Consider the following 72,089-nt stretch of genomic DNA (forward strand, 5'->3'; position numbering starts at 1 on the left):
CTTTTTTTTTTATTCCAAACTTTAATCCTGGATATGGTGAATGATTGAAATATTTTTTGTAGACCTTGTAATAATCTAGCATGCTATGTATTAAGTTCATTATGTCTAACTGTTTAACTTAAACACTTAACACTAGAACTACCACGGAGGGGTCAATTGACCTTTTTACCTAAAAGCCCCACAAGAGGGTCATTTGACCCTTTGGACCCCCTGCGGACACTCCTTTTGTTGTGGAAATGTGGCTGTTAGCAGCTCACAGCTGTCACTTGAGACACAGAGTGTGTGTGTGTGTGTGTATGTGAGTGTGTGGATCATTTCCAATGCTTGTTGAGTGCTGTATCTCTGCATCTCTGTTCCATGGAGAGGAGCTTCTTTCACCACAACATTCTTGAGGGAAGTGAAGCAGTAGTCCACATGCACTGGTATTTATCCATCTAACAATTGCCAGGTTACATTCACATGAGTCGTTATGGTCACATGGCATGGGAGATTCACACGTTACAGTTTTTCTCGATTGGTTTGGCTAATTTCTCGAAACTGAGATGACATTCTGAACACACGGACAAATCCCCAAACCAACTTGCAATTTCCCAAAACAGAATGGCATTTTTCATTGCTTTCATCAGATATCAAATGCTTTGTACATGTCTCAAATATTTAGTACATCTCTGCAGATGGATATGTACAAATACCCTTCAGTTGACACATTCAGCATACATTTAGCACATTTTCCAAATAAATTGACCTTGCTTATCTAAACGAATTAGACAATTCTCAGTCTAATGGTTGCCCTCTCCAAAATACGTCAGCATTATTTCATTGTGTAAGTCATCATATGCAAAGTGGTCTACACAATTCCCAAAACAGTCAAGGACATCATATTTTAAGAATTTCATTACATAGTAAATTCATGACAGTGTTCAACAGGTCAGATGGTATTGTAACTTTACTAGTTAGTAGAAAATAATTTTACAACCGTGTATACTACAGTTTCCTCTGTTATTTGGCTAATTTCATGACACTTTTTCAAACGACATTCTGTTTTGAACAATTGCTAGTTGCTTTTGTCCATGTTATTTTGAGAATGTTATCTCTGTTTTGAGAAATGAGCCAAACCCATGAGAAACCTGTGATATATGGGCATTACTTTCTGTATATGAATTTACAGTAAAGAAAGTTACTGATAAATGCCCTTGGTAAATTATCTGTGTTGTCAAACTTCAATGGTTTCACTCACTTTTTCATTTTTATACATTGTCGAAATCTGTTAGCTGAACGTAGATAAAACACCTAACCATTTTGACTGGCAGTGCTTACACAATGGCAAAGGGACAATGTATTTTGGGAGTACTGATGATATATGTGGGGGAAAATTTAGTTTTGACACACGGGTAAACTGTTTTTGGGGTGATATGAGCGAGTGATGAGGATCCATGTAGTTATGCTGAACCATCCAGTTTATTTTGACAGAAGGACTAAATGAATGCAAATGAGCCAAAGCAATTGAGAAGGATCTATGCCATTTTGATGGTACTGACTATTTACTGTATATGTCAGACGGTTTAGTGCTGATGCAAGAATGAGGTGTTTTGGGAGGTATATGACATTTTGCTAGTTATCTGAACTGTTGTGCAGAAGTGTAAGAATGTTTGGCTAAATGGCCCAATAGTTATAGGAATGTCATCTCAGTTTCAAGAAACTTGTCAAACCAATGGAGAAAAACTGTAATTCAACCATTATCTGGTTGCACTCTTATGATTCGTCATGATCACATGGGACATTCACACGTTCATTGATGACTTGTATGAAGAAAATGTGCTGACATGTTTTCAGGACAACCATTACACTGAGAATCAACCAATTGGGATAGATCAGCAAGGTACATTCATTTGAAAATTCTACTAAATGTAAGCTGATTGTGTTAACTGTAGGATACTTGTACATAGCCATTTGCAAGGATGTACTAAATGATTGAGACATGTACAAAAGCATTTGAAATTTGATGAAAGCAATGATAAATGCCATTCTGTTGTGAGGAACTGCAAATTAGTTTTGGGATTTGTCCATGTTTTGAGAATGACATCTCAGTTTCTAGAAATGAGCCAAACCAGTGGAGAAAAACTGTAACACACTCTCCGCCAAACTGTGCTATCTGTCTTTGCTGCTGATATCTTCATGCAAGTTGCTATTTACCTGTGGTGATTTTGGAGGCTGACAGCCCTTGGGAAGAAGCTGTCTGTCCCTGTTTGTCTTGGCTGTTAGCACTGTAAGGTGTGACCCCCTCACCCCTCACCCCACACACGGCCCCTAACAGCCTCATTACCATAACAAAATGAGTGATTAGTGTATTAGGTAAAAGCCACCGGGTCAAATGACCCCTCTCTGGTACTTCTAGGTAGGCAGAAAAATCCTGGTAGTTCTAGTGTTAAGGGTTTCTTTTGCCTTAAGACATGCAAATCTAGCATGCTGGTAAATCTCATGTCTACCAACAGATTTTCACAGATTTCTTTTACTTTCTAGCACTTTCAGTCATATTAGCTTTCAATGAAACATTATTTGCATTCTCATCCAAAGTATAACTCTTTTTGTCATTGTGCCAGAGCAATTGCCACAATGGTAATGCATACATTGCTCATATCAGGGCAGATTCTAACTGCAGTGCCACACAGAGTAAGCCATGCAGTGACTCCCAATCTCCATGTTGAGGTCCCATCAGTCATGGAGGAGGATGAAGGGGTGGGGCACTTCTTTGGTCCTTGTACCTCCTCACAAACTGTCTCCTCCTTGTTTATCATCTTTGCTTAACTTCTGCTCTTCTCCATGCTCATAGAACTGCCCCACCCTCCCAACCTTGCCCATGACCGAGGTAACCTGGTCATAGAACTGTGCCCCGCCCACTTCAACACCATGACCGTGGCATTCAGAATATGATATAGAACCACTACTGGATACTTTACATAAGGGAGTTGGTCATTCTACTGTGCATGCATGAATGCATTGCACTAGTGACAACAATCCAATGCTGTTCAAAATCTACATTATGAAAAATTACATAATAATAAGTTATAACAGAATGTCATAAGATGATGCGATCTATGGCAGTCTTCTATAAATCTGTGATAACATCAAATATAGTACATGAACCCCTTAACCTTAGGGGGTATTTTTGAGATTTTGCACAACGTTTACTTAAAGAGGATAGAGAATGACCCACCATTTGACATGCCTGACAGCAAATTGGCCAATGTACTTTTGACACCAAAGTGATGTCACAAGTTTTCAATCACACACCCCCTTTCAAAATGTTCACACCCTGTCCCACCCTCTGATTTTTTTTTCTTTTTAATTGTTCTGGTTGTCACATGACGTGGCATCATGACACATCCTCAATCTGAACAATGAATAAAAGATAGATGTTTCAAGCATGAAACAATCAAACACAGCTAAAACCACAGGAATAGCACATTGTAGAGTAGAGTAGAGTAGAGTAGAGTACTTTTATTGATCCCGAAGGAAATTAAGGTGTCTGTCAGCTTACATAAATACACAAATCCAAACGTACACAAAGAACTTATACACATAAATGCACATTACAGTAAAAGTATATCGCCTCACACACTCTCTCTCCCTCCCTCCCTCCTTCCCTCTCCCCCTCTCTCACACACACACACATATCCTCTCTCTCTCTCTATCTAACCCCCCCCCCCCCTCACACACACACACACATTGTCACACATTGTCACACACACACACACACACACACACACACACACACACACACACACACACACACACACACACACACACACACACACACACACACACACACACACACACACACACACACACACACACACACACAAGGTTCTTGTAGGGCATCATGTTGCATACATATACACAAAAAGTCAAGATAAAAGTGTTCAGTACACATAAAAGAGCCAAAAAAGTTCTAATGATTGTGCATTGTAGAAGTCCCTCAGTTAAAAAATAAAAGTAATAAAAAATAAAAATACGGCAGTTCACAGTAGCTTTTTCAGTGGTTGAGATAGTCCAGTAAGAATAAATTGCAGAATTAAATAGTTCACAGATGCTATCCCAGGGGATAGGTGAGGTAGCTGAGGTGGGGTGTAGTGAGTTTATTGTCCTGTGTTGAGCAGTCCCTTAAAGTGTCCAAGGTAGTGCAGGCGCTTGCTCCATGGGGGTGGGGGGGGTGGGGGGGGGTTGTTGGGTGAAGTGTAGCTGTTCAGTAGAGATTAAAAAATCGGGAGGGGGTGGGGGTGGTTTAGGCTGTCCAGTCACCAATGACAATCTCTTTCATTGTGTCTTTCTGTGTGGTGTTGAAGAGCTGGATGGCCCTAGGAACAAATGACTTCCGTAGTCTGTCTGTACGGCAGGATAAGGCCCGGAGTCTGTAGCTGAACACGCTCCTCTGGTTGGCCAGAAGCGGGTGCAGGGGGTGTCTGTCATTTTCCAGTATGGAGTCCAGTCTGCTCAGTGTCCTGTTTTCGGCTGTTGTAGTGAGGTCCTCCAATTCCATGCCCACCACAGACCTAGCTTTCCTCACCAGCCTGACAAGGCGCCCAGCATCCCTCTTCCTAATACTACCTCCCCAACAGGCGATAGCATAGGTAAGGACACTTGCCATGACAGACTGGTAAAACATCAGCAGGAGCCTGTTGCAGACGTTGAAGGATCTGAGCTTCCTTAGGAAGTAAAGCCTGCTCTGTCCTTTCTTGTACAGAGCATCTGAATTAGCAGCCCAGTCCAGTTTGTTGTCCAGGTGTACACCTAGGTACTTGTAGGTGTCAACTGTCTCCACTGTCTCTCCCTCAATAGAGACAGGCACCAGTGGTGGGGAGGTCCTTCTGAAGTCGACCACCATCTCCTTTGTTTTGGTGGCATTCAGCTGTAGCTGATTATCCTGGCACCATCTGACGAAGTTCTCCACCAGTTCCCTGTACTCTCCTTCCTGTCCATCCTTGATGCACGCCACAATAGCAGTGTCATCAGAGAACTTCTGCATGTGACAGGTCTCTGTGTTGTAGCTGAAGTCGGAGGTGTACAGGGTGAACAAAACAGGGGAGAGCACCGTCCCTTGTGGCGCGCCCGTGTTACTGACTACAGTCTGGGATGTATGGTCGCCGAGCCTGACGAACTGGGGCCTCCCAGTGAGGTAGTCAGTTATCCATGTCACCAGTCCTGTTTCCACTCCCATTCGCAGCAGTTTGTCCTTCAGCATGAGTGGCTGGATGGTGTTAAAGGCACTTGAGAAATCAAAGAACATGATTCTCACAGCCATGTCTCTCTTGTCCAGGTGAGAATGCACCCTGTGTAGCAGATACAGGATAGCATCCTCAACTCCCACACTCTCCTGATAGGCAAACTGCAGGGGATCAAGAGCATGTTGGACCTGGGGCTTCAGTAAGTTGGTCAGCAGCACACGTTCGAAAGTCTTCATTATGTGTGAGGTGAGGGCAACTGGTCTGAAATCGTTCAGCTCTTTGGGATGTGGCTTTTTGGGAACTGGGATGAGACAGGATGTCTTCCACTGTGTAGGGACTTTTCCCTCCTCTCTGTCATACAATGTTGTTTGTTGTTGTTAATGACATTATTCATAACAATAATTAAAAAAAAAAAATGTATTCTGTGCAAGTCTGTGTATGACGTGATAAAATCGAGCAATCATCAGCTGTTCCTCTTGCATCACATTATAAGTAAGCTTGTAAGCCTATTTGCTGCAGTACTGAGTAACTTTCTTGTCTAAGAATTGCTTTAGTCTGCAATTTGTATTTGAACAAGTCATACAATTATGTGTTTCTGGCAAAAATGATATTATCCTTTTGCCACTTGTATTATTGTCATTTGGCTTTGAACTCATTCCAGTGCAGACAGTGCAGTAGAATGGTACCATGATCTGGCTAGCTAAGTCATGGTGGGTGATGGGGTGGGGACAGTTCTATGATCAAAGTACCACTAGTCTCCACCTTTTGTATCATCTCTGGCTAACTTTTGCTCTCCTCCATGGCCATTGAACTGTCCCGCCCCATCATCCACCATGACAGAGATCCCCAGAGCATGGAAAGGTACTGCCTCTATGCTATCAACAACTGTGTTGTACACAGTCCTCTATCAGAGACATGTCATACAAATTGCCCTTGTGTGAGTTTGATTACAAAAAGTGCAATGGATGACTCCAACTTCTTTCAGATTGCATTGAAAGGAACTGAGAGTATCTATGGGTTTACCACTGTGGAGAAGTCTTGAAAAAATTGATCAAAATATAAAAGGCAATCAAACAAGTATCACACTAATTTGAGAAACATAATATGCAGTTATTGAATGAAGGAATGATAAAGATTAGGCTTCTCGCTGCAAACAAAAATGTTACAAGGTTTTAGACTCATGCACAATTTCATCTTTGCTTAAATAGCCTACTAATAAAAACAACAACATGGTAAAACTGTCACAGTCGTATGCAATGTATTATTGCTGTGCTGCATCAAGCAATTCATTTCCAAGTGCTTTGGTTTCCCTTGGAAGCTAATCTATGCTTGAAACAGTCATCTTCAATTCATTGTTCAGGTTGAGGACGTGTCACATCATGTGACCGACAATACAATTAAATACATGTGGGTGGGTGTGGACGTTTTTTGAAGAGGCGTGTGTAAAAAGTGTTGGGTGGAGTATACGTGTAGGGGGTGTTGCATCGTTACAAACTGACCGATTTGCCGTCAGACATGTGAAATGGAGGCCCATTCTTCCTCACCTTTAAATGGTTCCTGTGCCTGCATACTTTGTCCAAATTTGAAGTGGCTGGTGTCATTTGAAAGCAGAGACTCCACTGAATCCACAGAAAGTGACAGAAATATTTTGTGATGTACTGCCAAGGACTTACAGGGGTTGGAACAACTTTTTTCTGAAAAGCGGTTATGAAAATCCCAGGAAATTACCACATTTCAGCAAGCTAGCTGATACATTTGGCCCTAGAAACACATTTGGGACTTACTCCCAGGTCCACTGAAGCTCAATGTCACAGGAGAACTTCATACAGCTATGTATGACCTTTCCTAAGTCAAAGATGTGTGGATATGCACATGCGTTTTTTCCAAGTGTCCAAAGAGTACCATTTGGAGACTCCAAAGGTGCCTTTTGGATAGCCAAAACGCACCCTCCAAATAAAGTCTTACTGAACAAGAACCCTTTGTGCTAGAAGCATGATCTTGATCACAAATGAAAGCTTACCCTTTGAGGTGTATTATAGTGCCCTTGCTTGGTTGGAAATGGCTTTAGGATGGCATCACAGAGGCATCACTGTACAGAAATTGCATTTTTTTTACACTTCGTCCAGGAAAAAAAGGCAACCAAAGTATTATAGAGCATATTTGAAGTTTTATTGTGATATGTGCAAACAATTTTACTTGTGCAAACTGTGTATGGCTGTGCCTATTAGTTGAAATTTCTTTCCAGATATCACTGATTTTTGGAAAGGGTATGTTGTACAGTTCGTCACGTCTCCAGTAGTCCGTAATTGCAGGCAATGGTATCATTCCCATATAAACGGCCAGGTAGGAAAAAATGTCCGGAATGCTAATGTCACTCCATTTGTTACCGTGATGTTGGGACCCAAACTTATTTGTGTTTTGTAACAAGGTGCGCAGTAGAGTGTCTGTGAAAAACAGTCTGAAGAGCTGTAGTGTGGTATATACTGCTCCTTGGATGAGCAGTGGGCCAGGTGTCCGTGCTGGACGAAAGGTGGGCTGAGTTGGCAAGTGGTCCTCTGTATTCTCATCCAGCCAAGGCCTGGCATCCTCCTCAGCATCTGCTGACGCTTGGCCTTGGCCTTGGCCTCTCCCTCGGCCTCGGCCTCTGGCGCTGCCTCTCCCTCGGGCTCTGGCTGCTACCCTCTTTTGTGAAGGTCCAGCATTTTCCTCTTCCTCTTCGTCACCATCTCCTCCCTCCCGGCTTCTTTTTCTCCCCCTGGAGACCTTGGGCTGCCATTCCTCATCACTGTCACTAAAACAACACAGAGAAAAAATAAACAATGAAAAACATGTAATACACAGTGTCAATAATATGCATTCACTCTTGACTGTATTTACATCTAAATTCTCTCATGTCATTGCAACAGGCTCATTTCCCCTGGCTTGTCTTTCTCACAGACCCCACTGTTCTCACTTGTTGCTTTGTGAGACCTCTCCCAGTATCACACATTCAAGGTGTTTTACCCCAACCCCCAACACTACTTCAGTGCATGTCAGTCCCACCAGAAAGTTGCAGGCATTTTCTCCAAAAATCGCGGTCGGAATTGCCAGATGGTGCACGAGGATTTCCAGAAAATCTGCTGCTTCTTACTGTGTTGTTGCGATTTTGTTGCGGCATGAAGTGAAAGGAGCGATTTTTAATGTGTTTCCCCACGCTTGAAAGTAAAGGACACTGCCACATTCCAGTCCTCTGGTGTTTTTATATTATTTCCATTTTTATATTATAATTTTGGTCCTTAAGCAAAGCAGGGAAGCGGCCAGGGCGAGTTTTTAGCCAGAATGTCGTCGTGAAAAGTTCCATCTCTTTCATGCTGCCATTACGACACCCTTCATTACATTGCTGTTTATGGCTGTTCGACTCTGTTTTAAATGTCATTACCGTTTCAAATTGTAAGCATACAAACTTCGTATCATGTCGATATCCATTCCTGACTTAAACAGTGGATACATAATTAACTATTATCACTTAGGCCTATTAGGCGGGTGGAATTAGGCATGTCCATCCGCGTACCCCCCCCCTCCCCTGTGGAGCTCTGCATCCAGTTGAAGCGTGACAGGAACTCTTGTGACTGAAATCCTGGTTAATGTGAGTCGTCTGCTACACATAGCCTGCCTGTGTCGGCGTTTAATTTTCAAGCTTGTCAAAAGCAACACAAATAAAAGCAGAGGGAGGGGTCGCTTTCGAAAGAAGGCATAGGGCTAGTTTTTTACTTTGTTCTCCCGCTCCGTCAGCCGGCTTTAAATTAACGGCTGATGGTCATCATTCAATGTAACGAGGATGGAGTTCACAGATTTCCTGTTGTGAAGGGTGCTTGCTGAATAATGCTCAGAAATTATATTCATTTTGGTGCTCTTGTGAATATAACAGACGACGAGATTGTTATCTATAAAACACCACGTCGCCTGCAGAACGGGGGTCTCAGCTGTCAATCAATACCGTCAAGAGAAGAGAGAAGGAGAGGGAGAGACAGAAAGTAGTTTTCCAACTTACTCCCACAGCTTTCCAACGTGTCTGCTCTGGTTTTATTCATGTTCAGTGTTCCTTGTCCGTTTAACCGCGCCAGGTTAAACGAAAGTGATTTGACGACACGGTCACCATGGTCACCAAGTGCTCCTATCCAGCCATATCCCAATTTACGCGAAAGAGATTACTATATCGGCCAGGCACGCACGCAGCATTCACAATGAAGGATGGAAATTACTCCTTTGTTGTGGACAAGGCATTTGCGCATCTCAATTCGGAGGGAAAATGTTGCCTTCTGTATGCGCACACCGCACAAGTCAAACACCAAAGTGGTCCAGCAGGTGGACCGCTTTACAAAAAAGAAAACACATCTTGTTGTAGGAGCCCTATACTTGGCGTAATGTAGATGACTGTCATGAAGTGTTAATTATATATTTATTGGTTATGCCAGACTAGTCATACATTTTCCCTCCTGTGACCATGCGAGCAGACGCGCAATGAGAACATGGCGTTTCCTACATTCGTATTTATTAGTTTTTCCCCCTCACCGACAACTTTGTAGGCTACATGCATAGTAAAGTGCTGGGACTGATTGCTAGGTTACTTTTTTATTGTATTTTTTATTGTATTATCCTTTTTGAAAGGAAGTTTGTCGACGTCAGTGAAGTCAGCGCAACATGGTTTGGTTCAAAGTGTTCAAAGTTGCGGGAAATCGCGGTGATTGGTTAAAGCTGCGCTCTCGCGCAGAATTCGCTGGAATTCATTGAAGTTGCGAAAAACGACGCGATCGCAACATCGCGATTTCCTGGAGGGACTGGCATGTACTCCCAGTTGTTGTCCATTCCCCACCCCCCACCCCCACCACACACACACCCACACCCCACACACAAACACACACCAGAGAAATAGTCTGGAGTAGTGCCTGTACCCAATACAATCCCCCCCACACACACTCCAGATACATAATGTAGTAGTGCCTACCCAATACAACTTTCCCCATTAGGACAGCAATACACACAGGCACCAGATAAATAATCTGGAGTAGTGCCTGTAACCAATACAATCCCCCCAACACACACTAGATACATAATATAACGTAGTCCCTACCCAATACAGCTTTCCCCATTCTTCTTCCAAACTATCTAACTTTAGGGCACCAACATTATGCATTTTTACATCAGGAAGAGCACAACATAAAGACTACCTTTCAAATGGGCTTGGTAATGTTCAGATTGTAACATGCAAACGATATTTTATGATAAAAAAAACAATGCCATGAAATAAAGAACATTACTGGACTCCTGGTATAAATATACAATGCTTACCTTTCGAAATTGCGATCCCTGCCTTCCAGAAAGTCCTGGAATGCTTCGGAATTTTCGCTGTCCTCACTTTCAATGATATCCGGGTTTGTTTCCCCCTCCTCTTGAAGCGATACAGACATTGCTGACGGCCCAGCTGCTTCTTCAGGTTCTGTTTCCATGTGTTTGGACTTCTTTTGTCGTTTTGGCATTTTGAAATAAATCAAAATAAACAAAAAACTAACTGGGAAGCGTCTGGAAGTGAGTTTGTACTGCTCGCGCCGGCTTCTCTAAAGTAATCTCTTTACGCACGCTGAGCGAATGACAGGGCACTCACGGTACGCAGCCGCTTGTCTCCGCCTCTGTGGGGGATGGGCTGGCTTGCCATAGTGCGTTGGAAAGCTGTTGCTGTGTTCCAATCCTCATACTTACCGCCCTTTCCGCACTGTATTTGTGTACGCAGGGTGTTCCATTTCTAATCACGGTTGTGGAGTGTACTGTAAACTACCCGGATAACACCCCCAAAACTGCCATTTGTTGAAATGGGGAGTTATTATACACTTTTCGCACTCAACGTCCACCATGTTTGTGACGTAGTTGAGTGCCAGATCTGTCAAACGGTTGAATCTCCGTGATAACAGCATAGTTTTGATTCCAAAGACAATCGCCATGTGTATTAGAGGCAGAGGTAACTTTAAAAAGTGTTAGCATAAGGAACAGTGCCTTCCGTGTTGAATTGCATATTGGCGGTTGGTAAACTAGGATGTCACGCGACCAACCGTCATTTCCGTTAAGTGTATCAGACAGAACGGGAATCGGAATGTACTCGCCTCGTGAATTGCGGAGGGTGGAAAGGGTACTTCACTGCACTCAAACAAGGTACACAGTACAGAGGGTGAATAATGGAACACAGCATGTGTTTCCCAGTTACAAGCACGTGCTGTCGTCTTCTTTCTAGCTTCTGATTCGGCGAAGCTACAGTCAATCAAAGCAAGGGTGTCACAAAAAAAACAGAAGCACCTAGTTTGTTTCTCAGCGGTGTAGCTCTGGGTAGGAACCTCCCCCCGACTCGTGGATTGGCTTGTTTTAACCTACACAGTCTAGGGACTACTTGGGATACCGCCAATGCCAGCTCCACCGCGGAAGGGAGTTATTACAGCCCGTTGTTGATGAAAAAAAAGTTTGTAGTCCGATTATTTCAAAAAGATAATGTTTTGTTTGAGTGGAATTACGCCGAGTGTGGTTGAAATATCACCACAATGCGACCTATATTCGGATTCTTTGGAATCTCACGGACATTTTGGCACCAGCCATGAAAGGATTCATCCATGTTTTTGATGTTTACTGCCGACAGGAAGGTAGGGAGGCACTGAAAACGGGGGTGTTAAAGTGAATTTTGAAACATGACATTATGACATAAATTGATGATTTAGCACATATACTGTGCTTGAATCTGTCTAATATGTTGTTAAAAAAAACATCCTCTTTCGGAAACACCAAACAGAAAGTTCCTAACTAGTGTCATAGATTGGAAATATTGCTCCAAACATTGGTGCAAATTAATTTTTTCCCATCTTTGGACCTCTGTATCTCAACAACCATTGGAGCCTTTTGTTAGATATACTATGATGTGAAAGTCATGGTACATATCAGACCATTTACCAAGGATGAACCTTACATGTAGAACTTTGAGGTTTTTACAGACATTTGGAAACCCTAGAACATATGATATCTACAAAAAGTAGAGGCACATTATTACGGTGTGATTTGACTTACAGTGCTGCAAATTGTAATATATGATATTCATGTGTGGGACTCTTAGCCCTGAAAATATAATGAATCTGACACAAATAGTTCTGGAGATAATTGAGTCTGAACATGGTCACTCATGCAATGTCGCTAAAACAAGCGTAGGGGGTGTACTTATTTACAGATTTTTTGTGCCAAAAGTATCCAGAGCTGAGTTCTGATATTGTGGATATGATTTATTGGATGTTTAAGCCATCACATACATTTTTTTCAGGCAAATCCGAGGGGGTCGAGTGGGAGATTTTTCAGAAATTTGCTGATTCCAGCTGGAATGACCCTATTGTTACACACTTGAAGTGGGCGAAAGTTCAATGGGAAGGCATGTCAGTTGGGTTGAAGGCTGACGCCTTTACAGTAGTTAACTGTGATACGACGAATTCACAGTATGTTACTGTGAAATGAATGCAATTAGTAGCCAGTAACTCCCTGTGAGTTCACAGTAAGATATTGTTACACACTTAAAGTGGGCGAAAGTTCAATGGGAAGGCATGTCAGTTGGGTTGAGGGCTGACGCCTTTACTCAAAGTGATACACAAATATACAATAATGGTTGCTGTCCCTAGGGCAATGTAGGGTATGGAGGGATTTGAACCTGAAACCCCCTGAACTTAAGTCCACCTCCCTAACCATTAGGCCAAGGCTGCCATGTAGCACAATTTGGGCCTTCAGACAGTTGATGCACATTTACAGCAAACTATTTAGTCATCAACTTCTTGTTTGCTACATGTCTTCCCATGCTTGGTCATCTCCTTTTTTCTCACTTCCTCATGTCAATATGTACAACCTGAGGGGGAAGGGCTTAGGACATACTGGCTGTCTTCAGATCGTGTCCCATCATGCAATGCACTTATGGATAGCCATTTATCTAGAAGGAATATCTTAAGTGTGCTTCAAAATATTACTCCTTGTTATATTCTGTGTTTATTGTAGGGGTTGTACTATTTAAAGACCATATGACACTTGGGAAATATTGTAATATACACAAACACATTGAAAGTAAGCATAAAATATAGTCACTTGAAGTTGGTTTTGATCATTATAATGGAAAACATGATGTTTTATGGCCTTTGAACAGCGATATTTTTGACATCCTACAAGTCCGTCACGTCACCGATGACGCACGCTCAGGAATCTATAGGCCTATCAGGACTGTCTTGACGCCTGTCAGGATTACCTGTCACAACTAACATGGATCCGTAGTGGGTCTAGACAACTCATCTGACGCATACTCGGAGCCTGAAACATTTTTGAAAGTAGAAGAGTCCAACCCGATGGACGATAGTGGTGGAGGCATTATGCCCTACAGATAGGCTACGAGCCGTATCTGGATGAGATGAAGCGATGAGGCTCCGAAAGTTCGGATGGCGAAGCAGAAGGCGCTGTCGGTGGTGCTGCTGTGACAGACCGCGGGATGCCAAGAGACGTTGGCAGGCTACAGCGCGTGGAATGGTAACTACCTTCTTATTCATTTTCCTGACAATGAACGGAGAGTAGACTCCGTAAGATAGTGTAGGCCTACTTTGTTGTATCGTTTGTTTGTACCACCGAGCATTTGTGTGCAGTCTACTTATCACATCCCAAAAGTAGCCTAATAGCCATAGGTAGGGGACTGTACCGATCGCAAAATGATTTTACGTCTCAGTGCCTCATTGTCTTCATCTTTATGTAGTTAGGCCTATATTATTATTTGTTTTTATAAAGGAACACCAAGGCCTTCAGACCAATTACGCAGTTTGCCCTGCGCCATGGCTTGGCTCCAGTGCCTTTCCTTCCGCGAATAGGCTACTCCGGACTTTTACGCGAATCAACACTCGACATTGAAACTTTGTGAAGTTCTGTGATTATTTCCAACATTCGTGCCTTTATCTGTCGCATTTTAGGTGTTTTTGTGGGAGGTGTGCGCCGATGCAAACAGTAAAGGACTCTGTGTGCTGCCGTGAGCAGCCCAAAGTTTGCGCCAGGAGAGAAGAGGAGCGGGACACATTCGCTGCGTACCAGAACATTCTGGCTTTCAGCCCGTTTGCACGTTCTCCGCACCGCATATTTCCACTACCGGCAAGACTACGGGGACGTAGAGGGAACGAGTGAGTAGCCTAGTCATATTGTAAAACCATTTGTATGGAATAGTAGGAACCGTATGATTTCATATCAATGATGTAAACTTGTCATGCAGGCCTACATCTAAAACTCATCTGTTTTTTCTCTCTTCTGATCATCTTTCAACTTTTAGGTGGAAGAGATACACTGCATATAGACAATTTCTTAGATCTAGCTATGACTACCTGGGAATACACGCCAAGGTCCCCTTACCTTCCTTTGTGGTGTGGTCCATCCGGATAACTTTTCCCTCTACAGATTACAGGGGGTTCCAGGACAACAGCCTGTGATGTTGCTCATGCACAAGTGTTGATAAATAAATGACAATGAATGTCAATACATGTTACCTGTAGCTTCACATGAATTTGTCTTCATTTTGCAACTCACAACAGCGTACAACAAATAGCCCTAGGGGGCGCCAAATACAACCTCACCAGTGGCGGTTTTAGAAAGTCTGAGGTCCTAGGCAAAGAACAGTTTCGAGACCCCACGCCCCTTGGCCTAGGTGACACCAAACATACAACTTCAGCAGTGGCGGTTTTAGGAAGTCTGAGGTCCTGGGCAAAGACCACATTTGAGGACCCCCCCCACCCCGACACACACACACACACATACACAAACACACACACCACCACCACCACCACCAGCATCACCTAAGATGTAAATGTATTGGATTTATTTTATCTATTACTTTTTGAGAAGAGACAAGTCAACTTCTTAGGAAACAAACAGTTGAACATTTTTCTTTTAGTGTTATTCCAGAGACGAAATCCTGAAATAAAGTGATGAACCATTGGAACAATCTTGTACAAATTGTAATAGTCTTGACTGCATCAACCATTCCCATCCTGCTTAGACTTATAATCCCTACCTGCTCCTACAAGCTTACTTTTACAACTCAGTTCTTTGCTTATCAGTTCACTTGATGTCATAATAAATATAATGACAGCTACTGTTCAGACAATTTTACAATGTTATGATTTGACATATTTCCTATTGCCATATTCTTCCATACTAAATGCATTCACTGAAAATGTCTCAAGCAATGCACATCTAAGTCAAAATGCACATTGTATGTTTCAGCATCAGTGGCCTCATGCCATGCTCAGGCCATCACAGTCATGGTAGGTAGAGGGGTGGAACAGTTAATTGGTCAGGGTACCTCCCTTACAAATTGTCTCCTCCCTCTGTACACCATCTCTGGTGAACCTTTGCTCTTCAACATGAGCATAAGGCAGTCCCACCCCCCAAACACCGAGATGATCTGATCATAGAACGGTGGCCCGCCCTAATCCACAACCATAACTGTGGTGCCCAGGGCATGGAATTGCTACACTGCACAGGTTTTATACCCATCATGTGCTTATCACTCTGATATGGATATTGAGTAAACAATTTCTTTGAAGAATGCCACCCTGACTGCAATAGGGGTGAGATCTTCTCAATTGAATATATTGTGCTTATCCACAAAAAATATATCAAACCTTCATTGAAAAGCAATCCATCACCAATTTCAGCTTTTAACACAAAAGTAACATAAGAAAAATGCAATATAATATAGAAATGTTTCAAAGTTTCATCATATTACCATTTTATTTTAAGACTCAAACTTTGTATTAAAACATCAAAAATATGATCACTCAGACAGTGAAGCCTGGAGATTAAATTAAAACACATGGCCATCACTTTTGATTTACTGAAATGTATTAATAAAAACCCTAAACAGATGTAAACGAACGGCCTCTGCGATATTGTGTGTGTCAATTACCTAAAGAAGGGTCCTTGGACTAGTTGCAAATGCCCTAATTGTCCTCCTTATAGCTCTGTCCCTAATCATTCATTTGAGCTTTTTCACCATATAACTTGGCAGTTTTGATAGGTACTGTTTTTTTAACTTCTGAGAGTTGTGATTGACCAATGACTGAGGCAGGAAGACAGAAATGACGGGGATAGGGTATGGAAAAATCTAATTTTGCCCCATAAAATTACTTGGGCATTTTTGCTAGCAAACTGACAACTTACACCTTCACCATGGAAGCTTATCTAGTATTCTTTATCATGTGGTGTCCCAGATGTTGTGCAGTACTTCTGGGACAATACAATGAAAGCCCACATGGGTATTGGGGGGCACTGTAGCAACACAGACATGAAATGAGTGGGTAGGATATTCAAAATATCACCTCAAGGTCTCTCCATCTCAAATGACTAAAGCTAATATTACACACCCTGTAATAACCTTTTTCAGAACCCCAAGGAGAGGATGGAGCAGGTGGTTCCCAACACAGTAGATCAATGCACTCACAGAAAATATTAAAATAAATGTGTTTATTACATGCAGTTCAGCTCTGTCCAATTTTAAACAAAAGTATGAGTACATTTGTGGTGTAATTACAACAGTAGCACATAATACAAAACTGTAACACCATGTATGCCATTGTACCTTATGTACAGTGAGACTGTCATTACTAAAAAAAACCCACTAAAAACCTAACGAGGACCTGGCCTGGTTCACAACAGATGGTGAGTGTGTAGCTTTGGTGCCCCCTGCTGGAGCAGAGCTACACATACTATCACCGCAAACTCAATCCAACCAGTGGAGAATCAGCTGAACATACGACAAGTACATTGGTCTACTTTTTACTCAGATAAGTCACCTGAGTTGGAACCATTTGTATGCATAAGTGTGAAAAAAGAGAGAAAAAAGTGTCCTTCCAACACACCCTGTACTGTGGTTTTGGAATTGCCGGCATCAAACTTTTGGTAATGTCTATATTGAAGGGTTGTTTGTGGCGCTAAAGCGTGTTGTGTGTGTGTGTACTGACTGCTGCCCTCTTATCCGGCTTTTCACATGATGCACTCAGTGGCTCTGGAACAGGGGATAGGTCTGGAATGTCAAAGTCATCACAGCTGTAGTCCTCAACTCGACACATGGCCTCCACCATCCGCATCAGCTCTTCAGCATAGCCTGTTGCAGAGGAATATGGGGACAAGGTTCAAATTAATCCTACAATAGATATAGCACACTAGTACATCTCAAAAACCTAATCTTATCTGCTATGAACTTTCTATAGTCACTTCAGAAATGGCCCCAGTCTATCTGAGACATACTACTACTCTTCCTTACCCTGTGCTAATGTATTTTGAAACAAACAAATGTGCAAGTCCTGAGACATTTACAATCATTGCTCTGTACATTTTTTTGTGCACTGGGAATGTTGCAAGCTGTAGCTAAGTCATTGATTGAAAGCAGCTTTGGATAAAAGAGTCTACCAAGTATAATGTAATGTCCTAAAAGTATGTTTCACTGAATATTTCTGTATGATTACCTGCTCTCCATCCCTTTGTATGAAAAGTGACACAGGCTGTTCCCTGCCTTCCAAGACTCCGTGTGCACAAGAAGAGAACAGTCCCTCGAACCCGGTATGCCTGTTGTGGATGTGATCCATAACTGATGTCCATTTGTCCACCACAAGTTGAACATTGTCAGGAGGCGTCGAGACCACAGCCCAGTACAGATGGTTTATTATACTTCCCACCCAGGGTTTGACATCCTGGCAACCTCTGGTTTGACCAAGGCTCTGCAACTTCTTCTTGACACCTGAGTAAACATGTGTAGATGAATCAATAAATAGTGAATGTAATGTACATCTGGCGCACACACACACACACCTGGGGCAATGCAGTGGATGAAATAATGTGGGGTGTGTATGTACCAATATATGTGTAGAGACATAGCTGGGAAATGTACACTTCCTTTGCACTGCATAGACACAGTCCTTGTTGGTGGCCTCAGACATGCTTGTATGCAAAAGTCACAGTGCTGATCTTTTGTTGAGTTCACATGAATAAATAAGAACATGAATATGTGCACATATAAAATGTGTGTGTGTATGTGTAAAAGGAAAAATAAAATAATACTTAAAAAAAGGTTTCTTTCCCAACACAAAGAACCTATCTGAGCAAAAAGTAGACCCATGTACAGTGTACTAAACCCAACCAGTGTAAGGTCTGAGAGAAGGGGTTTACCTACTGGCCAGTGTGGTGTGTAGTCAAATGTGATCTGTATTAGTAGCCTAACTTAGTTGACCTACACAGTTTACCAAAACTTACATCAATTGATGGGACCCCGTCAGCAGTGAAGCCATCTCTTTCCTCTGCAGCAACATGGCATACTCAGACTGGCATTCCTGGAGTATCTGAAACATGATATAAATATGATGCCGCGTGAGTAGGAGAGAAAAAAGCGCTACTGCAAACCCAAAACACACATGACAGCAGATTGTTCTTGAGCACACAAAGAAGTTGCAAATTTACATGACATTACATAACATCGGTTACTGCACGTTCGTTTGGGTTTCTGACAAGAGTAGGCTATTTGTCAACACGTAGGTACAGTAGGTGCATGCTCCATTAGTCACGGACACAACGCTGATGGGGGGACAGTCGCATAGAGTTGCATTGGTTGTCTTTTCAGCCGGTAGGCCTACAGTAGACTATTTACCAGTAGACAAATATAATTTTACTGTAACTGTAGGCCTAGGCTACGGCGGCGAACTGAAATGTAGGAAGGCGACTTGACTTTTTGCAAACACTCTCTGAGATTAATTTAGCTGCACGGCTGAAGCACTTTAGTAGCAAGCTTTGTTCAGAACTGGCACCAACTTCAACTACCGTTCACCAAGCAAGTGGTTTACGCGGCGATAAAACACAAAACTCTTTGCACTTCCTTTCCCTCGACTTCATGATTAGAATGCAGTCCAAAATAAGATGGTACAGCCTACCTCCAGCCGCTGCCTTTTCTCCAGACCACGATACCCCCTGCAGCTGACGTAGGTGCCGCTCTCCCCCCTCCAGTTTGTCCCCCGAGGGAATATGCTCGGGACTGATTTGGGCCGCAAAACCCTCTTCAGACGAACATCATTTCCTAGTTGCTCCTTCAGAGCCGGGGTCGAGTCGTAACATTTATCCAGAAAATGTGCAGAACACAGTAGGCTACAGAGGTTGAGCTTGGCTTCCACGGTGCTCCTTTGGGACCAGTTCTCGTCCTGCGAACTTGATGTGTCCACAGCAAGTTCAATTCAGGGTCTTTTGGAAAGCGATGCAGTGTGAAACCGCTCTCCCTGGTGTTTGTGCAGTATCCTGCAACGCACCGCTCGGGTATGTTGTTAAAAAAATATTCGCGAAAGAACTTACACTCTATCGATTCCTGTCAGGATGGCTGACAGCACGTGCAGTCAGGTGTAAACAGAGAGGTGTGGCGTGGCGGAGTTCCTGAGCACGCGTCATTTTATGGAAGGGCCACTGGCATGTGGAATTTAGTGGCGCGTGTTCAAATTTTGGAAATAACAGGAGAACCAGTGATATTTGTCATATGGATGCATCTCCACTAGAATATAATAGTTATTTCAGACTGAACTAAAAAGGGTCGTCTTTACGTGTCATGAGGTCTTTAAAGTGGTACACAAGAAAAATGACCGTATTCCCACCGTCATGAAGATGGTCATGTATATCTCCCAATATATATAAGCTCATTCTTCTGTAATTTTACAGAGAGTGGGGATAAAGTAGAAAACTGATGATGGGTGTATACATGTATACCACAAGACATTAAGAATGAAATAATTTGCTGAAAATGTCAATGAAAGGTGTGATGGTGTAATGAAGAGCCCAACCTGTCTATGACTGAAGTTGTGCCCCAATGCACTAATAATTCAATAGATACTCCGCCCACACACTAGTTTACTCTGATGTTTTCTAGTTTATCACTTTGGCATACTGCACAGTAAAAATTTACAAGGATTTCAGAGTAATTTACTGTGAAATCTCACAGTTAATTACTCTGATGTTCTGGTACACTATGCTACTGTGATGGTCACACGGCACACAGCAAATTAGTCTGAAATCATTGTATCACTTGCCATTTCTCACCTAACTTGCACATCACAGTATTTTACTGTGCTCTTCAAGGATAACCAGCATGACAAAGTGATAAACTAGGAAACATCACAGTAAACTACTGTGTGGGCGGAGCATCTATTAAATTATTAGTGCATTGGGGCACAACTTCAGTCAAAGTCAGGTTGGGCTCTTCATTACAATCACACCTTTCATTGACATTTTCAGCAAATTATTTCATTCTTAATGTCTTGTGGTATACATGTATACACCCATCATCAGTTGACTACTTTATCCCCACTCTCTGTCAAGTAACAGAAGAATGAGCTTATATATATATTGGGAGATATACATGACCATCTTCATGATGGTGGGAATATGGTCATTTTTCTTGTGTACCACTTTAAATAGTACAACCCCTACAATAAACACAGAATATAACAAGGAGTCATATTTTGAAGCACACTTAATATATTCCTTCTAGATAAATGGCTCTCCATAAGTGCATTGCATGATGGGACACGATCTGAAGCACGTATGTCCTAAGCCCCTCCCCCTCAGGTTGCACATATTGACATGAGGAAGTGAGAAAAAAGATGACCAAGCATGGGAAGACATGTAGCAAACAAGAAGTTGATGACTAAATGTCGATGAACTGTCTGAAGGCCCGGATGTCGCTATATGGCAGTCTTGGCCTAATGGTTAGGGAGGTGGACTTAAGTTCAGAGGGTTGCAGGTTCAATTCCCTCCAAACCCTACATTGCCCTAGGGACAGCATCCATTGTTGTATATCACTTTGAGTAAAGGCGTCAGCCCTCAACCCAACTGACATGCCTTCCCATTGAACTTTCGCCCACTTCAAGTGTGTAACAATATCTTACTGTGAACTCACAGGGAGTTACTGGCTACTAATTGCATTCATTTCACAGTAACATACTGTGAATTCGTCATATCACAGTTAACTACTGTAAAGGCGTCAGCCTTCAACCCAACTGACATGCCTTCCCATTGAACTTTCGCCCACTTCAAGTGTGTAACAATATCTTACTGTGAACTCACAGGGAGTTACTGGCTACTAATTGCATTCATTTCACAGTAGCATACTGTGACATTCTGCCATAATTTGTTACTGTGAAATCCAGAGAGACTTTTCGTCATATCACAGTTAACTACTGTGCGGTTATAACAGGTGTTTTCTTCATCTAGGCCATGATTGGGTGCATTATGTGGCTGCCTTGGCCTAATGGTTAGGGAGGTGGACTTAAGATCAGAGAGTTGCAGGTTCTAATCCCTCCTAACCCATCATTACCCTAGGGACAGTAACCAATGTTGCATATCTGTATGTCACTTTAGGTTGCTCCTGGCCATGATGGAGTGTAATTACTTATTGTCAGGCCTAATTAGAAGAAGGTCTATGATTGGAAATGTTGCTGGTTCTGCTTCCAATAAATGAAGTTGCAACCAATGTGCTACACAAACACTTTTTTAAGTTGGCACCTGCTAATGCCTTTGTCTTGGATGTGCAGGCCAAAACTCCAGCATCCAATTTTAAATCAGAATATTGCCACCTAGTAAAAAAAAATAGGCTATCTTGTGAAGTGCCATTGCACAATTGGAAGTCAAATGCTTGACATGATTGACATTGCTTATCATCAACCAGGAACAATGGTAGTGCCCAATCAATCTGTCAATTAGTACCTGCCCTCACTTGAGTATATATGACTGTTACAAGTTCATTGAATTACTTCCTGCAGCTGCCACATGCCTGATTACTCTGGTCACATGGTTAACTTTCACCTCTATATAAACTCAGACTGTCACAATGCTTGAGTTGCTTGCCTAAATGACTGGTTCGCTGGCTCTCTGTCTGGCTTGTTGGTTAGTGAGCTAACTGACCGACCAACTGACTGTTTGTTGGCCAGCTGGTTGGCTGGCTAACTGACTCTTTTGGTTGACTGTATGGCTGGTTTGTTAGCTGGCTAGCCATACAACTGACTTGTTTGTTAGTTAGTTGGCTGACTAACTGAGTGTTAGTTGGTTAGCCGGCTCTTTGGCTGGCTAGCTGACAACTGACTCTTTTGGTTGGCTGGTGGACTGGTTTGTTGGCTGGCTTGCTATTTAGTTGGTAGTGAGTATTGTGGTAGCAGGTACCCTTTTTGGTGTGTTGCTTACTTGATTAAGAAATTTCAGGATTGTCTAATTATGCTCAACTAGAGTATTCTATGCACACTGGTTAATGTACTCTAATCCAGGAGATAGCAATTATTAAGTGGTAATAATATTGCACATACTGCAGAAACTTGAATTTCTCTGTGGTTATGGATAGTTTGGATGTTGGATAGTATGGATAGTATGGATAGTTTTTGTCTATCAATACAAGAGAACAGTGTGATGGACTGGTTCCCTGCCACAGTTGTCTCAGTCATGGTGGGGAATGGGAGGTGCCACAATAACATGGTAGCTACCTCTTTTGTGGTGATGAATGGAGGGGCGGGATCATGGTAGTGTGGGTAGGGTGACAGTAACTTACTGTGGTGTGGCCACAGTAAACTACTGTGAGAAGATCACAGTAAACTGTGAGGATGGCCACAGGGAATTACTGGCTACTAATTGCATTCATTTCACAGTAGTTTACTGTGACATCACGGGAATATTTTTTACTGTGTGGTTATCCTTGAAGAGCACAGTAAAATACTGTGATGTGCAAGTTAGGTGAGAAATGGCAAGTGATACAATGATTTCAAACTAATTTGCTGTGTGCCGTGTGACCATCACAGTAGCATAGTGTACCAGAACATCAGAGTAATTAACTGTGAGATTTCACAGTAAATTACTCTGAAATCCTTGTAAGTTTTTACTGTGTGTCTTTGTGATGTATCAAGAGCCACAGTATCCAAAGTAATGTCTGCATACCACCAATAAGGATGAACCACATCCAACAGGATAAACTGTGGATGCAAAAGGAACTAAATGACACTGAAATGACAGGTGTCTCAGTTATTTTGTCCACCCCCTGTATATATATTTATGCCTTTTTCTAGACAACCTTTATACTCACGTCTGTAAGGAGATAGGACAATTTAACTGAAAAATAGGTCATCTTTATTGGTAATTATGGCCTTACAGTATTGAGAAAATGTGTGAACGTCTGCCATTCTGAAAAACAGAGAACATTTTGAATTTTGGAGCACCCCAAGTTTTCATCTTTTTCAATAGGCCAATCTGGTCTGTAATCCACTGTGAAAACCCTGACAGGACAATAGGCCTAATTTTAGCAGCCAAAGACACTTTCCTTTGGATATTGCAAGGTGGCCAACTTTATTTTCATTTCGTTTAGTTTAGTCAACCTTTGTAAACATGTATGTAAGGAAATAGGACAGAATAGTGCTGAAAGTAGTTCATCGTTCATGAATATCACCTTATAGTACAATGTAATAATGCATGAAAACAAGTCATTTTGGAAAATGGCGGCCGTATTGAATTCTGAGCAAAAATTGACGTGGCCTCATGTTTTAATTTCTTCCAATAGGCCTTCTGGTCAGTAATCCACAGAGAAAAGTGCGGTAGGACGAAAGGCCTAATTTTCCCAGCTGATGACCTGTCTATATGTCATTCATAACTTTAATAAGAGCTGTCTCAGTGCTGTGTTAGGCACGGAAATCTGATTGAAACTTATCAAGGTAGCTATTAGACATTAGAAAGGTAGTTAATTGGTTAAAAACAATTTTCTCTATTATTTTACCCATGAATGGTAGATTGGATATGGGCGTATAGTTACAGTGTATCACGAAAGTGAATACACCCCTCACAGTTTTGCAGATTTTTGAGTATATCTTTTCATAGGAAAGCATTACAGAAATTTCACTTTGACACAATGATTAGTGATCTTTTAACAACATATTTAACCGCTTAAATTTCTTGTTCACTCAGAAAAAAACAAAATACAGCCATTAATGTTTGAACATGTACTCACAAAAGTGAGTACACCCCAGATTAAAATCCGGTAGAGAAGGGGCTATGTTGGCTCGAATCGTCTCGAAATGAAACGAAATGAAAAGGGATGACAAGGGAGGTCATCAGTGTGCGTTTCAACCTTTCTTTGCATTGAAGTTTTAAATTTTGAGTCTGCATCTGGCTTAAATAGATTGGTGTGAGATTTGAATGCAATTTTATGGAGAATATCATGATCTGCTTCAGTAGTCACAGTGCATGTTGACATGCATGTTTCTTTTAGGTGTATTTCAGATTGCCAATGTTGACAGCATTCATGCATCCCCAAACCATGTCAGTCCCACTACCATGCTTGGCTATTGAGAGGATACACCTTTTTTTGTAAAACTCACTTGTTTACCACCACACATGCTTGATACCATCGAAAGCTAATTTGTTTATCTTGGTCTCTTCAGATCACACGACATGGTTCCAGTGATCCATATCCTTGGTTTGTTCATCTCTCTTGAGACCAAGATAAACAAATTTGCTTTAGATGGTGTCAAGCATGTGTGGTGGTAAACAGGTGAGTTTTACAAAAAAGGTGTATCCTCTCAATAGCCAAGCATGGTAGTGGGACTGACATGGTTTGGGGATGCATGAATGCTGTCAACATTGGCAATCTAAAATACACCTAAAAGAAACATGCATGTCAACATGCACTGTGACTACTGAAGCAGATCATGATATTCTCCATAGGATTGCATTCAAATCTCACACCATTCTATTTAAGCCAGATGCAGACCCAAAATTTAAAAGTTCAATGCAAAAAAAGGTTGAAACGCACACTGATGACCTCCCTTGTCATCCCTTTTCATTTCGTTTCATTTCGAGACGATTCGAGCCAACATAGCCCCTTCTCTACCGGATTTTAATCTGGGGTGTACTCACTTTTGTGAGTACATGTTCAAACATGAATTGCTGTATTTTGTTTTTTTTCTGAGTGAATAAGAAATTTAAGCGGTTAGATATGTTGTTAAAAGGTCACTAATCATGGTGTCAAAGTGAAATTTCTGTAATGCTTTCCTATGAAAAGATATACTCAAAAATCTGCAAAACTGTGAGGGGTGTATTCACTTTCGTGATATACTGTAAAAGGTGAGAAATAAGTTAAAGAAAAAACAAAGAAAATTAGTATGTAAAAAAGTCTCTGTTCAGCAGTCGCACTGCCTGGGGGTAAAAACTTTTCCTCATTCTGTCTGTTCTGGCCTGAATGGTTCTGAGACGTCTGCAGGACTTAAGTAGGGTGAACATGTAAGAGTTGGGATGTGAGACATCCTGCATAATCTTCCTAGCCCTGGCTCCCACTCTCTTTGGGTAAAGACCCAAGAGTCCTGGGGCCTCATTCATACCTGCCAACCTTGAATTTTTTTTTGAGTAGCAATTTATCGCGGTGCGGCAATTCACGGCGCAACAAATACCTACAAGTGAGAAAATGTGGTCAATGCAGCGCGATACCATGGGCCGCCGGCGGGTCCATCTCTGAGAGGCTACTTTGTTTTGCACACCTTGGGTTGCCAAATGTCAAGGGGGAAAATATGGGACACTTCATTCAGGCAGGGGGAGTAGGGGTCCTCTCCCAGGAAAAAAATGCTTTTCTTAGATGCAATTTCCTGCATTTTAATGCATTTTAGCCTAACATCCCGTGTATCTGGCAATTTCACCAGATTATCTTGCTCTTCACAGTACTTTGAACTACCATACATTATTAAACTTTCATGGAAGATGTTTTTTTTGTTTCACACCATGACACCAATAAAATGCTATGGTATAGTGTGCTGGAATTCAGGCCTCTAAATTAACTTTATTAATCACCAGCCAATATGGCTGTTAATCTTACAAGTCAAACATACCACCAGTCTGGCTAGTAAGTTATCCTATGTACCAGCCAAACAGAGCATTTGGTCACTTGGGGGGTGTTAAGGAGCTGGAATCGAGTATGAAATTGAAGTATTTGCTTATTATTTTTTGGCTGTAGAAGGTATATGTAGGGAAATTTATAATTTGATTATATAATACAGATGCATTTCAGTGATTTTTATGAACAAAAAGTTGAATTGCAATGATTCTTACATCATTTCCCCCAATATTAATAAATGGTGATGTTGTCACCTACTGTGAAGAAGTATCAGCAGATTGTAGAGAAAAAGATAAAGACAGGTGTTATCTAGGCTAGGATAATATCAGGTTAATATTATTACCTTGGGGGCTTAGCCTAGAAATCTAGACGCCCCTAGCGACCGCAAATTGAATTTGCTCCCGGGGGCAGTCTAGCGGACCCCGGTCGTTTTGCGAGGCTGAAAGTTATCCGATGACAGGGCCAATCAAATCGCGAGGGGGGCCGGGCTACTTAGTAAACAGGAAACTTTCTAAGAAGAAGCATGGTGTCCGTCCGTGCTACGTACAGCACGAAAGTGCACTTAATTTAAAAAGCCTGGATGATAATACATTTCGTGTCTGACATGGACTGATGTAATAATACACCATGAACTTATCGGACACAAATAGATCACAACACAATACCATTTGATCATTCGATGTTTTAAACTAGCTCGGTAAGCTAAGTTGAGCATTTTACAGGACCAGATAGTCACACGCTATTATCAGACCACTACTGTAGGTGTAGAATGAAATTGCTGCCCCAATTTCTAATAAGACACATGCCATTAAAAACGAGACATTTGGGAGCTTTGAAAGTCTTTGAGTAGCTTACTAAATAGATGGGAATGGCATAGTCTATCAAGCTAGTGGCTAGCTAACCTGTCGTCAATAACACAGAGCAAGGTCTTAATATAACCATTTAACAAGCCCCAAATGGCTCAACATTTCGCTGGTTGATCAAGGAGGGCCATGTGGTTGAAAACGAGGCATTTTTGAACTGTATAAGTGAAAACACGATTTATTAGGACACTTGTTTGTGGCTGTGGTCATCACATGCATTCACTGCTACGACGGCTCGAATTTGCCGCTCCACCTACAAAGGGGCCCTCGCTGGCTAGCTAACCTGTCGCCAATAACACAGAGCTAGGTATCCAGCCTTGTATTATATGCCTGCCCCAAATTCTAATAAGATCCATGTCATTAAAAACGAGACATTTGGGAGCTTTGAAAGTCTGTAAGTCGCTTACTAAATAGATGGGAATGACACCTAGAGTCTACCGAGCTAGCGGCTAGCCAATCTGTCGTCAATTACACAGAGCTAATATCCAGCCGTGTAGTTATGGGTATACAGCTAGCTAGCTAACACCGAACATGCCATGTTGACAACAATCATAAATATAACCATTTAACAAGCCCCAAATTGCTCAATATTTCGCTGGATGATCAAGAAGGGCCGTGTGGTTGAAAACGAGGCATTTTTGAACTATGTAAGTGAAAACACGATTTATTAGGAAACTTGTTTGTGGCTGTGGTGATCACACGCATTCACTGCTACGACGGCTCGGAATAGAGCTCTTCAGCGTTGACGTCAACTTGTATGCGGCGTTTGGACTACCGGTTCCCTGGCGATTTTTTACATTGCAAAACGCCATAGAGATTCAGGTTTGGCAAAAATATAAGTTGCACGGCAACAACGAACATTAGCGTGTCCCCGCATCCCTTTCTCATTAGTGGAACGGATCGTATCATCATGTTGGTGTATTCACATGTTAAATCATGACGATTATAATTCAATATTGCTAACCCCTTTCTGATCATTAAAACTTCCGAACTACATACTTTCCTTTGGTTGCCATGGGTACAACCTTCCGCACGTACATGCCGTTAGATACTGGCGCCGTTTCTGTAGTCGCCAAAAGCTTCCGGGTTTAGCATATGGACGCAACATCGTATTTATGTCGAAGTTTGACACAAAATGATCAACCATGTCATACCTACAGCCTATTTTTAACACCCTCGACAGTTTGCGGGGGTTCGCTAAGCGCGTGCTTGCACTCGGAGCTTATTTGAAATTTACCCCTATTCATTCCCAATGGAGGCCGGAAGCCGATAGGAACCAGGACGTCCTTAAATGCTAACATGAAAGACTAAAATCTACTACATGCTTCCGCTTCCGCTGAAGAACTCTATTGCCGCTTCACAAGACAGCTGTGACGTTACACAGAAGTGTGTGGGGATTGGTTGTTTGCCATCCAATTGCGTGGCGTTGAGTGCTGAAGCAACCGTTTATCCCGCCCACACTGCTGCCCAGCCCTCCTAGACCCTGGTACAGCTTTTTGCTGTACGGGTCTGGCTCGCTAGGCTATTGGGGGCTAACATCAAAATCACACTTGCATCCATTCAGTAGCCTACACGTCATGTGGCTTTACCATTTACTGTCAATGGGCTCTTCTGATGGACGAGGGCTAATGGCCACTTGGAACTTCCACAGTAACTTTTGAGGTGCATGCACGCTTCTTTTTTCCACTTCTCTACATATTGGCCTATCTACCCTCATTTGCCGTCATGAGTTGGCTATTGTTCAGTGTTCTGCACATACATGATGACAGGATAATATATTTTATTAATAGATTGCCATACGTGATTACGGATAGTTCTAGTCGACTCCAGTATTCCTTGTATTCCATGTCATGGTAGATTAGATGTACTCCGAGCACAACCGTTAGAACTATCGCTTTATTTCCCCCAGTTAAAATGATCCGACGCAAAGGGAAACCGAATTTAGTTCGCTGCTAATCTGCTAATTTATAGCGCAGTAATAGTCAGCAGTCGACCACATTTTCTCATTCGGAAGTAATCTCGTTTCGGTCCAATATCAAAAAAAAGTACCAACATATTGCCGTCAAATACGGCGAAACATTGGGTGAACCATTATGTTCAGGACGACAGACCTCGAGCTTTATTTATTTTCATAAGTTTACGGATTTAGCAACTGGACGCACTATTCCTATATAGAGGCTACCTTTCTCAAAGCCCATTTACCTTTGAAACGGTGAATTTTACGGTGCTCACTTGTACAACTACAGCGACAGCACCAAGATGGATAATATATGATGACAGGAGGAGGACACCTGTGTCAGAGATTATAGGAGTAGTCTCTCTGCCTGTGTGTCTTCGAAGCAAACTTTCTATCTGCGGCTGATACCTCGACTCGAGCGGAGCGACAACAAATGAAGACCCCTAAACCAGCGCTCTGATTGGTCAATATTTCCCCCCCACACGTTGCTGGCCAATGGAAAGGCCAGCGCGAGAGTTGCAAGCAGAGCCATATCTACGGCTCTGGCTGGTTGCAAGTCTACAGAGAAATATAAGGGCCCGTGAAAACACTTTGCTATTGGTTTTTCCCGTATTTTGAAGTGACAGCGCCGTAGTTTGATGTCAAAATCCGTATCTGCTACACAAAATGCGTAATGGTCGGCAGGTATGCTCATTTATCATCGGTTCGTAGAATGTCTTCTAAATTGTGTCTTACGAGTGAAATTTAGAATGTACGCAAGTACAGAAAAATCGGGATTTATCAAACGTGCGTTGGCTGCTCCTACGCACACCTCTCCATGATAAATCCCACACCTTCCAAATCACTGTGCACGCGCGCATTTGGGGTAATTTGCATCCCGAAACGCCTCCAAGTAGCCATATATGGCATTAAAATATATTCAAATGGCAAGTTAATTCGAAGGCGCCACCCTGTTTGGACACACATGAACACACGCGGACACACGCGCCAGTCGAAGCACTGGCGGGAAGTGCGGAGATAGAAACATTTCCGCGGAAGAAGTGGAGGTGCTTTCGACAGGAGGAGGTCAGCGTTTCAAAATAATTAAAAGAAGGAGACACACATGGACGAAAACACTGTAAAATAGCACACTGTCATATTCCATCGTTATTCAAAGCAAATTGTACCTTGCACGGTCAGTATTATTTGCAATTTCATGTTTCTTCCACTCGCACGCATGGTCTGAGGTGTGCGTAGATTTAGGCACAATTCTACGTTCAAGTACATGTTCATAATTCCCACTCTTTGCTCAGGAATGATCGCACACATGCTTTACGCACAGATTTGTGCCTAAGAACGCTTGATAAATGAGGCCCCTGGAAGGTTGGCTTTGATAGAGCGCACTACTCTCTGTAGGTCCTTCTGTTGTTGTAGTGTGCAGCTTCCAAACCAGGCTGTAAAACAGCCTGTTAGCACACTTTCCACCGCTGATGAGTAGAAGGTGGTCAGGATGGGAGTGGAGACCTTAAACTTCCTCAGTAGGCGGAGAAAGTACAGCCACTGCCTGGATTTTGCTGTCAAGTGTTCAGTGTGTAGTGACCAGGAGAGGTCCTCAGTCAGGTGTACTCCCAGGTACTTGTAATTTGAGACCCTCTCCACAGGCTCCCCGCTGATGGTAAGTGGCGTGTATGCCCTGCTCTGCACCTTCCTGAAGTCCACTACCATTTCTTTTGTCTTGCTGATGTTCAGGGCCAGGTTGTTGGACTGACACCACAGTGCTAGGTCATCCACCTCATTCAGGTAGGCTGTCTCGTTGTTGTTTGAGATGAGACCCAGCACCACGGTGTCATTATTAATATTTCTGTTAATTATGTCAGAGAAAAAAGATTGTCTAGCTTTAGAAATTTCTTGGTTGTATTTCGAGAGTGTGTGTTTATAGATTTGGCAGTGGACTTCAAGTTTGGATTTACGCCACTGTCTTTCAGCCCTCCTGCATTCTTGCTTTAGCAATATAACTGTGGGATTCATTCTCCAAGGTGCTTTTTCATGTTACACTGTTTTGATTTCTTCGGGGGCAATAACATCCATAATATGGGTCATCCTTGAATTAAAATTAACGATGAGATCGTCTGCACAAGTTTGACTTTGGGTCTCTGAAAGTGCTTGCTGAAAGAGTGAGGCTGTCTCACAGTTGATTATACGTGTTTTGACTAACAGATTCCCTTTGAACATGAGGGTACATAGAAACATTAGAAAAAATGCCGTAATGGTCAAAAAAGCCATAGTCTTTGACACTAGCACAAGCATTAAGGCCTTTTGTTATTATTAGGTCTAAAGTGTGACCTTGGTTGTGTGTTGGTCCTGTTACATGCTGTGTAAGGCTAAAAATGTCAATAAGACTTAAAAATTCCTTAGCATAGACATTCTCTAAGTCGTCCAAGTGGAAATTGAAATCGCCTGATATAAACAAGCTTTCATAGTCCACACAAACATTCGACAACAGCTCACCAAATTCCTCTAAGAAGAGTGGTGCAGAAAGTCTTGGAGGTCTGTAAATAGTCAATAACAGTATGTCAGAAGAACATTTTAGAACTGCAGCTAAGTATTCAAAAAATGAAAATTCACCTAGTGCTGTCTTTTGACATTGAAACAGTGCCTTGCAAATAATTGCTATCCCCCCTCCCTGTTTATTCTGCCTTTCTGTACTAATGCAATTAAAGTGTGGCGGAGCTAGTGGATTTTTTCAGCCCTGTTTCAGTTAAAAATTCAAAATCAAGGTTGTGGGTACAGATAAACTCATTAATAACAAAAGGCTTGTTCCTGAGAGATCTAGCATTCTGCAAAGCTAATTTAACATTGAGCATTGGAGGCATTTCCACTGTGGTGTTCTGAGTGAGTTGTTTTGGAACAAATCTGAGATATTCCATGTTTGCCCTCTTGGGGGAATGTATACGTGTCCTCAAGAGACCTCGCTTAGTTGTTAGAACTGGAATAGAGAGATTGTCCACGGGTCCCTTTATCTGCTTATTTTCAAAACTACTGTTACTATTAGTGGTGTGGATCGTCAATGATCTCACGATTCAATCCAATTACGATCCGGAGGGTAACGATTCGATCCGATCCGATCCGATCCGATTCAACGATGCATTGCGATGCGCAGGGACGGAGCACAAGTTTGTGACGGGGTTATGTCGAGGTCCTCTACCCATACGCTATGCTTGATGTTACAAACGTCTAGCCTAATTGTCTGTTATTGTTCACAACATTCGCACCCCACCAGGGATGAGCTCAAACATTAATATTATTGTAATGTGCAATTATAGAAAAAGAAAGAGGCGACTGTGTGGGCGCAACCGCAGCCAACAGTAATTCGTTTGTCAACCACCTTATCCAAATCGACCTCAATGCCCTACTCCCATAGATTACTAACATATTCTATACCTCCTCCACATCCAAGATAACTGTCACAACCAAGACGCGCAGCCCCATCCTTGTCCGAAACGGATTCATTTTTAAACTGCCAGCCTTCTCGTCGATAGGCTATATGGTTCCGCTTTGCCAGGGGTGAAATTTGGGGAGACATGTGGAAACGGCTGGGGAGCACTGCGTGCATATTGGCGATTCAATTAATGTGATGACCGATGGTCAAACTTTAGATGCTGCATGCCACGAAAGGGGCAATTTTTCGGGAGCAGCTAAGTAAAATGTTTAGGGGTCGGGAGGGAGGAACTGAACAGTGGTCAAATAACTTGGGCCCTACTTGACTATACTGAAATCGGCAACCTACTGTAGGCGATATAGCCTACACACTGGCCCAGAATATGTTGCCTAGCCTATCAATAGCCACTGCGCAGGGCTAACCACCACATAAGTGCATTTCACGAGCTTGTTTCAATGCGATTTGCCAAAGTTGGTTGCTGCACCAATGCGTTAAAAAGGATTCATGGGGGAACAACGCATAATACAAAAAAAACCACAAAGCCTTCCTTGGCGCTTAACCCATTATTGTCTTACCTTAAGTTGTCTTATTTCAACGAAGCTTGTTTGATATAATCAGTTGATCCATGCAAACAAATATTTGACTGCCGCATGCCTTCACGTCGCGACCATTATAGACACCTGACCTAACTTCAGCCATTCGTTAGTCTCGCCCCCCTCCTACCGGCAAAGCTGCGCTATAGGTTACATTTCGAGGGCTTAGAGCCAGAGGGGGACGTAGGTCCAAAGTGGCATTTTAGCTCTAGTTCTAATGCAAACACGAGCGCGCGGAGCTTTAACTGAACCATGTGATGAACAGCATCACCTGTTTTAGGCTATCATTTATTAATCCAGAGGGAAATCAAGGACAATAAAAGCCTATAGATATTTTATAAAGCATGGGTCTACTTTGTGTTATTATTCAGTGTCTCTTCTGGAGGTCGGTATCTTAATTTGCAAATATTTGGTGCCAGTTTCTCGACCTAAGATGGATGCTATAAGAAAAGTAACCAGATGGCAGTAAAACGCCTGCGAATTATTCCATGTGTGATCGACTCGAAAAATGAAACCAAGCCGTGTTATCCCATTCGTCCACAACAGGGAAAATTAAACCTGTCACCATGGTCATGGGCACCAAGGGCGAAACTTAGATTTTGACATTGGTGGGAACACAAAAGTGCTCCAAGACAAAGATTCCAGAAGCTTTTTGCATTATCAATCATAGGTTCATGTCATGCATAGGGCACAGTCTATGAATATGGTCATTGATCCACGTCGATTTATAAGCACGAGCGGTGCTGTCCCCATAACATATTTGTTTCAAACGTGTATGACGCGCAATGCCGATTTAATGTCACGCTTTCAAAGACGATGATTATTGAGAACGGAGAACGAGACACGGAATAGGTTAGATAGGCCTAGGTGAAATTAATGTGGAGAGCACGGTCTATGAATATGGTCATTGATCCACGTTGATTTATAAGCACGAGCGGTGCTGTCCCCATAGCCTATTTGTTTCAAAAATGTATGATGCGCAATGCCGATTTAATGTCAGGCTTTCAAAGACGTTGATTATTGGGAGAACGGAGAACGAGACACGGAATAGGTTAGAGGTTGATGAAATTCATGTGGAGAGAGAGAGAAAGAGAGAGAGAGAGTGGGCAGCACCAACCCTTTGGATGTAGTGATGCACGCGCAACCGAAATTGAAAGAAAAGACAGGGAGGGAGGAGAGGCAAAATGGGAGGCACGGGTATGATTATTTTAAATAATTGTGGCCGAATCGATGCTGGATCGTCAATGCCCTGGATCGCGATCCTTTGCCGCATCGATTACTTTTGACGGCCCTAGTTACTATGTGGGTAGGGACCCAATTGATATCAGACTGTGCTTTCAACAAGGTCATAATCACTGATACTATTGTACTTCAGAGCACAGACAGGTGGTGGTGGGGCCCTGCCTTTTTTTGGGTGCAGTCATGGATGGAAGTATCCTTTCAGATTTTGGGGTAGAATGAGGTTGACCTTGAGAAATATCCACATAGGAAGCTTGGTAGGAATGTCTGGGGGAATGAGCCAACACAAAGCTGCGTAAAGCAGGACCTGCCTACTTCTCTTCTAAGGCTTGTCTTTCAGGGTAGGAATGTCACAGAGCCACTCCAGTGGTGCCCATGTAATCAGCAGGGTCTGGGGATCATGTGGAATACCATTGATCATATGAAATATATGGAAGTGTAGGCAAAAACAGCACAATTCTTGAGGGAAAAAATAAATGATCGTTTTTTTTCACAATAAAGTGGTTTAGTTTGAGTGGAGTTGTACAACTTGTGGTTGAAATAAAGTTTTTTAAAAAAAACTACACTGTCATAAACCTTGGATTGCAACAGACATTTTGAGACAATGCTGATAAGGATATGTGCATGTTTGGATGTACACTCATCCTAGGAAGGTAGGGAGACATCAGGCAGGGGGTCCTAGAGGGGGTCAAATTTGAAAGGTGACATGGTGTAATAAATTGATAATAATGCACATACAATATGTGTGTTCCTGAGAGTCTGAGCTTTCCAATGATATGTATTGTTCCTGGGTTTATTACACTACCAGCATTACAAACAATTGTGGAATGAAGATCAAGTTGTAGTTCAAAGTCATTTGGGTCGCCACCGACCTCGCCTTACAGTCAAGGGGATAAGCTAGATTCATGGTTATTCATAACTGTTAATATAAATCATCCTGAAACATTATGAGTGTAGTCAGGGTGCGATTTGCCGGGGGGTGGGAGGGATTATCCCTCTGGTTTTTATCTCTGTTGGACAAATATCATCGATAGGCCTATCAAAATAAACTAACAAAAATGTTGACATGACAGGCAAGTTGTGACCGTTTTCTGCAGTCTACATTGCACTCACTTTCAAAATTGCCCGACGTGGTGGAAGCTTTGATGTTCACGAAGGTCCCCGACTCCCCTGCAAATATGCAACAAAGTTGCGTTCTGTACGGGAATTAGTAACATCGCTAATGCAAATGGCCTGCGAAAATGAAATGCCAAAGCAGCATTTCGTCCTTTTTTGGTGGACCATCAAATAAAAAACTACCAACCCCCCAACTAGTAGGCTAGTGCCTAGAAACAGGCGTGCAAAAAGGGTAGTCTATGCATTGCATTGCATAAGCATAGTCAGTGGGGGAGCAAACGAAGGAAACGTTAAAAAAGACATTCGGTTTGAAATACTTTTGCTTCCAACTCCTGACTGTTCTTTGAGTGGCTATGCAAAAAGACGCACCAACAGTAGGCAGATGTTGCGAGAGGCGCCTTGTCCTGATCACTTTCCTCGGGGTTTGTTAGACTGAAGAGGAGGTGCGCTGCGCCCTCTCGCTAATTGATGAGGTGCCGTATTGGATGCAGAAAAGTTTAATTAATGCACCACAATCAAATAAAAGCCCGCAAAAAGTAGGAAGTAACTAAGCCACTGGAACTAAACCAAAGGTCATCTGTGTGCAAAAGTACGTCCTGGCAATTGTGATCCGAACCGAATATAGGCTACGCTGCTTTAGGAAGGGAGGTGCTTGAAAACGGAGCATAAAAGGATTGTAAGTGCACCACAAGCAAATGAAAGACCCCAACAGGTAGGCATGAACTAAGCTACTTGATTAAAGACTAGCCTACGGTAGGAAACCGTCACCTGTGTGCAAACGTGCGTCGTTGCCATCAGGAAAACTGCACATTAGGCTATGAAACCGTTGGGCCTTGATCGTAAATCTGGCTAGTGTCAAGGCAGACGGAATGGGTGGTGTAGGCCCTGAACATGCAATGAATTTGTATGACCCGAATAAAAGTTTGTAGAAAGTTGCAACGCATGAGGACGACACGTTGAAGTAGCCCCCTCTGTCTGCACTCGGTCTGTATTGGTTAGTGCACTTGGGATTGTAAGTGACTGAAGTGTCTTTGGCACATGAAATGAAGCCTACAAATATTCCCCCTTGGCGATTTCAGTGTAACATTTTTGCGCAAGAGATGTCCAACTGCATTACAAAAAAACCTCAATGTAGGCCATCATTGTCCTAGTGTCGGTTTTGAAAAAAAAAACACCCGCCCCCTTGTTTTTGACTGCATTAAGCGCTATTTGTTTGATATCATCCAATATTGAGCTGTTAGTCGTGTTAACTTCATTTTGTGACGTCACGTTCCATGGAAAAAAAAACATCCCCCCCTCAGATTTTTTGACAAATCGCACCCTGTGTGTAGGCATAATATGTTGTAAGTAATTATAATATATAATTTGTTCTACATGCGCTTATAATGCACTATAGATATGGCCTTCATAGAAAGTGTTACAAATAATTATAGAATAAACTGAACAGTGAATTATGTTGAGTATAATATGTAGGCCTATGTGATGTATCTGTGCTGAGGAAATAGTTTCACAAATAATTAAAAGCAACATAATTAATTAACGTGTGGTTTATTTTGGTGAGATAAAAAAAAATGGCTAGTTGAACTTCCATTTGGCTGGTAAGAAGAAAAATATCTTCTAGCCAAATTGGCTGGTGGAGGAAAAAGTTAATTTAGAGCCCTGGCTGCACCTATGACTGAGCAGCCCTTTTTAGGATCCTAATTAGTTGAGTTTGAGGCCCTGGGACAACTCCCACAACTTCCCATCATTGGGAGTATGGGAGAGACACCCAGTTTGAAAGGAGTACAAGACGCCATCAGTGAAATTAAAAACAACAATGCTCCTGGCCCTGATGGTATTCCAGCTGAAGTCTTGAAAGAAGGTTACTCTGTCCCCCTTGAACACATCCATACTCTGCCTCTCAAAATATGGGAAAAGGAGGAAATACATGCACAGCTGAGGTTTGCCTTAGGGTGACAGGGCAGACTGTGGGAACTACAGAGGCATCTCCCTCCTTTCCACTATAGGAAAGGTACTAGCTAGCGTGTTGGCCAACAGACTTAGCCCCCTGTCGGCACTCTTCCTGAGTCACAGTGGATTCCGTCCAAGTCGAGGCACCACGGATATGATGTTTGTTGCTAGTCAGCTGCAGGAAAAGCGCGGGAACATTATCAGCCTCTATACATAGACCTCACCGAAGCCTTTGACTCTGTCAACCGCTAGGCTCTGTGGCTGGTCCTGTCAAAAATTGGCTGCCCTGATAAATACATCCGAGTCTTGCGGCTGCTCCATGACAACATGTCTGCCACTGTACTGACCGGCTTTGGAGATGACACAGATCCCTTCCATGTTGACACAGGAGTCAAACAGGGATGTGTTATTGCACCATCACTGTTCTCCATCTTTATCGCCGGCAACCTCTTTCTTACAGGAAATCAGCTGCCACAGGGAGTCAAAATCATGTATAGGACTAATGCACTTCTCAACATCAACAGATTTAGAGCCAAAGGACAAACCACCATTGCATGCATCACAGAGATGCAGTATGCAGATGACAATGCTATTGTAGTCCTCTCAGAAGAGGACCTGCAGTATGCATTGAACGGCTTTGCCAAAGCATACAAACAGCTTGGTCTTGCCATCAACATTCCAACTTGACCAATACTGCTGCTCTGGATACAGTCCTTAACGACTACCCTAACACCCCGGACATTGTTGTTGTTGATGACACTGCAAGGACCACCACTGTACTGGAAATAGGATGCTGCTTTGACGTATGGACTTGTGCTTTGCTGAAAAATGTGTCAATATCAACCAATAGTTCATGCATTGACAGACAGTGGCTACAAAACATCCATGGTGTCACTTATCTATGGTAGCCTAGGCCATGTTCATAGGCTGTGTGTGAGAGGACTGCAAATAGCCGGCCTAAATAAGAAAAAAGCAAAGCAGCTAGCTAAGTATTGCTCACTTTCTGCAGTTATAGGCAGTTTGCATATATGGAGAAGGAGATGCCACTTGTATCCTTGAAGAGGCTGTAGACCACTATCATTTTGGTATTTATGTAAAAGACACATTATTGCTTCTTTAACATTGTTTGGGGCGCTGTATTGTTTTCTCAATAATTATTGGTCCTCCCAAATAAACAAATCAAACTGTGTGTGTGTGTGTGTGTGTGTGTGTGTGTGTGTGTGTGTGTGTGTGTGTGTGTGTGTGTGTGTGTGTGTGTGTGTGTGTGTGTGTGTGTGTGTGTGTGTGTGTGTGTGTGTGCCCAGATTTGAAATTGTTGTATAGCGGAGCAACCCTCAGGTCTCAGATTGACATGATGGTGTTTTACAGGGTGGATTTCAGCTGTGACCCTGATAATGACGATGAAGATGATGACTCATCTAAGTGGCGGCTGAATCTGAGCTGCAGAGTTCTGGAGGAGTCAGAAGTGGCGACACCATCTGCTGACCACCAACAGCAGAGTCAAGAGTGAGTAGCTATCCCAGCATCCTTTTGCTCCTCCCCACTCCACACCACACCACATACAGGTGGGTCAAAGATGTCCAAAAAGGAATTGTCATTCAGTGTAACCGATACCTTCTGCTGACTGTAACTGTAAAAAACCAAGATTTTTAAATTGTTTCAAGTGAATGGATGACAGCCGAGGCTTTCATGAATTCACTGGAAAATAAATATAAAAACAGTCATGTTTTTACAGTTACAGTCAGCAGAAAGTATCCGTTATACTGAATGACAATTCCTTTTTGGATGTCTTTGACCCACGTCTATCTTTCACTCCTCCTGGAGGTCTGTTCATCCCTCCATCCTCATGCAGGTCTGTCTTTCACTCCTCCTGGGGTCTGTTCATCCCTCCATCCTCTCTCTCTCATCTTTTTGTGCTGCTAGTACTTTTCAGTTGTTCAGACTGTAAGTATTATCCAGTGAGGATCAAATCCTTGCACGAGTTGCACCCAAATATGTTGGATAATCGTGTTTTGGGGGATTTATTAATCATGACTTAACCATATTCAGACTGGGCTTTTTTGGCATTCCTGGGCCTGGGGGGGGGCTCTGAAACCGCCCCCCCATAACTCATGAACGGAATACAGTATGACTACGAAATTTGGGGAAGATGATGTACCATTGTGCAATTATCTGGTATTATGACGTTGCCGTCTACGACACCATTACGAGTTGTTAAAAGTCAGGAAGTGTTGTTTCAGCGTGCTCGTGTAAACACTGCATGTCCAACGTGGCGATGGCTAACTTACAGTGCGCTCCGAGCAGAGTTGGATATTCAGAGAATGTTTGACTACAGATTATGCACTAAAAGTGTATAAATGAGTACTGACATGTTCAGATTGCTCTGTAAGTCTAATGTTCCGAAAAGATGGGAGTGAAAGAACGAGAGAGAGAGAGAGGGAGAGAGATGGAACTTTTGGTGGCTATGTGTGTCTATGTAAACAAATAGTTAGCGTTGTGTTGAGCTAACCTGGGGCCTGTTACTAACAAATAGATCATCGCGTGTATTTCTGGCCTGATAAGCAAAGCGATCACGTTCTGGCGGTCCCGGAGAGTTCGGAACATTGATGGTTGATACAATGTTTATTAGTAGAGAGGGTAACCTAAGCTAAGCAGAAGGATAGACAGAGAAGCAGGAGAATGCAAATAAAACATTTGCACATGAAATATAACAGTATCTCAGTAGATAAACTATGCCCAGTATGCCTACTGTGAGATGAAAAGAAAGCTGTCCAGTTTTCAAAGGGGAGCTCTGTTCTTGTCTGTGTGTGATGCATTGAGACGTGATTGGGGTTTGGGTAATTGGGAAGTCTAATTAAGGAACACCTTACACCTGTATGTTGCTTCCTGTTTAACCTGAAGTAAAGACACAACTCACAGCAAAAGGGCTGACTGTCTCCGTGTGCGTTATTCTCTGTGAAAATACACCACAGAAAACTGGCGACGAGGATAAAAACCGTAATTCGGAAGGATGGCTTTAATTGGGACAATAGGAGAATTCGTCCCGAAGTCGGAGTCCTGGACGGCGTATGTTGAAAGAGTGGAGCAGTTCTTCCTAGCGAATGAAATTGCAGAGGAGAAAAAGGTGCCCACATTGTTGAGCGTAATGGGACCGACCACTTATGGACTTTTAAGAAATTTAGTGCAGCCAGCTAAACCGAAGGACAAAACATATGACGAAATAGTAACAACATTGACCACTCATTTTGAGCCTGACCCCCTGTTGACAGAAGAGAGATTCTGTTTCAATCGCCGTAATCAGAAGCCAGATGAGAGTGTCACTAATTACGCAGCTGAGCTGAAGCAGTGCGCAATGCATTGGCAGTTTGGTGCGATGCTGGATGACGCGCTATGGGATCGCTTTGTGATTGGCATAAGAAAACTAGACCGGCTGGAGAAGGCAGGCAGTTAAGCATAGCGAGTGGGCTGCACCAGTAGTGCCTGTAATCAAGAAAGACAATACAATTCGCCTGTGTGGAGATTACAAATTAACAGTTAATCAAGCTGCCAATACTGAAACTTACCCCCTGCCTCGCATTGAGGAGCTGATGGCGACCTTAAGTGGAGGAAAAATATTCTCAAAGATTGACCTGGCTTCAGCATACCAGCAAGTGCTACTGGAGGAGGAGTCAAAAAAGCTGCTGACCATCAACACACATCGAGGTCTCTTTGTGTACAATAGGTTAGCTTTCGGAGTTAGCTCTGCCCCCTCCATTTTTCAACGCATTATGGAGAACCTCCTAAAAGATCTTGATGTAGTTACCTATTTAGATGATTTACTTGTAACAGGAAAAAATGAACATGACCATGTGCAGAAGTTACAAAAAGTGCTTCAGAGACTCCAGGAGTGCGGCCTAAGAGTGAAGAAATCCAAATGTGAGTTCGGAAAAAAGGAGATTGAATACCTGGGCCATGTACTGGATAGCCAAGGCCTTCATCCATCCCGAGAAAAGCTAAAGGCCATCAAGGAGGCCCCAGCACCCTCCTCAGTGAAATAATTGAGAGCATTTCTAGGCCTAGTCAATTACTATGGCCGGTTCATGCCCAACCAAAGCACCCTATTGGCCCCACTCTACAAACTGTTAAAAGACCACACTGAGTGGGAGTGGACGAAACCACAGCAAAAAGACTTTGAGACATGCAAAGAATTGTTAGCCAGTGACCAGGTGCTAATGCACTACAATCCAGACTTGCCTCTTGTACTGGTCTGTGATTCATCAGCCTATGGCATAGGGGCTGTCATTCAACATGAACTACCATCTGGAGAGAAGAGGCCCATTGCATATGCCTCTCGTACGCTAAACCCTGCTGAAACAAATTATTCACAAGTGGGAAAAGATGGTTGTCAGTGATATTTGGAGTTAAAAAGTTCCACCAGTACTTGTGGGGGTGGAAATTTAACCCTTGTGTTGTGTTCGGGTCATTTTTGACCCGTTTTCAAGTTTTAGTGTGAAAAAAACACACTTTCCTTTATTCTCTTGGAATGAGAGTTCATCTAATGCTCAGTCACAATCATTTCAACACAAAAAATATGTTTTATAAGTTAAGTATATTTTAAAGGTCCAAAAAAAAAAAGGTTACATCTGTGGTGTTCGGGTCAAAATTGACCCGGGCATAGATTTTTGGTTGTTGTATGCATTTCTGAAAAGCTGTTGGTTGCCCTTTTTCTTCAGTTTGGTGATTCATGGTGAGTAAAATATATTTCTTGCCTAAAAAAATGTTTTGCCAGCTTTTTCATATTTCAAATCCCATATGGCCGCCGGACAGTCCCATACAATACAATATGTCATATCTCCTGTTGTGAAAGGAGTACAGATGTATTTTTGGTGTCTTCTCATATGTTTTCATGGTCAGGGAATCCATTTCTGCATTATATAATGAACATTTTTGCACATTTGTTTGCAAAATAAATTTTTGCACATTATTTTGTCAAAAAAAAAAAACGTATCAAAAATGCATAATGGCACCCAGACATGCAGAACTGGTCTTATACTTCCCATAAAGTTGATGTGGCAATGAGATAAGGGTCCATGTTCATAGCATAGTGGATACAGATGAATAGTGTGGCTTTTTTCATGTTCATTGAGGTGTTCATTTCCTATATCTTTGCATTAGATTGGCGAAATAGCTGTGGCTCTGACAGAATTGTTATTTTGTATATTTATCACACTAAAATCATATATAAACATTGAAAAACACCAACTCAACATATTTAAGCATTGATTTTATGCACTGAAAAACTACGTTTGGGGGTCATTCCAGCTGGAATCAGCAAATTTCTGAAAAATCTCCCACTCGACCCCCTCGGATTTGCCTGAAAAAAATGTATGTGATGGCTTAAACATCCAATAGATTATATCCACAATATCAGAACTCAGCTGTGGATACTTTTGGCACAAACAAACTGTAAATAAGGACACCCCCTACGCTTGTTTTAGCGACATTGCATGAGTGACCATGTTCAGACTCAATTATCTCCAGAACTATTTGTGTCAGATTCATTATATTTTCAGGGTTAAGAGTCCCAGACCTGAATATCATATATTACAATTTGCAGCACTGTAAGTCAAATCACACTGTAATAATGAGCCTCTACTTTTTGTAGATATCATATGTTCTAGGGTTTCCAAATGTCTGTAAAAACCTCAAAGTTCTACATGTAAGGTTCATCCTTGGTAAATGGTCTGATATGTACCATGACTTTCACATCATAGTATATCTAACAAAAGGCTCCAATGGTTGTTGAGATACAGAAGTCCAAAGATGGGAAAAAATTAATTCGCACCAATGTTTGGAGCAATATTTCCAATGTATGACACTAGTTAGGAACTTTCTGTTTGGTGTTTCTGAAAGAGGATGTTTTTTTTAACAACATATAAAAAAATTGGGATGGTGTTTTGCCTCATTCTTTTTATAACGGACTTCAAAATCTCAATTGGCTACAATTACTTGAAGCTATGAGGACCATGTCACCAACCGACTTGTCGCAACTCTCAAATCCATGGCTCTGATGTCACCTTAACAGTGAAAACAAGATGGCTACCCTGTGAATGACAAAGCAAATTCTAGGGAAACCATAACACTTGAAAATGAATTGATTGATGCCACACAGCAAGAATAGCACATTGCACATGGCTTTGATAGACATTAATTATTTTAATTGTAAAATCATAATAATCATCATCATAATTTTAGTAGTAGTAGTAGTAGTGGTAGTAGAAGTAGTGGTAGCAGTAGTAGTAGTCTTGGAATAAAGTGATGAAATAGGAGAGGATTAAAGAATTGTAGCACTCTTGTTTGCAACAAGGACTCCCATCCTAACTTGTCTTTCAATCAGCACCTGTAACTTTATATTTGCTATGATGCTTGTGTCTTACTCGTTAAGTTACCAGCTGTATTGCAAAATAAATTAATTCATACTGGCTAGAGATTCCCTCAGACTATTTTGACAGCATGGTCCTAGAGTTTTTGTTAGAAGAGTTTGCTTGCATGCAGTATTCAATATCAGGTGAATATTGAAGGCACAGAATTTCGTATTGGCACCAGACAACCATGTGGTTCTTGTCACATTGTTGCGATCTAATTCAGCTGCTTGCATCATTGTAATAATATCCCACTGCAATGCTGACAAGTGGATTGCAGGTTAGCAGCATTGATTACAACAATCATGGTTTGGATACTTGTACTCAATGTTCATTACTTCTAATGTCCATCATCACATTGATCCAGGTGAGATGATGAAAGCCGAAAGGAAGCTTTGCAGCATGCAAAAGCGTTCAGATATGGTGGTGGATTGGGGGCAGGGGTCAGTTCTACAGTCAGGGTACCTCTGTCGTGGTGACTGTTGGCGGGGGTGGGACTTTTTTATGGCCGCATAGGAAAGTAAAAGTTGATTAGAGATGACACATAGGAGGAGACAGTTTGTAAAGAGGTATCCTGATTGTAGAACTTCCCGCCCCCCATCATCCTCCCCTGACCGAAGTGCCCTGAGCATGGTGGTGGTATGCTTACTGAAATCAATACCTCTGTTGTCCTTCAAGGTGTTCCTCATTGAATTGCCAATGAAGGAAGATTGCACACAACAATATGAGTGCAGATACCTAATGCATCATCAATGACAATGGCAAGCTACCTTGTAAAGTCAACTCATAAGATGCAACTGGTGATTGAAATTAAGTGTGTAGAAAATGTTTTGTCACAGGCCAGATCATTAAAAGTTCCTGATTTGTTTAATACATTTCATTTTTTTTTTTCAAATATTAAATCACCATCAAGGAAATCACATCAACGCCTTGTTTTATTTCCAGAGGTGTTTTTTTTAATGACTTCTCTCAAAATAGTACTTCTCTCAACCATCTTGAATTTATTGCTAACGTAGCGCCAGTGAGAACATGTTGCGTAGTCACTTGATCATCTGGCCGATAGTACACTTAAAAAGATGAGGCCAGAATCCCAGAAAAAAAATCAGAAATACTGAGCTGAACAAGCAGGGGTGTTAACAGCTTTGGCTGGGCCCGGGATAAAGTCGTCTGAAGAGACCCCTTCCCAATACATGCAATGTAATGAGTACCCAATCTTGATTCCCCCATGTCCTTGGCCCAGAACAATTCACCACTTCCGCTTCCCTCTGCACTATTTCATCACAGGCTTATGTCACACCGCAATGCGCTTTACGATCATTAAAAGAAATGAGGCAAAACACCATTCTATTTTTTTGCTATGTTGTTAATAAAAATATCCTCTTCCAGACACAACAAAAAACAAGTTCACAGCTGGTGTCATACTTTGGAGGTATTGCTCTAAAAAATTGTGAGTTTTTTTTTCATGATGCCACTTTGGATGGATTTGAGGGATGCATGCCACACTGCATTGAGATTTGAAAAGGCATTATACAAATAAAGGGGCAAAACACCATCCCAATTTTTAGATATGTTGTTAATAAGAATATCCTCTTCCAGAAACAACAAACAGCAAGTTTACAACCGCTGTCATATATTGGAAATATTGCTCCAAACAATGGTGTATTGTTTCCTTCCCATGATGCTGACTTCCTGGAACTATTTTGGAACTATGCCATTGGCTCCATGAGCCGCCATCTTTGTGTGAAAATGGAACACAAAAATCAAGGGGATTGGCCACCTTCTTAGGATGGAATTGAGGGTTAAGTCAGAAATACTGAAATACTGAGCTGAACAAGACAAAATCACCTATTTGGTATCAGAGATGTTAGGTTTTAGTGTACACTGACTTGGCTATTCGTTTTAGGTGTAGTAAACCCAATTTTTCTAAGGTAACAGGGCTTCTAAGGTACACCTGCGCGTCACACAGGAATGAGTTTTTAAAATTCATTATAAAAATAATGGGGCAAAACACCATCCCAATTTTTAGATATGTTATGAATAATAATATTATCTTTCAGAGACACCAAACAGCAAGTTCACAACTGGTGTCATACATTGGGAATATTGCTCCAAATAATGGTATAAATTAGTTTTTGCCCATCTTTGGACCTCGGCATCTCAACAACCATTGGACCCTTATATTAAATATGATGCGATGTGAAAGTCATGGAACATATCTGACCATGTACCAAGGATGAACCTTGAATGTTGAAATTTGAGGTTTTTATGGACATCTGAAAACAATTGCAATTTTAATTTCAAAGAAAAGTAGAGGGCCAGCATTAAGGTGTAATTTGACATACAGTGCTGCAAATTGTAATGTATGCTCATCAGGTCTATGACTCTTAGCCCTGAAAAAATAATTGACCTACCACAAATAGTTTTGGAGATAATTAAGTCTGAATATGGTCACTCAGACAGTGACACCAAATCAGGGGGAGGGGGTGTCCTTATTTACAGATTTTTTGTTGAAATTATGCACAGCTGAAATCTGTAATGGTGGATATGTTCTATTGGATGTTTAAGCCATCACATACATTTTTTTCAAGCAAATCCGAGGGGGTCGAGTGGGGACCATTTGCTGATTCCAGCTGGAATGACCCCTAGCTGACATTTGGTCTTTATCCTGCTATACATCTCTTTGGGTTGGTTTGGACCCAAACACCACAAATGTCGCTATTGATGATATTTTTCAATATTAGAGAAAAACTAATAAAAGAAATTTGGGGGTTGTTGTACTCTCATATCAGCTGTAATACATGGACAACATAATCACTAATTGTATCACTTTAGGACGTATTAATAGTGAATTTATGCTGGTTTTGAAAGTTTTGGTCATCAAAAACGATTTGCATAATGTAAGATAAAAGACCTGTGAAGTCAAAAAGATGAATAAATAAAGTAGTATTTCCATGGATATGAATACATACCTAGTTAGCTATGAGAGGAAAAACAATATTTGATGAGAACTAGTGTTTTTGGGTATTTTATGGCTGAGTTTTGTTATCAAGGGTCAAAACTGACCCGAACACCACAGGTGTATGCAACTTATGAACACAACACAAGGGTTAAAATAGTCACTGACCACAAGCCCTTGCTGACTCTTTTTTGGAGAGCACAAATGTCTGCCCACTATGGCTGAAGCACGAATTCAAAGATGGGCAATTATACTGTCTGCTTATGACTATACCATTGTGTACTGTGCATCTGAGAAACACAGCAATGCAGATGGACTGTCAAGAGTCCCTTTACTAGAGACAAGTGATGCCGGCACAGCAGCTATCTTGGAGAGCATTCATGCACTGTTAGCTGAGCACCTTGAACAAGCACCCGTGGACGCTGACCAGGTGGCACGCGCCACATGGACAGACTGTGTGCTGTCCATGGTCCTGAAATTCATCATGAATGGCTGGTCGGCGATCGTGGATTCTACTCTGAAAGCCTTCCACTCACGCCTATATGAACTGTCCACTGAACGGGGATGTTTCCTATGGGGCACCGGGGTCGTGCTACCTGAGAAAGCTCGTCAAAAAGGATCTTCACTCTGGACACCCGGGTATAGTGAAGATAAAAGCTCTTGCACGCAAGTATGTGTGGTGGCCCAAGATTGATGAAGATCTAGAACAGGTATGCAAAGCCTGCGAGCCTTGCGACTTGGAACAACGGAAGCCGCCTGGACCTAATTCATCCTGACACAGCGCTCACAGTTCGAAAGAAGCAGTACATGCAGAAGTTCTACCATGATCGGCGAGCAGTGAGTAGATCTTTTTCTCAGGATGACCCTGTGCATCTTCAAAATACAGCAGGGGGAAGAGAGAAATAGATTCCAGGAGTGATAATGGAGCAAACAGGACCAGCGTCTTACAGAGTTCAGGGGACAGACAGAGACATTACTGTACAGGAGACATGGGGATCAGTTGCGGTCTCGTGTCGCAGCCGAGGAGCTGGATCTGAATACGGACTGTACACCTGCTGACCTTGCCGACCAGCCCACATCCGACCATCCCAGTGAGAAGCTGGACATGCCAGCAGATGATGGTCCCCTGCACATGGACAGCGAGGTGCCCGCTGCCTCTCCAGACCTGCGTCGCTCGGGCAGAGAACGGAAGCCGCCTGAGCGTTATGTTCCTTAACCAGCAGTTACTTTGGCAAGAATGGATTCCACATTGGACTGCTTTTGTATAGAGTGCTATTAGTTCTGCCATTAAGACTCAGAGAGATAAATTCGTATTTAACAATTTAATGTTGTTAACATAGTTGACAATAGAATTGGCATAAGTAGACAGTATTTGGCGTAGGTCCAATCATCAGCCCGGGTCTTGCGCTGGCGGATCCAGTAGAGCCTGCCGTAGCCGTGCAGCAGGAACTGGACTTTTAACCCCCCGGACAGGAAGACTGGACCCAACTGGTGGCGGTGGGGATGGAGGAGGAGATTTCGGACCGGCCATGCCTAAAGCCAGCAAGAAAGGAGAGTTTAGACACGTCGCTATAAAGGCGATGGCAGCCGCTGATTGGCTCTGCGAAATGCACAGGTGCTCTGAGTCTCCCTGGCAGAACTAACGCAGGCTACATTTCTGCCATTAAGACTCAGAGAGATAAATTCGTATTTAACAATTTAATGTTGTTAACATAGTTGACAATAGAATTGGCATAAGTAGACAGTATTTGGCGTAGGTCCAATCATCAGCCCGGGTCTTGCGCTGGCGGATCCAGTAGAGCCTGCCGTAGCCGTGCAGCAGGAACTGGACTTTTAACCCCCAAAACTAAGGAGGGCATGCCGGATTGTAATACTGCCGATGACGATTGAATCATGAGAAAATAACGCAACTTACCCCCAAAGAGAGAACAAGGACAAGAGGAGACGCGTGACCCACCGTAGGCGACGACTGGAACCCAGCTAGAGCATTTGAGGAGGACAAATAAAGGAGACAAACATGAAACACTGCAAAAACCATGGGCAGGAACAGACAGGCCCCTGCGGCCACATGAAGAAGTGGACATGGAAATCCCCTACACCACCACCAGTGGTTGCAGCTTGGGCACTTATGCACTTATACAGGGCGCCCTCACGGAGGGCAGTACATGTAAACACGAAGCAAGGGCCCTCACGGAGAGTGGCACACTTGTAATAACCTATAGCAGGGCTATTCGATAAGAATGTGCATGGCCACATTTCGAAAACGTGAAATAGAGTACTTTCGGCCATAACTAGTAGGTACCGCTTTGAGTGCTTGTGAATCGTAAAGCAGCACCCGATTGTGATAATGCTACAGCTGGGGCCGCATTGAGCTAGTAACGCGCCAGCAAGGCGCAGGCTCCGTTATAAGGAGCATTTACACGAATGCGCCACACGGGGGCAGGGAGAGACTCTAATCGGCGCAGCGTGCGCATGTCTACTAAGAAGCAGTGATTGAGTCCCTCAGGGGCAGAGAAATAGATAGACAGACATGTAGAGCAGAGAGAAAATAACGAACAAGGCAGACAGGCGGACAGCAGCAGACAGACAGAGTTTAGCGGAGTGCAGGCAATACGTGGCACTCTCGTAGAGTGCTGAAACAGAGTGCAGAGTCTCGGGCTCCGTTATGAGGAGCGATTACTCGAATGCACCGCACGGGGGCGGGAAAAGACAGGACACAGGTTTACAGAACAGGAAATAGTGGGGTCGTAATAGGCTCAGTCATTTCAAATTGGTGTTAAAGTTTGGTTTTCACTTCCAAGTTGAAGTTTAGGGTCTATAAAACAATTTGAGTTCGAGTGTCAAACACACAGATAACAAAATGGCCTGCGGGGGGCGCTCTAAAATATATAAACTGCTATAACTTTTTATTAGTTAAACCAAATTTAACATATGAGGTATGTATGGATTCAGCATGAAGAGGAGAACCTGGTGGGCTAAATAGTTGGTTACCAGATTAAAGACACACTATGTAAAAAACACACTTTTAGCCAATGGACAGCTAAATCCGGGCTTTTTTAAGATAAAGGGTGGATATGCCCTCCAAGTTGCAATGAAACATAATTTATTGTTACAAGTTATTGTAAATAAAGCCTGGGTTATCACTTAACTTGATTTGTTCAGAATATCCCTGAAGCACACATATACTTAGGATACATATACACAAATATAGCTGCATAAAGCCTATGTGATATTTAGCACCCAACTTGCAACTTTGAGTTTATGAATTTAGGAGTACCAGCTTTTTTTCAATCCAGCCATCATTTCATTGACAACTTAAACACTTTATATCTGGGAGAAAGTTATTAATAGAATTAAAGTTAATAATAATAATAATAATAATAATAATAATAATAATAATAATGATGATGATGATAAATACTATAGGGAACATCATTTTTTTCCTTCATTCAAAAAGCAAACAGAAGACCATAGGGCTAACATTTATTCCAATACTCCACTCTACAATAACTATGACAGAGAACAGATGCAAAAACAGTCAGTGGTGAGTCTTAGAAATTGCATGTGCACTTGCACAGACGTGTGCACTTTAACTCTTCCTTCATGCACTTGCACCGAGATCTGGCAGGTCTATTTGTACAAGTACTAGTACAGCTGCACTTCACCTCTAGTTGGAATACACCTTCGGCAACTGCATCTTTGGTAGTGTAGTCCAAATCTGGGAACTGTTCATTTGTTACCAGATTGGCAGGCATTTCTGGCAAATGCAGATAATAAGAACGGTTTTCATTCCTGTCAACTACGCTGGTAACAAATGGACAGTTCCGAGAGCAGATGATTGTGTCTTCCATGTATGAAATAGTGCTATAGTATTATTTAGTATACTTGCCAAAGGCCTCTGCTTGCCCCCAGCAAGCATACTAATTGTTCTCCAATAGTTTATTTAGTATGCTTGCGGGAAAGCATATTAATTGTTCATCAACAGTTTATTATTATTCTACATTTTTCCATTCACCTCGGCATATGGGAATCGCCATTCATTAGTACGGCGGCTTTGAATCGTTGCAGCGTTCAAGATAGAGACACGGTTCGAGTGCCAAAACGAACGGCTCAAAAAGGGCTCAGGGTGGAGTATTTTTTGCTGGCCTACCCCCTTTCATTCGTTCACCAGACTTGTTTTTCCTCAGTTTTCTCTCTGTTTTCCCCCTCATTGAAATGAATGGTACAATGGTCAAGATGATGATGATGTCACAAACTGTGTCAGTTAGAGTGAGAGGTGACCTGTCCTGGGGTTTTTAACTAGGTATCAACTGGTAAAGGCATTGTCAGAGAGGTATTGGCTCTGAATACAAACTGTGTGAATAAGCCAATTCTTAAAAATGTTTCAAAAAGAGCAGTTTTAAAATCCCTATGATGTGATCCCATTCACTTAAAAAAATGTGTGAACAGCTCAGTGCATAGGCCTGAATATGTCCATTTTTTGACTGAACCATTTGGCCAAGAAAAGTGGTCTTAGCTTTGACATGAAGAGCAGGGTTGTGCCATTTGTGTGTCAATATCATCTGACAACTTGCAAAACTTTTTGAGCTAAGACAGCGTAAAAATAAGGCTGCACATATTAGCCTACTCAGCTATTGACTGCCAAACTGTCACCTTTAGATTCTTCAGTCATACACACACACACACACACACACACACGCAGCCTTGTAGAACTTTAGACCTCTGCTGTCACCTGGGCAACCGTGGCCTAATATGCGGCAGTGGCCTACTGGGTAGGGTGTTGGTCTGTCAGAGGGTTGCAGGTTCGAATCCCACCCTTACCTCTCCCTACCCACCCATTGCTGAAAGGCACCTGAAGCATCTCCATACATGCACGCACACGCACACGCACACGCACACACACACACACACACACACACACACACACACACACACACACTCGCACAGAGAGACACAGACACACAGACACACAGACACACACACACACACACACACACACACACACACACACACACACACCTCTATCTCTTTCCCTCATGTTTCTGTGTGTGTGTGTGTGTGTGTGCATAAGCCGCAAGCATACTAATAGCATTGTCTCTCCGGAAATGCAGTCTTATTATTATTATATTTATTATTATTACATTATTATTATTATTATTATTGATGTATTTTCTTCCAGATATAACGTTTTTTTTTAATTGTATGTGTGAATAGAATATGGCCTCATCGAAAAAAGTTGATACTCGTGATCCTAAATTACTAAAGTTGCAAGTTAGGTCATATCATAGGCTTTATGCAGCCATATTTGCGTATAGGTATCCTAGGTATGTTTGTGCTTCAGGGATATTCTGAACAAATCAAGTTGAATGATATACCAGGCTTTATTTACAATAACATGTAACAATAAATGATGTTTCATTGCAACTTGGAGGGCATTTCCACCCTTTATCTTTAAAAAAAAACCTTGAATTTTGCTGTCCATGGGCTAAAAGTGTGTTTATGACATAGTGTGTTTTTAATCCTGTAACCAAATACTTAGCTCACCAGCTCCTCCTCTTAATGCTGAATCCATGCATACCTCATATGTTAAATTTGGTTAAACTAATAAAAAGTTATAGCAGTTTATATATTTTAGAGCGCCCCCCGCAGGCCATTTTGTTATCTGTGTGTTTGACACTCGAACCCAAATTGACCCTAAACTATAGACTAAACTAAACAATAGACCCTAAACTTCAACTTGGGAGTGAAAACCAAACTTTAACACAAATTTGAAATGACTGAGAAAAAGTGCACATGCCTACGACCCCACTAAAACGGCTGACAGAGCAGAGGGGCGCTCTTACGAGAGCAGTGCAGATAAATTCTAGTCGGCGCAGCGTGCGCGTGGCTACGAAGGGAGCAGTGATTGAGCCTCACGGGGGCAGTGAAATACAGATAGGCAGACATACGAGACAGAAAGAAAATAACGTACGAGACAGACAGGCGCTCTCTCGGAGAGCATCGGCGCTGCGTTTTTTTTTTTTTTTTTAAATTAAAACTATTTATTTAACTCTAATCGGCGCTGCGTGCGCGTGCACTAAGAAAACAGTGGCTTGCCTCACGTGGGCAGTAAAACATGGCGCTCTCTCGGAGAGCATCGGCGCTGCGTGTGCGTGCACTAAGAAAACAGTGACTTGCCTCACGTGGGCAGTAAAACATGTAGGGACATTGACGTACGACACAGGAGGAAAGTAACGAACAAGGCAGACAGGCGCTCTCATGGGGAGCATTGACAGACTAACTCTAATCGGCGCTGCGTGCGCGTGCACTAAGGTAGCAGTGACTTGCCTCACGTGGGCATAAACATGTAGGGACATTGACATACAACACAGGAGGAAAATAACGAACAAGGCAGACAGGCGCTCTCACGGAGAGCATTGAGAGATTAACTCTAATCGGCGCTGCGTGCGCGTGCACTAAGGTAGCAGTGACTTGCCTCACGTGGGCAGTAAAACATGTAGGGACATTGACGTACGACACAGGAGGAAAGTAACGAACAAGGCAGACAGGCGCTCTCATGGGGAGCATTGACAGACTAACTCTAATCGGCGCTGCGTGCGCGTGCACTAAGGTAGCAGTGACTTGCCTCACGTGGGCATAAACATGTAGGGACATTGACATACGACACAGGAGGAAAGTAACGAACAAGGCAGACAGGCGCTCTCATGGGGAGCATTGACAGACTAACTCTAATCGGCGCTGCGTGCGCGTGCACTAAGGTAGCAGTGACTTGCCTCACGTGGGCATAAACATGTAGGGACATTGACATACGACACAGGAGGAAAGTAACGAACAAGGCAGACAGGCGCTCTCATGGGGAGCATTGACAGACTAACTCTAATCGGCGCTGCGTGCGCGTGCACTAAGGTAGCTGTGACTTGCCTCACGTGGGCAGTAAACATGTAGGGACATTGACATACAACACAGGAGGAAAATGACGAACAAGGCAGACAGGCGCTCTCACGGGGAGCATGACAGATCAACTCTAATCGGCGCTGCGTGCGCGTGCCTACTAAGGTAGCAGTGACTTGCCTCGCGTGGGCAGTAAAACATGTAGGGACATTGACATACGACACAGGAGGAAAATAACGAACAAGGCAGACAGGCGCTCTCATGGTGAGCATTGACAGATTAACTCTAATCGGCGCTGCGTGCGCGTGCACTAAGGTAGCAGTGACTTGCCTCACGTGGGCATAAACATGTAGGGACATTGACATACAACACAGGAGGAAAATGACGAACAAGGCAGACAGGCGCTCTCACGGGGAGCATGACAGATCAACTCTAATCGGCGCAGAGTGCGCGGGGGCAGTGAAATAGAAGGTAAACATACGTATGGAACAGATAGAAAATAACGGACAAAGGCAGACAGACGTTCTCACGGAGAGCAGTGCGTAATGAGGGCTAAATGGCGCAACGTGCGCGCGTGAATGGTTACCGGGACGAGAGCCAACACCAACACCTGTGAGGGAGGATACCTTATAGGCCGTTACGGAGTGAGCTTGAGCTTTAGGACATCGGCAGGGAGAAAACGGGCCACCGCAGTGATATGATGAGCGTGTGCAAGATACCGAGGGTGATGGGTAGCGTGAGTCAGTCGCGTTGGGCATGGATTAGGCTATGACTTTTAAGAGGTAAATAGAGGTGCAGAGATTACCATGGGTGACCTGGATCCCTGCTGCGCGCACAAAATTGAATGCCTAACATCATACGAATTGAAGGCGTATTGGAATTTCAGGTCTTGGAGTTAAAGACCAGAAACATGCACCTGCCGGTGGGTGGTGAGGACTGAGAAGTGTTGAATCAAGGGGAAAAGTAGTGCAGTATAGAGCATGAGGACCGAAAGAGGCACAGTGATGTGCAACAGTAACCATGACGCCAGTCCCGAGAGTATCGGACTTAGATGTTCTACCTTATGGGAGGAGAATAGAGATGAGTGAAAATTAATTAGGGTAACCAGGGTCACTGGCATAAAACCGGATCCCAAATGACGTCCTGTAGGCCTTCTGATGACGTATTGAGAGTGCACCAGGCCTTTGACCTGTGATAAATAAGGAAATACATGTCGGAAGGAAACGCACATGGGTAGCGATGGGCCCCAACGTGTGGACGAGCATGACCATCTGAGCACCTGGAACGGAAAGATAGAGTTTACAGTCAGCGACAATGACAGTTTGCCATAGCTAGGCGAGCGTTCCCTTCCTTGCCACGACTAGGCAGACGTTGTGGTTTGCTAACTGTACTGGAATGCAGCATGTACACAGAGAGGAGAATGAGACAGCAACGAGATAACAGAGAACGGGTGAAATTAGCAGCGAGAACAAATTGCAACGGTTGACTCATTGGTGCGGTAGAGGGCCTGGGCATGCCTACGAGAGCAGAGAGGTTAACTGGAACTTGTGCATGGTTAAAGGGTTGGATACTCATATCAAAGATGGTCAATTCATCAATTTCGTCCTACTACTTCAGATGGATGACTCACTGTACGAGGAGTAGTAGAGTCATGCTTGGCACGTGAAAGAAAAAGCGATCATATGTTAAGCAATTGCAATAATTTGAAATAAAATGCACTTAGATAGGTGCGCCCTTAAATTGTAGACGAGGGTGTAGCTAGTTAATGCTTTGTACGGCCTGTTGATACCCCCAAAAGAATCCCGGGCCCATTTGCATGGCAACTACTAAGCGAGCCACGGGAAGCCATGCACCACCAAGCAGTTAAAAGCGGAGTCGCGCGGGTCTCCATGCAGCGGCGCCGTGCTGATTGAATTAACCTATGAGACGGAGGAAAGAGAGGTACAGATACGATACTATGCATCGAAAGGGCTGCAAACGTGGATGCGATAAGTCTGACAGCTGAGTACTCGGAACATGCAGCGTGCAATCGCCAGTAGTGAACCTAGAACGAAAGGCCATGGCCATTATCAACACATCTTTTAATGTGTGGTTAATCCCACAGATTAGGCTACTGCGCGGAAGCATACTGAGTCCCGGCAATGGGCAGAGCTAATTAGCATGCCACACGGAGAGAGAGAAACGTGGGAGCTGGCATGCGAAACCACGGCACAATATCTCTAAATCGTGAGCGAAAAGCAGAGTGTGCTATAGCCACGGCTATGAACATTTAAAGTAATTTACCTAGGAGCCAGAATACCCACATCTGAAAATGATAGATATAAACCTCTAGTTATGCAAAAAGTATTTTCAAGAATAAACAAAGAAGGCAGTTGACCAAAGAGCCAGCAGCCAGGTCTAAATAGAAGGACCGAGGGCCATGAAGGCCTAACACCGCGATATGATGTGACGGCAACAGAAAAACGCGAAAGCACAAGAATTAACATGAAATACAGTATCGCCAAACTAAAATAGGCAATAAATCAAAATCAAGACAATAAATAGCTGAAAATAAAAACTAGGAGGAAAATCCGACCATACACTAAGATCATGTCTGCAATAAATAAAATCATTCTGTAGATATAGCCAGTTGGTTCACATCATTAATCAGGTAGGTCTAATGCCACTGCGCCAGCGAATAACTCCACCAGCACTACTCCAAAGACCCCGCGTGGGCAACCTCACCGGAAACAGATAAGTAGGCCTACACGGATTACACAAAATGTAGCAGGTCAACAATGAGCCGCTCCCATAGAGATGACGAGCCGATTCTTAGGAACGAGAACCCCGTGAGTGAATTGCATGACTAAAATAGAGGGTGAACGTCGGCTCTAGTAGCTACACATAACGCACCGTGACGCATAACACATTGCCACCACGCCACGAAGGCTACAGACCAGTGCACGAGCGATCAGTCAAACGACAACCATAAGAGTCAGTTATGAATATTTCTAGGTCGGCAAGGAGGACGCAACGCGACTAGTAAGTCGTTACAGGGAGCACTCCACAATGTAACTAAAGCTGGGCTTACACTGTGCGACTTTTGCCCCGATTTTGCCCCGATTTGGCACTCGCACAACTTTTTGAGAGTCGGGCCGATTTCTTGCTCAATCGCAGGTCAATCGTGAGTCTCGCATCGTGCAGTGTACATGGGGTAACGACAAGCGATTTTGCCTCACCATCGTGCAATCGCAGGGTCGCAAGAAAATCAAAACGGTTTGAAATTCTGGTCGTGGCTCGTGCGTAAATCGCACAGTTAAAGCAGTGCTACGACCCGATTTGACACTTCACATGCACAAATTAATAGGGCCGTGCGATTAGCTGTTGAGCGCGACCTCATCTCCACCTCAGGTGCGCATGTTCCCTCCTCTGCAGACCGGGGAAACATGCCTGTCGCGTCGTACGGTGGAAGCATTTCGCTCGCATCCGACTGTCGGCTCGTGTAGTGTGAGGACGTGAGTCGTCAGTTATGAACTTTTAAACAGTGAAATTCCATCGTGCAGTGTGAGCAGAAGCTTAAGACCCACGAGTGAAAATATCGCACAGTGTATGCCCGGCTTTAAGCAGTCAGAGGGGAGAAAAAACAGCGGCAACGGGAAACGAGACAAAGAAGAAGAAAGTAAACGCGTGACTATAAACTGAGAACCTATAGCCAAGGTTGATGAAAGCAATACATTTTAAGCTACGATGAGAGGCAAGCCTCGCTTACTTACGCACATGTGACCACAGAAAGCAGCGCTGCCAACCTTCCTAAAACTACTATCCCTGCGGGCGTCCGAACCAGAAGTCGACGTGATAGTATGACAGAGCGCTTAGTGATAGAGAGAAAAACGTAGCACCAGCAAAACCCCTGAAGTGTAATAAAGACGCCGAAGCCAGCTGCCCAGACATGGCGAGATCCTAAAACTGAATCGAAATGAAAGTAGCCTCGAGGACAAGCGAAACGTACGGGAGCCTTCTATTAAGGGCGTGAGTGGAGAGGTGGGAGATGTGACAGCACGATAATGCTCCTGAAACTACGAGAAAGGAAACATTTAACTGCAGTAAACAAAGTTTTGGCGCGCGCAGATTTCGGACCGGCCATGCCTAAAGCCAGCAAGAAAGGAGAGTTTAGACACGTCGCTATAAAGGCGATGGCAGCCGCTGATTGGCTCTGCGAAATGCACAGGTGCTCTGAGTCTCCCTGGCAGAACTAACGCAGGCTACATTTCAATTTTTTTTTTTTTTTAAAGATCCATAAAAGAAAAAGGGGGAAAAAAGACATTTGGATTTTGGAGGTGTTGGGTACGCTGATGTATTAAAGTTCATTATTGATGGGGTAACCAAAGTTATTTTATTTTAAAAGCGGGGTGATGTGATGTATTTAAACGTGATTGGGGTTTGGGTAATTGGGAAGTCTAATTCAGGAACACCTAACACCTGTATGTTGCTTCTTGTTTAACCTGAAGTAAAGACACAACTCAAAGCAAAAGGGCTGTCTCTATGTGCGTTATTCTCTGTGAAAATACACCACTGTGGGGGTGCAGTCCGAAGTGGCCTCATCCTCTCGAGGGTTTTCGGGCTGCAAAGGAGTCTTTGCGGCTTGAGATTCGATTCCCGTCGGTTGAATCTCGAACACGAGAAGTTGATCCACGGAGGCGTGCATGGCTATTTCCTGCATGGCAGTGAGCTTGCCTAATAGCTCNTACTGTCCTGATGAAGTCTTAAACATGGCCCGTCCCAAGGTGAAAGACGTGAGGATTTTTTTACAAAAGGAGTTAAGCTTACAGCATGTGTAAGATGAACTAAGCAGTCTATGTTCGTATTCGGCCGAGATATCAAACAAAAGCTTTGTCCATGAAAGTTTGCGCAAGTTTCTCTGTGTGTCTCGCCCGTCCAGCGGCCAAAACAAGAGTGATTGGAAACAAAGGACCATAGAGTTATATACAGGGGAAACCCATAGCGATTGTGAGAAGGGCTTTTGGTCACAGTGCCCCCTACGGGAGGAGGACTGAGAAGGATGAGGACTGGGACTTTGGCCAACCATTTGGCGACCAGAGGGGAAGTTGGAGATAGCGTACATCTTAACACCATCCAAAGCAAATTTGTTTATCATCTTCTCATCAGACCACACGACATGGTTCCAGTGATCCATATCCTTGGTCTGTTCATCTCTCTTGAGACCAAGATAAACAAATTTGCTTTAGATGGCGTTAAGCATGTGTGGTGGTAAACGAGTGAGTTTTACACAAAAAGTGCATCATCTGGCTAGTCAAATGGTTGTGGAACTGACATGGTTTGGCGATGTATGGATGCCGTTGTGGGTTTTTTTCCATAAATGTCAGACAGGCACTTTTGATCCGGTGAGGTTTCTGCAGATTTTTAATTACTGCTCCATATTGGAACAGGAGACGTCGCAGCCAGAGACATCATTCTCTGTGATATCTCTCGTCAAGAAGCCTGTTTTGCTCATCTCTCCCCTGGGTTAAGGATTGTTAACCCTAGATTATTGAATTTATTTAGCAATATTTGACATTCCATTACTATCACGTAGTGCACATACACTATGGTCAAGGAAATAAGTAGTTTTAGACAGAATATATATAGTATATATTGTAATATTGCAATAGGCCTAATATAATGCAATATTTTTCAAAAAAGCTGAATGTTGGCATGATAAATTCAAATGACTGTGGCTTGACACTGGTAACAGATAGAGCTTGACTGTCAATTAGACAAATATTGGGGATGACCCCAAGATTATTTTGGTCAAGGAAATAAGTAGTTTTAGGCAGAATATATATAGTATATATTGTAATATTGCAATAGGCCTAATATAATGCAATAATATTGAAATATATAATGCAACAATTACTACTTTTGCCTGGAGGGCCGAACATGTTTGTATCTGTAACCTGTACCTTTTTAGCTTGTGAAACTTTCACAGAAAGGGTCAGCACACACATATTCTTTTCATATTTATGCATATTTTTACATCTGTATAGCCTACTATGGCCTTTGGAGCAGGCGCTGTATAGGCAGTAAAATGGTTGATCATGGCACAGTCTAGCTCAGTGACTTCTACAGTTTGTCACTTACATTTCACAAAACTAATGGGCAAACTGTCAACATAATGGGTATGAAATCACAAGTATTATATCCATAGTATTGTGTCCAACGTAATTAGGCTACGTTATAGCCTGACACCTGAAGCCGATCAGGAACACAATCCCCGCCCCCTCGCGTGGAGAGCGCAGCGCCCTTCCACCCTCTCCCCCGTTTGAGAGAAATATATCGCCACCTCTTTCGTCTTTATTTGCTGTTTTACTGATTTATAACTCTTACAAAGACAGTCAAAACGCTGTGACCAGTCTGATTGTCAACAACGAGTCTAAAACATTCATGTTTTAGGGTTGCCTATGCGTCTTCTCTTCACCGTGCGTTCTATTACCAAAACCTCTCCATGCGGAGATATGGCACGTTCGCCGCTGCCATACACCCAGTAGAAGTCAGAAAGAGGGACAGAATGAGTGCGTGTGTGCTGCTTGGTGAACAGTGTTTGTCTGATCCCAGGATTATTGCGTTTGCGTCCGGATAGGTGGCTACCCGCATCACCGGGGGCTGAATGGAGGGAGCCCAAGCTAACATTACCAGACCCACTTCTCTCACCCCTAATTCCTCCACCAATACCTGTATGGACACCACGATTGCATTCGCCACTACCACCAACTCTCTTGAGATCGGATAAAGTCACCGAATGAGTTTCAATGTGTGTGTGCTTAGAGAACATCCTTGCTTCGCATGTCGGCATCACTGCCTTCGGAAGTTTCGCCGCGGTAAACAAAGAGTGCTCGTCCGATCATTATCCCCCTCGTGAGATAAAAACTGTCCTTCGGAGTCAGAATAGGCAAATAACATGCTCAGAACTTCATCACGATTCAACTTCTCACTAGCCATGATGAAATAGCTCGCTGATAGTTCACTGATAACAACACAAACCCAACTCGCACGCCTCGAGTCAAAGACGCAAAGTGGCTACTTCCGCATTTTGTAGTCGCGTCACAGGTCGCGTCTTTTACTGCTTCACCAAAGACTCTGTGAACTACAAAATGACGCAATCGTAGACTTGTTTGAAAGGGTAGCATGTCTGCCAACTACTGGTAGGAAGGATGAACACTATTAAGACCGCTGGTTTGATCTACATGCGCTTTTGTTCATGATGACGTACCGTCGCAATTCTGCGACTTTGGCGCTTAAAGGGTTAATTCCTGTCTAATCTGCTAACAATTTTATCATCAAACCTAAACATTTTGATCTATACACTTCTGTCAAATTCTATAGCAATTTCCTAATTCTCTCCATTAACTTATCTCATGAAATATGAAAAACACCATTGTTACAACTCTTTCACTGATTTTTTATTCTCTAAACCCAGTCATTATTTCACTTTTCTTTGCTAACTTTCTAATCTTCTATTTTTATCTTCCCATGTTTAATCAAACCTATGAACCCCCCTTTTCATTTTGTAGCCTCAGCTACAATTTGTGAAAACTACTGTACATTTGTAACTCCCTTTCTCCAGCCTTCTCACTAGAATCCTGTTCATTGAATTCCTATTTCAGGGTTTCAGGGTTAGTGGGTGTTACATAGATTTCCTAACTTCATGCAAGATCACATGCACTAGGGCTGATTTCCAACTGCTGCGTTCTTCTGAATGTCCTCACTTCACATTTACTGTCATTCAGTCTCGTCCAGTCAGTCAATGCTTGAATTCAACACTTTACACCACTAATGATTCCAACCCCTTTTCCTTTCCAACCATACCCCTGTATTTCCAATTTACCATTTGTTTTCCCTTCGTTCACTACCAATCAATGTTGCTCCTCCTTGAAATTGCCAAAGTTTTTTGCACCGTTCAGATCTTTATTTCAATTCTTACCACCTATACCAGATCAACTATCCGACCTGCGAGTTGTGTTCAGACCTCTCATTCCACACAGCCACTGTCAACCTTCCCCTATTGTCCCCCTTCAGGGTGTCATTTGGGAAGATCCACCATTTCCATGCAGATGCAGGACTTCGTCCTTGCCCCTTCTGGCTGTTTGAATTAGTTTATTTCAGTTTATTAGTTGGGGCAACACTCTACACCCCCTCTGCGATTTCTTCCAGCTACTCAGGCTTTCCAATTAACCCTGTGGTCCATTCAGCAGTCACATGCAAACACTATAGTTCTGGCTGAAGCTCTCCTGCTATTACCTGTAGTTAAAATGTCAAATCCCTCTGCACCAATTTCTACTCCATTCTTTTAACAGAATTTCAGTTTTTCCTCCATTGAGCAATTAGAATTGTACTTCATACAGTCAATTTTACTTACTTTCATATAAACATTCAATTTTCTAAACCGAATTCCTCAGCCAACTGTTCCACACGTTCTTTCTCTCCATACAGTTTCCGTGCCATAGATTGATATCCAAATGCCATTACACTCCTCTGTAGTTCTGATATCTTCAAACTTGGCATATATAATACAAGCATACACAGAAATGCATCTCTGCTGACCCCCAATAGTCACTCCTCACTCTTTCACTCTCCACTCTTGCCATTTGACCCACTCTCATACATACAAGCTTCTTATCAAAGACCATTATCTAACATGGCAACATATTAGATAATTAAGTAATTTGAATTTTGAGCATTGTATCCTGAATTTGTGCCGTGTAATGTGCCTCTATGCTACCCATGAAACTATATAGTATTCCGCTTTACCACTCCATGTATTTGCACCTCAAATGCTGCTACGATATTAATGCTGCTACGCCAATACCAATGTGTCAATAGCTTATTTGATCTTTTCTCCTTGCCAAGATTGAAATGTAAACTCTACCAATTACCTTTGTCTACACTGGTGCATTGATCATAGCCTTGAAGTTGGCCCATCCTTTGTTCCCTCAGCAGACAAACACTTCCACCCATTTTCTGGTCACTGTTCTTTACCGACAATTATCATAATCCAATCTAGGGTAAGCCTTCCTGTCTTCCTCATTCACTCCATGCTAAATTGGTTGTTAAGGTTTACACCCTTCCTTCCTTTGAAATGTTTAACAGCCAACTTTAAAAGTCTAAGAACCACTTCAGACCAGTGGCAGAACAATTGCACACAGGGCCCCAGGCAACACTGGGATTGCCCCTTACAGAATCCATGTTAACCATTCTCAACTCAGCCTTTCAGTTGCCAACACATTACCATCTATTGCTTCCTTTGACTCTTTAAGATCAGACATGTTGATTTTTCCTTCCAGCCTCTTCGGAGCCTCTCCTTGCCAAAATCCATTTCCATCCTTAAAGACAATTCAACCCCCCTTTATGTAGGAACAGACACAGATCTCTGTCACCCAAGTTAAGTACCCTTAAGTTTCTCTTTTCAGCAACTTCTGTTAAACACTTATTTTCTTATCCACATGTTTCTCCTTTTTAAATGTATTTTATTTTTCTCTTTTCCCCCACAAGGAATATTCCATTCCATTCTGCTCTTTTCAAATGAAAATTAAAAGCTAGTTCCGGATTCCATCTTTCAATACTCATTTCCACCTTCCGTTTCCACCTTCCATGACCCCAAGGAGTTTATATAGAAATACCACTATATAAATTACGTTTTGGGGTTCATTCAAATTTATTTTCATCTTGGACATACTTATCCCTCATCTAAAGCAAAAGAATATTATTTATTATATTATATTATTAATTTTATTGTTTTGCTAAAAATTAGTCAAACTTATATACGTATATGCTAAATATGATGTCTGCCCTCATTTGTATATATAAACATCAAAATATAAAAAACATCCAATACATTTTTTCTTCTATCATCATCAGTGATCAACTGAGAAAGTTTCATGGTAATATCTATCATTTACATTTTTTAGCCTATTCACTTGTAGTAGTCTTACCCTGATAATACAGTACACAGCACGAAAAGGGGGATTTGTGACAATGAACTCGTCCCTAATCGTCCACGGACTTGCCTAACTTTCGTCTGATTTTGAGCGCTTGAGAGAATCAAAATTAACAGTTTTGGTGACAGTTAACTCGCCCGGAAGCGAATCGCGAGCCGCGGACAGGTCTCACAGCAGGGTGTTAATGGCCCAACGATTACCACATGAAAGGCAATGACAGCCAGCCCAGAACGCGGACTAGCCTTTCTCTTATTGGACGAAAAAGACACGTGGCTCAAAGTAAAAGAGCTGCGCTATTGGTTAGCAGGGTCGGCAGCTACGACCTTCTATTGGTCACGTTGGATTAATTTATGCAGACCGTATACAGTAGGTCCGTATAATTATGCAAAAATTATTATTACTAATATGCCTAGGTTTATTTTACTTAGTATATTCACATCATTATATTCACATCATTATAGGCTGCACTGTGATGGGGCTTTAGCATGCATGCATGATGTGAATTTATTGATAAAATGAAAATGAATGAAATGAAAATGATTTTTTTTAACGCTTTTAATATCACACCAAACAATGTACACACACTTTGACAAGAACCATGCAACTACACACATACCCTGCAAACAATATACTCTATATGCAGTGATGTACACAGCACTCAGGTCACAAATGTACAACTAGGAAACATTTCATTACCGACAGATTAGGTTTGGGCAGGCTGTCATCATGCTTTAGCGTACGTATCGCACGCTAGTGCATTCAGCGTGTTGGTGCGACGCATTTTGAATTTAAAGCGTGCTCCTCAACGCACCGGTAAAGCGCTTTCATGCACTTTTGACACGTGACGAGGTTTGCGCAGTTTTCCCGCCGTGTCGGCGATTTTGTTTTGTCACAGCGCATTTCTGTTACTAAACGCAAATATGCTTTGCTGTGCCCTAACCAAAACCACCCCTAAACCTAACCTGTCAGTGAAGTAATGTTTCTGCTGCTTTACTTTTGCCAAGAACAGCGAGATTAGGCGAATTTCTACCTAAATTGTGCCTAAACCAAAACCATCCCTAAACCGAACCTGTCACAGGGCGTTTTGTAGCACGACTTAACTTGAAAATGCGTATTGGACACACGCGATAGTGGGTTCAAATCAGCGTGTCATAGATACGCCTAGCCTATGCATGATGTTTGGGAAGGGCACAATTCATAAAACTCAGAAACATACAATGCTTTTTCAAAAAAGGGTTCTATGTTCCCCGCTGCATCCAAGTAGACTGCTGCCACACTGCTAAGAGCAGGTTGTTGTTACACCTCTGACAGGTTAGGTTTAAGGATAGTTTTAGTCAGGGCACATACAAAAATGGATTTGAGTAAAAGTTGTCAATTCATAGTAAATACGTGGTAAATATGAAAGTAAGAGGAAAAAATAGTACAGGTACATTCACACTGCTTGATTCACCTTGTGCCCTGATGAAGGCCCTGTAGCGGCCGAAACATGTTGGCAGTGGCAGTATTTTTTATTATTTAAGTTCAAACATGAACTAGCCTTGTTAATAAAGCGGTTTTATCTTAGAAGAGTGCCTTGGCGTCCTGCCTTTTTTGATATTTTCTACGTCTTGGCCAAAGAGCACCTTCAAACCACCACCAGTTTTACCACTTGAACGCCGCAGCCCTCCAGCCCTCTACTTTTTCATAGTTTTAATGTTATTCAGCTTCACATGAAATATGACATATTTTGTAAAGGAATCTTAGAAAATACATTTGCAAAACAATTAAGTTATATTCAGGGAACCTGAAGAAGGTGGTGTTTGTTTAAATGTGGCTGCCTTCAATATAGGCCTAAAGTGAAAGGGAAAATCCTGGTTTGTGTTCATAGTACGGCCCTTGGAGGACTTTTACGGCCCCTCGGATGAATTTGAAGTGGCCATTCGAATGAGAAACGTTCCCCGACCCTGACGTAGGCTATAGGTTAAGCTTACCCTCTTTCACTCTTCTGTGGTGAGACTGTGCCCATTTTGGGTTGACCTCCACACGCGTCTGTAGCACAGCACACAGGATTGCAGGACACAGCATCCTGCAGGACACTTCAAAAAACAAGGGGAACGAATAAATGACCTGTCCAGTTCTATAAAAAAGAATACCCTGAAAAAGAACACCCTGTTGTTTCTACAGCTCCTAGAAGCGAGACAAATAAATTAAATAATTTGCCATGCACCTCATATTGACATAGCAAATGTATCAATGAGCAAGTCATATTGGTCACAAAGAAGTTAATCTTACATTCTTTCAGTCTTCTATGGCGAGTTAGGCCTTCAGGTGACTCGTCTTCGCCATATTATGAGACAGCAGCCTGTGAAAACACACAAATAGAATAACCCATTAACCTTGGGTCCTAATATAATACATGGACATAAACTAGCCTACATTATTTAGACAAGGTCAGTAGACCTCCACGTGAAACAATAAGAAAAAGTGACCATACATAATTTCAATTTCTTGAAGAGGCCATCTACACTTATTTGTGCAACAAGTGCTGTTTTGAGGACCCATACATTTTAAGGACAGGTTGCCTACTGTTGCAAATGCCAGGGTATTTCACATTGATTTCGGGGTGGCGTGCTCTATTAACTTGACCACTCTGGTCGACATTGAGCTCGCGCTGATACATTGGGCTCGCGTTACTGAGAGCTGCCGCCAGAACTACTCAAGGTTAGCTGTCATAATATAGAACGCAACAAGGAAGAATCGGTCGGTTTGGTGAAAGGGCAAGGTGTTTCAAATTAGCATGGAACTAAATTGTATCCCGCCTTTGACTTCATTTTACGCAGGTGGGTCTTGGAACCCCTGTGTGACTGCCTAGGTTTCAGGATAGAGAAAGTAAAACAAAAATCATTGAGTAAAATCGATGGGGGACAAATTGTAGCTTTTGTAGACTACGTCGCTACTTGAGGAAAAATAGCTTAACTACAGGGACGTTAGCTACTCGATACATAGTAGTGACGCTACGACCAAGCTACTAGAGAATGTAATTAAACTAGTCGCTTCGCTACTGCCCAGCACTGAAAACCAAGGGAGATAGATGGACACTCCCAACTGAGATCGCTCCCGGACGTGTAGTCCCAGGTGTTTCTATCACTCCCGGACGTGTAGTCCCACCGATTATATTTCACGTATTATCATACACTGCCACATACAAGCAATTTAGGGTTAGGTTTAGGGTTAGGGTTAAGGTTAGAAACAAAAAACTAACATCAAAAAGATAACTAGCTCCGTTATATGGCGGTGGGATCGATAGTCTGGCTAGTGGGAGCGAGCCGACCGGGGAGCGTCCTGCGTTGGGAGCGACAATCAGGGAATCGAAAACCAACATACCCAGACGGCACACCAGTCTTGCCAACGTCGCCTAGATGCATTTTTGCCGCTGTAAAATACATTGGCAAGGCGTCTAAGCGTTAGTTCATCAGCGAAATGCCGGGCAGACGTGAAAAATGAGCAGTGCCCAGCATCTAGTTGATGAGCTAACGCAATAGCATGCTAACGGCAGCCTTTGTCTATCTTTAGGCAGGGGAAAGGCAACTGAGAACGAGCAATGTCAAACAATTTACCATCAACAAGTATACTTAACACATTCACTGTTTCACCACAGCATTTTGTCATTACGATGCTCGCAAGTCATCAGAATTTACTAGCGTACAGCAGCAACTAGTGTAGTCACATTGAGGGGACTTGAGCTACCAGCTATGTAAAGCGGCTGTGCTACAACTTAGCAATGGCGGATCTGTGTTCAGAGGAGCTATTCAATCGCTCTTGAGTACTGAAACTTTAAACCACAGTTGAGTAAAATGTACTTACATGTATGTGAAGCCCATTTTCCGTTGGTATGTGAGGAACTTTTCCCCCATATCGCCAAGAAACTTGTAACAGTGAAACCACACAGACAGCGCGTGGTTCTGTTCAATCAGGAAGGTGTTGTTGACCGCGGTTGATGGCTTCTTTCTTTGTGGCTTGTGTGTGGAATTCGCATTGTGCCAATTAGTTTTACTGCCACCTAAAGGCTTGGTGTAGAACTAATTTAACTTGAACAATCCTTGCTTTAGTTCAGAATACCATTTAAAAACCAGAGTGGCCAAGCACATTGATGTTTTTCCTCAAAAGCAGTTGAGGAACCTTTTTAATTCGAAGGGTCACTTCAAAATGTATGTCCAAGAAAGATCATTCAGATGATTCTATTTTGATTGCCTATTCTGTAGGTTCATTTAAATGTTTATAGCACAGATCGAATTGTTTGATCAACTTAATTTCTGAGCTTATAGTATCATAATAAAATGTACTGACAGCAAAGCTGTGGCTAGTAGAAAGGTTTAATGCAGGGGTGGGGAACCTTTTTAATTCGAGGGGCCACTTCAAATTCCTACCATGGTCAGAAAATCCTCCGGGGGCCGTGCTATGAACACAAATCAGGATTTCCCCATAAAATTTAGGCCTATATAGACACTTTTAGGCCTATATAGACATATAGACATCTTTAAAGGTAGACACCTTTAAAACAGTCCCCACCTTTTCTAGGTCCCCTGAATATAACTTAATTGCATTGGAAATGTAATTTCTAAGACTCCTTTAGGCCTGCAAAATATGTCATAGGCCTATTTCATGTGAAGTTGCAAAACATTATAATGATATCAGGGGCCGGATAAAACGGCCTCAAGGGCCCTCGAGACATAGGTTCCCTACCCCTGGTTTAATGGTTAGTGATTCTGAAAAACACCACTGGGCAGCGTGAAAAAACATACACACAGACCCCAAAATCCTAGAAACAGGCCTGCCGACCCCCCACTCCCTCCCACCCACCTGACCTCACCCCACCCCACCCCACTTGAAATTGACTGGGGCAGCTCCCGACCTGATCACTGGCATTTACATATTAAAGGCTCTTCTAAGAAGGGGATGGGAGGGGGGCATGGGGGAGCCGCAAATGCTGTGGAAGAAGAATATGGTAATTTACATAGACAAAACCATGTCTCAAACATATAACTTTATGCACACTAAAAAATTCTCTGAAACTTTTTCTGGACATTGTAGCTGTGAAATGGTGTCTTCCATATGTATTAGAGCAAAGAAATGATTCAACTGATGCTTCAGCCTTTCTATAGCCATATAATAAGGAAAATTCTAAAAACGCCATTGATTTCTACACTGATGACCTCCCTCTTTGTTCATTAGGATGACTTCCATTTCATATTCTCATCATGTGTCTAGGGCCACTGTGCCATTATATCAACAAATATGGAGCAATAACAGAGGAAATGCTACCTGGGTGCCCTCACAATATGCTTTGTTGGCTATTGCAGGGGTGCCCTATTTATTTATATAATATATTATATTTTAATACTATAAATGTTTATATTATGAATATTTTAGGTCTGCTGACCATGGCCTGCCCAAAGACACAAAATACAAAAACCAGAGCTTGAAAATTACAACAACAATGGACATTATAATGTTGAGTATCTCATGGATCCTCTCGGGGTCATAAATGACCCCAGAGGTGTTTTGATTATAAATCCCATATAGATGGTCCAAATCTCACGAAAATCATTCACAACATGCATATGTATTGACATATGTATTGACAAGCTCCTAGAAGGACAAGTTTTTCTGATGAAAATTGCAGAAATGGTGTATGAAAATATGTGCATAAATGACCCCAGTCGGTCGCTTTTAGGGTTAAGTTTCAAAGTAGGCTATCTTTCTATCTTGACATGTATATTCTTCACTGAAATTATTTCAGCCAACACAGTCTCTATGGCCTCTCCAGCCCTTTGCTTTTCATCCCTACGTCACATTTACCTTCTATACTAGATATCTCCATCCAAAAGGAATAATTCTTTTCCATCTTGTCACACTTCTCATTCCTTTAATTCTCTGTACTTTCTTCTCAACCTTCAATCCAATCATTACCTACAAGCCGATCCATATTCTCTCTTTTTTCTCTTTTTTTCTTTTCTCTGATATCCCACCATATCCAGAGCCACTTAGTTCCAACACCAAATTACACACAAATGCTTAATTACACACATACTTCATTCTTGGATCCACAAACACACACACAATAACACTTAGAAACACAATGGCATACATTCATTCGAACGCATTCCAAGATGGCAGCACACTGTTTGTCGCGTCTGACCTGCTGACCTAATTCTGGTCTGCATTGTCGTCCTGTTTGTCTAATGTTACATGTTTATACATTTAGTGGTAACACTTTATAATAAGTACCCCTTTTTAGGCATTACTTAAGGGTTAGTTAAGCCTTATTTTACCATTAGTTAACCCTTAGTGAATCACGAGTTAATCATTATGTAAGCATTATTTCTCATTTCCTAACTATTATCTACTACCGTTAGTAAATGGTTAGTGTGTGCTGATGTAACGGTTCGCTAAGCAAAGTTAAACCTTAGTTAAGCCTTATTTTTAACATTATTTAACCCTTAGTGAATCACAAGTAAGTCGTTATGTATGTGTTATTTCATCATAAGCAATGCTTATCAAGTCATTTGTTAACGTTTTGGAAAGCATGGAAAGGTTTTCACTTTAAAAGTTCCCCAGATATGAGCAAGTAGTGAGTTGTAACTTCTTGTTAATGCATAAGCAATGCCTAACAAATCATTTGTTAACGATTTGTAAAGCATGGAAAGGTTTTCACTTTAGATCAGTTCCCCAGATATACTTAAGTAATGAGTTGTAACTCCTTGATAATGCATAAGCAATGCTTAACAAGTCATTTGTTAACGTTTTGGAAAGCATGGAAAGGTTTTCACTTTAAAAGTTCCCCAGATATGCGCAAGTAGTGAGTTGTTACTTCTTCTTAATGCATAAGCAATGCCTAACAAATCATATGTTAACGTTTTGTAAAGCATGGAAAGGTTTTCACTTTAGATCAGTTCCCCAGATATACTTAAGTAATGAGTTATAACTCCTTGATAATGCATAAGCAATGCTTAACAAGTCATTTGTTAACGTTTTGGAAAGCATGGAAAGGTTTTCCATTTAAAAGTTCCCCATACAGATATGCGCAAGTAGTGAGTTGTAACTTCTTGTTAATGCATAAGCAATGCCTAACAAATAATTTGTTAACGTTTTGTAAACCATGGAAAGGTTTTCACTTTAGATCAGTTCCCCAGATATACTTAAGTAATGAGTTGTAACTCCTTGATAATGCATAAGCAATGCTTATCGAGTCATTTGTTAATGTTTTGGAAAGCATGGAAAGGTTTTCACTTCAGAGAAGTTCCCCAGATATAGGCCTACTTAAGTAGGCCTAATGGGTTTTAAATCCTTGATAAAAGCATAAGCAATGCTTCTGAAGTCATTTGTTAATGTTTTGGATAGCATGGAAAGATTTTCACTGAAAAAGTTCCCCAGATATGCGTTAGTAATGAGTTGTGACTTCTTGGTAATGCATAAGCAATGCTTATCAAGTCATTTGTTAACGTTATGGAAAGCATGGAAAGGTTTTCACTTTAGATCAGTTCCCCAGATATACTTAAGTAATGGGTTATACATCCTTGATAGTGCACAAGCAATGCTTATCAAGTCATTTGTTAATGTTTTGGAAAGTATGGATAGGTTTTCACTTAAAAAGTTCCCCAGATATGCGTTATTATTGCGTTGAAACTTCTTGGTAATGCATAAGCAATGCTTATTAAGTCATTCGTTAATGTGTTGTAAAGACATAACAGGTTTTCACTTTAGATCAGTTCCCCAGATATACTTAAGTAATGGCTCGTAATTCCTTGATAATGCATAAGCAACGCTTAACAAGTCATTTGTTAATGTCCAGAAACATCCATGAGGGGCAGTCACATGAGCCTCAACTTAGGCCTAGGCCTACTGTTTGCCATGCTACCAGTCATCACACACTAACCATTACAAAAGGGTTAAATAAGACTTCACTGATGCTAAAGCAAGAGTTTACAAACCGTTACCATACATGCCTAACAGTACTTGTTAATGGTTAGGTGGTAGGAGACAACAAAGAGATAATGTTTTTTTCATAAATAAAGGTGGGTTATCAGACATTTTAATGATGGTTTACTAATGCTTATCAGAAGGTTAAATCACCATAGACGAATGATTAATTAACAGTACTTAATAATTTCACAGAAATACATAATGACTGACTCGTGATTCACTAAGGGTTAACTAATGCTTAATTTTGTTTAGCGAGTAGTTACATCAGCACACACTAACCATTTACTAACGGTATTAGTCAATGGTTAAGAAATGAGAAATAACACATACATAACGACTTACTCGTGATTCACTAAGGGTTAATAAATGTTAAAAATAAGGCTTAACTAAGGTTTAACTTTGCTTAGCGAACCGTTACATCAGCACACACTAACCATTTACTAACGGTAGTAGATAATAGTTAGGAAATGAGAAATAATGCTTACATAATGATTAACTCGTGATTCACTAAGGGTTAACTAATGGTAAAATAAGGCTTAACTAACCCTTAAGTAATGCCTAAAAAGGGGTACTTATTATAAAGTGTTACCCATTTGG

At 42.3% G+C, this 72,089-nt stretch overlaps 2 long non-coding RNA genes across 2 annotated transcripts; both read right to left on the bottom strand.

Moving 5' to 3' along the window:
- Positions 1–16,917: 16,917 nt before the first annotated feature.
- Positions 16,918–18,673, bottom strand: LOC134458710 (uncharacterized). The gene is made up of 3 exons (XR_010036596.1): positions 18,543–18,673; positions 17,759–18,030; positions 16,918–17,397 (listed from the first exon to the last, which is right to left on the bottom strand). It is a non-coding gene; the product is annotated as an uncharacterized LOC134458710 (long non-coding RNA).
- A 46,783-nt stretch (positions 18,674–65,456) lies between these two features.
- LOC134458711 (uncharacterized) lies at positions 65,457–67,574 on the bottom strand. The gene is made up of 3 exons (XR_010036597.1): positions 67,374–67,574; positions 65,802–65,871; positions 65,457–65,605 (listed from the first exon to the last, which is right to left on the bottom strand). It is a non-coding gene; the product is annotated as an uncharacterized LOC134458711 (long non-coding RNA).
- Between the last annotated feature and the right edge of the window lie 4,515 nt (positions 67,575–72,089).

Source organism: Engraulis encrasicolus, chromosome 11 (genome assembly GCF_034702125.1).
Source record: "Engraulis encrasicolus isolate BLACKSEA-1 chromosome 11, IST_EnEncr_1.0, whole genome shotgun sequence".
In the NCBI taxonomy this organism is placed as follows: Eukaryota; Metazoa; Chordata; class Actinopteri; order Clupeiformes; family Engraulidae; genus Engraulis; species Engraulis encrasicolus.